This window comes from Cucurbita moschata, unplaced genomic scaffold (genome assembly GCF_002738365.1).
Source record: "Cucurbita moschata cultivar Rifu unplaced genomic scaffold, Cmos_1.0 Cmo_Scf00047, whole genome shotgun sequence".
Classification (NCBI taxonomy): domain Eukaryota; kingdom Viridiplantae; phylum Streptophyta; class Magnoliopsida; order Cucurbitales; family Cucurbitaceae; genus Cucurbita; species Cucurbita moschata.
In genome coordinates, this window is record NW_019268563.1 from 678921 (window position 1) to 751009 (window position 72089).

Below are 72089 nucleotides of genomic sequence, written 5' to 3' on the forward strand. Positions count from 1 at the left end.
GATATGCTACCTACCTGATTTCGAACTCCTTTTCCCTTGGATGTTTGTTTAATAGGGTATTTCAACACAATTCCTTCCAATTAGACCTATATTTCACAATTTTCGAACTCCTTTTCTCTTTTTACTACATTTAATCTACCTTACAAAAATAGCATACATGGCTATATACGGTCTCAAAACGAAAATCTTCTGCCTTATAAGGACAACATACATGTGTTTATACAGTCTCAAGCCTTACAAAGAAAACATACATGACTTTATACCGTTTCAAAACGAAAATCTTGACTTTAGTGAGACATTTAAAAAGTTGTAACTTTCATAGTTTATGACCATAATTAGCCATTACGTAAATATAATCTTAAAGTAAATAAAAAAAAAAAGACTTAAAATACATTAAAATATTGAGATATTTTAAGTTGAATGATATTTTATGCCACAAAATGCTCTTTGAGAAATAGTTTTTTTTTTTTTTTTGCAAGATTTCCTAGAATTTTGAAGCTACTTAACATCAATGTTTAAAATCAAGATGGAACTATCTGACTTCTACAACTTTACAATTTGTGTACACACTCGTCTCCACCACACAACTCAGGTTGCCTATTTATAGGTTCTTAAATCATTATTAAATTTTATGTCAATCATTTATCTTATATTATTCATAAGTCTTATTTCATACCTAAAACCATGAGTCTAAGTTATAGGTTTATCAAAAAATTGAAACTATGTTCCATTAGCTCGTCTGAGCTTATCATAGGATTTTCTTTCTTAAAAAATCATCGTTACTTAAAATCTAGTTCATTGAAACACATCAATTCTTGAATCTAACACTTTAGAGTTTATTATCTCTCAAAGTTTGTCAAGAAACTCAAAAAAAAAATGGGAGATAAGAGTTTTAAATTTTTAATCTCGTTTTCCTTTAGATCCATGACTTTTTTTTTTTTTTTTTTTCGAGTTTTAGGTTATGAAATTAGTAAAAAAATGGTTAAGGAGATTTCGTTCACCATTTGTGAAGCAGTTGATAAATGTAATACCAAGAAGTATTTTGAGACACCCTCGAACCCAAAAGTTTAAATAAGTTGAATGAATATTAAAAAAGTAATTGGAAAATAAAAATTATGGAAAATAGGGCAAAAGTGTCTTTTAAATTTATTATTATTACTTTTTTTTTCCAAACTTACCAGATTTTTAGTTCCTTATGAATGAATCTCCATAATTCAAAAAGGGAAAAATGACCCAAAAATAAAAATAAATAAATAAATAAGAAACGTTTTAAAAAAATTTGGATTTTTTTTCCAAAAATAATAATAAAACATCTATAAAGGAAAAATTACAAAAATACCCCTGAAGTTTGAAATATTTACGATAATGCAACTCTTAAAAAAAATCACATTCACTACCATAATCGCCTGAACAAAATTTATGAATTCTCTATATTTGAATGTTTGGTCTTCTTCAAAATTAGACCGCCTCTGAGATGCACAACTCATCGAATTCAATGGTTGGTAAGCCTCCAAATACGAGAGTTTTTTTTAGTGAAAGATCTAGAAAATTTGGGAATTCATGGCAATTCTAGAGGTTTCAAGGTAGGTGGAGGCTCCCTCTATGCATTATGAAGTGTGGGCAACAATTGATTGCAACACCAAGTCTTCAATCAAGAGTTCTAGCCTTTTGGTTTTTGAATTCTCTTTTTTCGAATTTGTGATTCACACATGCTCTTCAAACTTGTTTCTACACGTTCTAAACAAGATTGCCCGCAACTTTAGCGAAGGAATCAAATATTGAAAATGCCTTTAACCCAAATGCCCAATATGACCGGCATTGATAAAGCTTGAAGAAAACTAAAAAAATCTAATCCTAAGCTACACGTAAATTCGTGGAGTAAGAGGTCTATCCAATTTTGTTTATGCACCATAAATGATAATTTTTTAAGAAGACGTCAAATTTAAATACTTACTTTCAGTCCTCGTTCAAAATTGAGCATTCCTCAAACTTTAGGGGAATGGAGCGATCCTTTTTCATGGACACAAAGCCTAAATAAGCTCTAGGTTGAATTACCGAAGAGGATCAAGGTTCTGCGCTTTGGTTAACTTGCAGGCCAAGGCTTTGACCCCAAAATTAGCCACGATCACGTAAATTCGTTCACTTAATATTATTTCTTGACCTTAAGGGAAGTACAAGGGAGAGGTTTCGTGAAGAAATCGTGGCCTAAAAATATCTCAATTGCTCTAACCAATAAAAAGTGATTTTGGTTTTACTCCAACAAAGAACCGTGTTTTCCATCAATTTGTGAGATTATATCAGTACACCTCAAGGTAAGAAACTTGTCCGTAACTCTTCCTTGATTACAAGTAGAGTTTCACAATTATATTTTATTGGACATATAAACAAACCTAGATCTCATAAATCAGAGTAAGATCATCTCATAGATGCTTAGTAGAAACAAATTAACCAATCTAGATCATTAAAACATGCTCGGGTTCATATTGACATAAAATCAAAAACAAGGAATTAAAGAAAATTCGACCACGTCATCATCTTCAACTTCCGATAGTGGTGATTTACCTCTAAAAATAGAACTCGACAGCACGTATTAGTGACTATCTCAAGTTGGTTTGCTTCTTCAAACTTGTAGACCAATCATCCATGAAGCTTTAAGTTCACTATTCACAAATTTTAGTTCACTATATAGATAAGTAGTGATTGAGGGAGAGGCCTCACTCACCAAGCCATTTTTTAAGAAATTATGTTATTCTTCCTCTCGGTTTAGGGACTTCTAGACCTCTGCTCCTTTCGATCCTTCTGCAAAGTTGTGGGATTCTTTTCCTAATCTTAAAGGGATAAGCCTGTTTCTGCAAAGTTCTACCCTCAATGATTTTACCCGATTTAAGTTGCTATAGGTTTGTGAGAAGACGATTTCGACCTTACTGAAGAACTCAGAGGGAGAGTGCGAAAAAGGAAGTGGGGAATCCAGCAAGGACAGAGAAGGGAAGAAGAAGAGGAAGAAGAAGAAAAAAGAAGAGATATTCTGTATGAAAAGGGAAAAAGAAGAAGCAAAAGAGAAGAAATGGAGAAAGAAGATTATGGAGAAAGGAAAAGAAATGAGTTGAGATGTATGCAGGACTGTCTCGTAGAGACTCTTGTCGTCCTTGAGAGCATGCTTTTAGTATGGTCCTTGAGAGCATGTTTTTAGTATGATATAAAGCACGTTATAGGAAACTAATTATACAAGTTTGAGCATAGAATTGGTTGAGATGAACAGACTGAATGTCATTATCTATGTTTACTAAAGTATGTACACACTATTTTATGAACTGGATTTATGGTTAGGTATCCAAGTTTAGATCGCTATGCTATGTCTCTTTATCATCTGTTTATGATGTATGTGGTTATACGGGGGCAATTAAGGGTTCACCACCTAACCTCTAGTCGTGAACCTGACTTGATTGTCAGAGGTTCAGATAACCATAGAACTGACTTATGATATTTTATAATCTTTGTACCCTGTGGCGACTACTGTGAAGTTTGCTAGTTAGCTTCTTGTAGTGAGCGTGTCACAAGAGGCACGGGTCTACAGTTATGCCTTACAAATTGGTCACGATTATTGTTCATGCATGTGAGTTATGCGGTTATACGGGAACGGTAGGGATTCACCAATTAGCCCCTCATCGTAAACCTAACTCAATTGTCAAGGGTTCGGATAACAATAGAACTGGTATATGATTTTATGGTATATGATTTTATGATACATGATTTGTGCCTGTGGGCAATATTAAAAGTTTGCCGGTTAGCTTTCTTTTGGTGAACCTGCCCCGAGCGGTAGAGGTCCACAGTTGCACCTTAGATTTGATCGAGGCTTGACATGGATGAACCCTATGAGATTTATACTGATGTCGCACCTCGAGGACTTTGAGATATGATCATGATGATGAGAGACTAGCAGAAACGACTAACTTGGAGACGTAAAGAACTTAAGAATATTACGAGGGCTAGAGGTCCAGATAGGGCAAAGAACCAAGAGAAAGTAGAATGAGAAAACCTAGGGGTGTAGTCTAGGAAGAGCCTATACGGGGCCCAAAAGAGAATAAGATACAGAACGTATGAACAACATCAATAAGACTTAATAACGAAATATGAACTACTAGCAAACTTCTTACTAACTATATTTTATATACTCATTTAAGCTGCTATAACTTTCTTTTTGGGTGGAGTTTAACGCAGCGGCCGAGGCAAAGGTACACGTGGGCAGTTGGCAATAAAAAGTCTTAAGTTCCTTATCCTGTATTTCATGTATTTTAAATAGTTTGATCTCCTAGTGTTGTATTTTAGTGGTATTTTCTTATTTATTTATAAAAGCAAAAAACTTCATTATTATTTTAATCAAATTTCAAAGTACATGGGTTTCAACATCACTGTGTAACGGTCCGTGGTTCAAATTTTGTGATTTAAGGGATAAAAGTGAGCTCATGAGGTGTACTGTGGATGGAGAATTTTGAAAAAAGAAAAAAAAACAAACAAACAATATACTCATACCTAGAAAGTTTCAGCTTCGTTTGTTTGATTTTAAGGCTCTATTTCAAATCCACCATAACATTTATGAAGATTTTCTAGTTAAAAGCCCACAATTTTAAGAGCCAATTATATATAAGAATTCAAATTTTGGGACTCGAGGTTACCATTTGCACCTGCTAAATCAGCCTTCAATCAGTCAATCAACTCATCCACCTGCACAGAGTTGATCTGTCTTGTGTCTTATGCTAATTAGTTTTATTCGTCGCCATATGACTAACCGTAGAAAAAGGCACTCGAAAGCAACTACGTCGATACCAAGGTATCTAACTACTTCTAAGAATGCTAGACTGTTTACAAACAAACTCAATCAACTTACAAACTATACAATTATGCGTATTTAGATTATGAAGGATATTTAGACAGGAGGCGGATGAGAATTATTGAGAGGAGTAGCACGTTATTGTCTAATTAAGAGGAAGATCATGGGTTTGTAAGGAACGTCATTTCTATTAAGGCCTTTTGGGAAACTAATAGTAAAGCCATAAGAACTTATGCTCAAAGTAGACAATATCATACCATTGTGTAGATCGTGATTTGTAATATGGTATCAAAGTCATGTCCTTAATTTAGCCATGTCAATAGAATCCTCAGGTGTCGAACAAAAAAATTGTGTGCCTCGAAGATAAAGTCAAAGGTGACTTGAGCATCGAACAAATGATGTACTTTGTCCGACAGCTTAAGAAAATCACGAGTTTATAAGGAACACAATCTCTAATTGTATGAGGCCGAAAACTAAAAGTAGAACTTGTGTTCAAAGTAAAACCTTTATTAATAATTTTTTTATTATTTTCTTTTATATATTTTTTAAGTTCCTAAAATTTTTCTATGTACCTCATCTTGAAATTCACCTATCGTTGATAAAATCTAAAAAATCAAGCTTAAAAAGAAAAAAATTATTAACACTCTGTATATAAAATACATTCCCTAACTATTCCACGAATACCTTTAAATCAAATTCCATAATTGTTACTCTCCATAAATTTATCAAACAACCCTTCATTAAACAATATATAATATTTGTTGTCAATGTGTATGAATCTATGTAGGCTTGATGATGAATAAAGATGAGACACGATCCTTGGTCTCTTGATCCTCCAAAGTATGTCCATCTCTATGTTGGTAGACTGTGTGAGAAATTCTAGCGACATTTAACGCCATTTCAATGAAATCTTGAGAGATGATTGGTGAATAATTCAACATTTGAATTTCATTCAATTTCTTCCAGACTCGATAATCAAATCCTTTATATATCTTCGTGCTTCATGTTCAGAGGCACCTGTGTCATTCATGTAATATTGGAGAGACTTAGCAACTTCACCTTTCTCTACTTCATCCTATGAAATAGAAAATTTTCATTCTTAGTGTTATTCGTCCACATGCTAGAAAATTAGGAAATTAATAGCATGAAGAATTTTATTTTAAAAGAAATACCTATGATGAAGCTAAGTCATTGGTGAGACGAAAGATCATGGATGAATGTCAAATAATATCAGGATAGTCTTCCAAGTATTCCAAATCCTCTTTCATTATTGAGTTTGTGGCAAAGATGTAAGCATGAACGAGAAGAAGAGATCTCGATACTGAAATCCATGCATTGTCTAAATACTCTTGGAATGTTGGCTTATAATTGGTGTAGTGCCATCTTGCCTCTATCAAGAACGTTTTGCATAAATCTATCCACTACAACATTTTTAATGTCGAAGGAGTTACGGTATCATAAAATTATCTTAATGCAAAAAAAAAAAAAAAAAAAAAAAAAAAAACACAGAATTTTTCATTTAGCATAAAATTTAATCTAATGAAAAAATATTTACCATTTTTCTTAGATATTGAATGACATTGACTCCATGATTCTTAACAACATCGAAAGCCACATCGTTGATTGTGTTGTGGAGAGCAATAAAACATATCTTCATGTAGTTAGGCAATAGGCAATGCATCAATTGCGCCAATATCCCATCTAAGAATATCAACATATAATCATTTGTTGAATAAAACCTTCATTTATTAATTACGACAATTTTGAACACCAATTATTTGTCTTGGTAAAACTTTTTTTTTTTTTTTGTTAAATTTGGTTCGATTTAGTGGGTAGAAGTTACCTCTCGACAGCATCGGTGAAGAGTTCAAGTTCATTCAAAGTTCCATACACGTCATAAACATCGTCAATTATATATTGTTATTAATGAAGTAATTTTAGTAGACATTCTTCTAAGATATCCGAGATGAGGTTTGCATCCCATTCCCACCGACCAAAAGAAATTTTTCATCAATCTATCTCTTGCAAAATCGAGTTTTTGTCCGAGCTCAACGCTCTTCCACCACCTTCGTATATACCAAATAAACCATTACAATACATTAGGTTCAATTTTTAAACAAGAATTAGGTGAAAAATAATATCAAATATAAAAAGACTTCCTAGATTATATTTTCTTTTAAATTTTTTTTTTTCACAATTTAAAAAAAATCATAATTGACAATTAAACTTATTACCTAGAGACATATTTCAGGTCATCTTGATTTGTGGATTGGACAATATTGAAGTCTAACATGGCCAAATCTAACAACTCAAGATTCGGTTCAGGTTTTCTTCGATACAAATCGATGAACCATCTAACCTCCAATCTTGGCATTCTCCAATGAAATGGGAGTTCAAGAGCATGCCTTACCATAGTACAAATTATTTCATCACCACTAGATTTAAAGTATTTGGCACTACAACAAATAATGAATTCGATAACATACGAAAAACGCTATCATAGACTTTTTATAGCGTTTTTCGTACGTCGTGACAGCCCATGTTATTAAAAGTCTAAAACTTTTTATAGCGTTTTTTTATAGCTATAATATATGCTATAATATAGTATAAAACTATAGCTTATATACATTGTTATAAAAATATTTCATAGCATTTTATTAAAGCTATAGCAGTTGAATATAGCTAAAATGTTATGTTATCTTTAACTTATTATAACATTTTTTTAACGCTATAATATAGTATTCATAGCTTTAATCTTATACTAACAATGTCATTTGGTCATTTATTATTAAATTATCATTTCATTAATTATATTTTGATAAATAAAAAAATCTATTCATGTATTCATTTTTAACTAAATCCACACATGAACAATTTATTGCAAGTGAAATACTGTAATTTCCATTCACAATTGAAACTTCATCATCTATTTACATTACAAAATGAGTATTAAGTAATTTTGTATAATAAAAAAGTTCTTCAAACAATACAAAATGAGTATTCAGTTATTTGGATCGATGCTCGATTGTCTGGGACTGCTTCATGCCTTTGTATTGTAAGTCTTCTATCACCTTCCATTTCCTATAAATAACCAATAACCAACCATCTTTAATTTTATATTGCATTTGCTTGGTTTAATAAACAGAATAAAAAGAAGGTAGCATGTGTACATCTATATGTGTAGGTCATAGGCTTATCGCTCCTTTCTCGTGCTAACCTTCTAGTATTGAGGAGTTTTTCTAGGTCTATTTAAAAAAAAAAAAAAGTTCCAATAGACTAACTTTACTCTATTTGATAACTTTGAGAGAATTTTAAGCAGCATAGGGCGGTAAACAAACTGATGTGAAGTTTGTCACCTATGATATGCAATGTATTCTAAACATATATGACAACACAAAAAAAATACTAAAATACTAAGGTTCGAAAAGGAATAAAACGGTTTTTCCAACCCATAATAAATTCTTCCAGCCAGCTTCATCTAGGGATGGGGTTGGAATATGAGAATTTTAAAGAGTAATAATAAGAAAACATATGGTTTTAGAGGTCTTGTGTCTTGGCTAAATGTTTGAATGACGGTCCACTTTATGAAAAATAGAAAAAATAGAAATAATACCACAACAAGACAACTAATGAAAACAAGTTCAACCATGCAACTAAGCCACAATATCACAACACTTCAATGAGAGATAGTGCACTTACTCTTACTTCAATGAGAGATAGTGCACTTACTCTTACAGTTGCTATACAGGTTATAGGTTACATCGATAAGCAAGATTCTTACTTCGACAAATAATGTGACGTAATGAATTCCTCCAAGCTCTTGTCCACCTACATCAACTAAAGTAGGTGATGATGCATTTAAAATTTCAAATAAAGTTATCACAATATAGGAAGATTTGAGTCCAAATAAAGTTGGACGTCGAAGTGAATCAGAATAATACATTGCAGAAAAGCTTCAAAGAGAATCCTTTCCATGTGAGCTTACATTTATGAGACTTAAGCATGTGAACGACCACAACCAAGAAAACCATCTACGATTAAATAGAAGCTGCCAAAGCAGCTCCTTCAAGCCCCATAAAAACCCCCATAAAAAAAATTGATGCTTTACAAATACATTAGCATATAAACTCTCTCGTTCTCACATCCTAGATGTAGGCCTGTTCTTTCAAAAAAATCGGAAATCTTACTATTGTATTGAACGTAAAAATCCAACTCTAATATAGAACCCAAAAGAGAATTGATTGCTGAAGCTTTGTATAAATTTACCTATAATATATTAAATCGAAGTTCAACCAATTACATATGCATACATTATACAGTTTTAATGTTTATATATGAATGTATTTACATTGCATTCTCAATGGTATTGACATTTAGTTATACGAAGAAAGCTATGAAGGCAACGATAAATAAAACATGCAATTCCAACATGCGCAAATTGTTAAAATAAAAATTATTTGAGAGAAAATGGTCGCCTTCTTCGTCCCCTCCTTCGCCATATCCTCCGTCTTCTCCTTCATTCCCTTCGCACTTTCCTTCGCTCTCTCGCTCGTAGTGACATGGTCGATTAGGGTTTTGAAATTTTGTATTAAGAGAAAAAGAAATGCAATCCAAATTGTTAAAATAAAAATTATTTGAGAGAACGAAATATAAAAAAGAAAAAAAAACAACAAAATGGAATTTGAAAAAGAAATGGGTTACCTTCCGAGATATAATAGCCGTGTTGCCTTAAAATCCTAAAATGAAGAGCCGTGGCATATAAGTTGTTGTTCCACTCTAAATCCTTTCCACTCCGGAACTCTTCATTCATATTCTCTAACACTTGATTTATTTCTATTTGGAAGTGGTATGACAGTCCGAGCCTTTGTAGTTGGTCGACTAGCTCCAATTGTCTCAAACTATCTCCATCCAATAATAATTGTTTGTTCAATATCAGATTCACTCTTCTTTTTAGCATATCTCTCCTATTTAAACTCTTTTCCCCCTAAAATTAAACAATGACTTTGTTGTGGGTAGATAGGTGAAAAATAATTGGAGATAACATATTCATAATATTCAAACTAAATTATAGTGAATTCACTCCGCGATTCAACAAATTCATGCTTCCAGATAGGAGGTTGGTAATTTGCAGACCGCCGAACAACAGAAGTATTATAAACTTTTGTATCGATAGTCGATCGCTTAATCATTTGGAAAGGAACATAAACGTTAGGATAAGAAGAAAGATTTGGTGGGGAGGTAAGCTTATTAGGATGAGAAGAAAGACTTCGTGGGGAGGTAAGCGTAGAGATGGAGGAAAGAAGAGGAAGATGGAGAAGACCCATTGTCATATTGTGAGCAAACAAATGTCTCTCAATTGCTTTATAACATAAAAGTGAAAGAAGTCTCCCAATTCCTTTTATAAATTAATGTTCTCATTTTGAAATAATTAGGAGAAAAACGTGTATGGTTGTTATCTCCAATCAATAATTCTCCTCCTCCCTACTCTCCACCGCATAAACCTTATTATCAGGTAAACGCTACATGTCATGATTTTGGAATATTAATTTTTGTGGAAAACCTTTGGTTTAAATTATTTCATAAAAGATACACTAGAGTTAAATAAAAAAGCTGAACTAACTTAAAGGCTACTTAAAAGATATGAGTAAGAATATTCAAACATTGGTTCTATGGCTTCTATCGCGACGCTGTCATTCATACACGAGTGTCTTACTTTTACTTGAAAAATAAGAGTAGCACGCTTGAATACTGTTGTAATAAATACTTAGTAAGTAACTCCATTATTGAGCTTGGAAAATTTAAACAAATCCTATATGGTTGAACAAATCATTTTAAAACATCATGGCATGCCTTGGGCTGCTTTCAGTTCAAGCAAGGTTGGATGTGTAGTATTTCTCTACACACAATCTACATATGCGCACATGAGCTCACTAAGCAGGCTCACATACCCCTAGGCATGACTCATCGGGCTAGCACTAGCTAACCGGTTGATGGATACAATGGAGGGATAGGGTCTACATAACATCACGAAGAACACTAAATATTCTGGTTTTTCATCTACGTTATTATGTTACTAAATTTCAAATGAATTTATGAACATTTAAGTCTATGACAATCTTTAAAGTGAATTATTAAAATGATTTTTTTCTACGAACAAAAGTACAAAAGTTATGACATGCATGTAGTAGTGATCTTATTTTAAAAGAAAAAGGAGGTCGCTACAGCACAATTCTATTTTATTCATTCACATTTTTTAGAACAAATATTATTTGCACCAGATTTCTTTAACGAGTGTAGGATTTTCGAAGTTGCCCTAGTAATAATCAATGTCTCCTTCCTCTCTGGCAGCCGTGCATCGCTATTTTCCTTGTTTTCGAGACCAAGAAAGTCGGCTACTACTAGTTCTATGTATTTATGAGCATTGCTTTGTCGCTATTAAACATAACCATGCCAAAGGTGAAGGGCAATGGATCGTATTTTCGAGATCTGGATTCAAGGTTTTCATGACAATGGTCACCAAATCTGAAACAATTTAGTTATTACGGCGCCACAGTCTGTTGGATGATGGAAGTCCCACATCGGTTAATTTAGGGAACGATCATGGATTTATAAGTGAGGAATACTAACTCTATTGGTTTGAGGCCTTTTGGGGAAGCTTAAAGCAAAGCCATGAGAGCTTATGCTCAAAGTAGACAATATCATACCATTGTGGAGAGTCGTGTTCGTCTAACACAGTCATCCCGCCACCGACAACTACTCACATATACCTACTCTCGATCAGACAAAGAAGAAAGAGACTAATGTTACTTTTTTATGTTTCTTACTTTGTTTTTAACTTCTTGTTGAATAATAGTGTTTTGAAGAGTACCATTTCATGAAATTTTAATGAGCTGGGTAGCTGTGTTGCAGTGTGACCCACTGCAAAAGGGTACTACTAACCATTGCTTGAAAGAGTTATGTTTTGGTTTTATTTTCTAACAACAATGCTTTTCAAAAAGAAATAAACGTGAAAAAGATTTTTATAATTATTGAAGATAGTAAAGACTTCAAATTTTTCAGCAAGAAAATATATCAACACCTTACGGCTGTAATCAACCATAAACCTTATGAAATATTTCTTCCTACTGTTGGAAAGAGGTCTGATGGGTCCATAGACGTTTGCATGTACCAATTGTAGCCTTTGTGTTGCTCTCCATAAACTTCTCTTTGGAAATGCGTCCCTATATTGCTTGAACAAATGAGTATATAAATAAAGGTGAGCCACACCCTAAGGAAAGCTATCTTGAAGATAGGTTGGTTGAGAAAAACTTAAAAAAATTGAAAGTTATTATTTGTTTAAATGATAAGAATTTCAAAGTTAAAGCATGCTTTATTTTGAGTCATTTATATTGGGTTACCCTCCCCCGACTATTTCCTAAGAAATATGTGGGTAAGAACAAAGCATCCTGAAAAAACTCGTGTTAGATTTTGGGATAGTTTTCACTTTTATATGCGAGGGAGTAAGTAACGTGACCATGTTGTAGGAGAATATCGTGACCATCATGTACCGATTTAGATTCTGAATCATGAATATGAATAATTACAATATGTTTGGTTTTATTTGCAATTGGGGGAGACTAAGAACAATGCTTTCCATAATGATATTAACTAAAAATAAGTCATATATCAATGATTATGTACTCTTTTTTTAGATTGACACGTTTATTATGAACATCAAAAAGAGGAGACAAAATTGGCCAATGCCCTTTTTATGTGGTCCAAGTTGTTGGGCAAAGAGTACCATAAATGTATTTATTGTTCTCCATCGTAGAGTTGTACACAATTTCTTTTCTTCGTTGTTTGCATAGTATTATGTTTAACGTTTTATTTCTAAGACTTCAATTTCATCTTGTGAGTAAATAAACTCGACTTGTTAAAAACGAAATCACATGCATTGAAATTTTTTTAAGAATCATGAACCTTCACAATTTTACGATATTATCTACTTTGAGCCCAAACTCTTGAGATTTTACTTTTGGTTTCTCCCACTTTGAGCAAGTCGAGCTTATTTACTCACAAAGTAAAATTAAAGTCATAAAACTAAAACGTTTAATTAAAACATAATATTAGGCAAACAACGAAAAAGAGAAATCGTGTACCGCTATTGTTCTTACCTTCCGTCTCCCTCAATTGCAAATAAAATTGTAATTAATCATATTCATGATTCAGAATCTAAAATCGGCACAGGTTGGTCACGATATTCTCCTACGACATGATCACGTTACTTCCCCTCGCATATAAGAGTGAAAACTATCCCCACAATCTAACACGAGTTCTTTTGGAATACTTTTTTCTAACCCACATGTTTCCTAGGAAAATAATTCGGAGGCCACCTAATATAAATGACTCAAAACAAATTATGCTTAAATTTGAAATTCTTATGATTGAAACACAGAAAACAAAAAAAAAAACAAAAATGGATTACCTTACTTCGGTATATAATAACTTTCAATCCTTTTAAGTTTTTCTTAACCAACCTATCTTCAAAATCGCTTTGGTTATTTATATACTCATTGGTTGAAGCAATGGGTTGAAGCAATGGGTATCTACAGGTGGATTCCTCTATCTAATTGTTTTTTTACTTAGTCTCTTTCTTTTTTTTTGGTAAAAATATAATTTATTTTTTAAAGTAGTGATGAATCCATAGAATCATTTTTAAAACTACATCTTCTGATTGGATCTTGATTAATAATGTGTCATAGTATAACATATTTTAATGTGTCATAGTTAACATATTTTATAATTTCAAGGTATATATTCTAAAAAAATATCCTAAACTTTGACATTTGTTTCTTAAATACACTTATTCGTTTTAAAAATTGTAATATTACTTTGAACTATTTGTTTTTGGAGTAGATATTTAGTTAGAATGTTGTAAAAAAAAAAAAAAGACTTCGAACAATGTTGCAGTGATATGAGACAATAGTCGAGACTAAAACCATCATCGTCACACCATTCCAAGCCACTTACAAAATTTTCATCTAAGTTTATGTATTAATCATTGTTAAAATGTTACGCATGCTCAAAGCCATGTGGGTCACTGTGATAGATACATACTCAAAGCCAATGGTTCACTATAATAAATAATAAAAAATTCTTGTGTTCCTCGTGGCCTTCAGTTTTATTACCACAAACAATAAAAAGTTTGAGGAAGATCTAGCGGCGATTCGTTGAAGACAGTAGCGGCCATGTTGATTTTACTTATTATGAGAATTTTGAGACAAGAACAAAGGAAAGCAGTAATGGACAAAGTAACGCCCATTAATACAATGAAGTTGACCTTGTTTGCCCCGTCAAAATATTACGATGGATGAAGGTGACCTCAAAGCGAGAGAAAAAGAAGATAAAGATTATGATAAGGTTTATTTTGAAAGACCTGCAATCAACTGCATTAGATGAAGCACAAATCCAACTTGAGACTAATGAAAAATATAAAAAACAACAAACCAATATTAACGACTAATTCGAGAATGAAAGTACTCCATCGAAGAAATTTATAATGCAAATAATATTCGTTTCTACTCACAATATTATTTTTAAAAAAATATAACAAAGAAGTGTATATCATAGAGTAGTAGATGGCTTTAAGCATGTTGTAAATGGTTCTAATGAAAAATTGAAATAAAAATTTTATGGATGGTATAAATGGTCCAACTAATTTAAGTTTTAAATTTAAATGGATGAAATTAAAATGGTTAAAATTGATGCAATTTTTTTTCTCCACTTATCCAAACACACGTTTATTTCTTTTTGAAAAGCATTGATGTTGAAAATAAAACCAAAACATATCTCTTTCAAGCAATGGTTAGTAGTAGTGGGTCACGGTGCAACACAGCTACCCAGCTGATTAAAAGTTCATGAATGGTACTCTTCAAAAGTATTATTCAACAAGAAGTTAAAAACAAACGATCGTTTCTCTTACTAAAAGAAACATAAAAAAAAGTAACATTAGTCTCTTTCTTCTGTCTTATCGAAGAACTAAGTTGATTAAGGATATGTGAGGAGTTGTTGGTGGCGGGGATGGTTGTGGCGCCCGTAATAACTAAATTGTTTCAGATTTAGTGACCATTGTCATGAAAACCATGAATCCAAATCTCGAAAATATGACCCATTGCCCTTCACCTTTGGCAGGGTTATGTTTAATAGCAAAAAATGTAAGAAAAATCCAGCAGCAACATCATTGAAGGTGGTGGCGGTCAAGGCGATTTTGTCAACTCTGATGGTGAAGAGTTTGTGCGTGACTAAAATGTGGACGAAAACAAGGAAAATAGTGATGAACAAAGCAATGCTTATAAATACATATAACTAGTAGTAGCCGACTTTCTTGGTCTTGTTAATGATCTCATGAAGGATGAAAGATGCACGGATGCCTGAGAGGAAGGAGACATTGATTATTACTAGGCCAACTTCGAAAGTCCTACACTCGTTAAAGAAATCTGGTGCAAATAATATTTGTTCTAAAAAATGTGAAGGAATAAAATAGAATTTTGCTGTAGAACTTAAATTGTAACCAACTCCTTTTTCTTTTAAAATAAGACCACTACTTTATGCATGTCGTCATGACTTTTGTAGATAGAAAAAAATCATTTTAATAATTCACTTTAAAGATTATCCTAAACTTAAATGTTCATAAATACATTTAAAATTTAATAACATAATAACATAAATGAAAAACCAGAACATTTATGTTCATTATGATGTTATGTAGACCCTATTTCTCCATTGTATCCCGCAACCGATTAGCGAGTGCTAACCCAACAAGTCAGGTCTAGGGGTATGCGAGCCTAGTTGGTGGGCTCATGTGTGCATGCGTGGGTCGTGTATAGAGAAGTACTACACATCCAACCTTACTTGAACTGGAAAGCAGCTTAAGACATGCCATGGTGTTTTAAAATGATATGTCCCACCATATAGCATGGGTTCACATTTTCTGACCCCAATAATGAGTTACTTACTAAGTATTTATTAAGTACTCAAGCGTGCTACTCTTATTTTACAAATAAAAGTAAGACACCCATGTACGGATCACAGTGTCGTGATGGAAGTCATAGAACCAGTATGAAAATATTGGTACTCATATCTTTTTAGTAGCCTTAAGTTAGTTCAGCGTTGTTTTAAGTTTATGATATCGTTTATGAAATATTTTAAAGAAAAGTTTTTGCCCTTCCACAAAAATTAAGATTCCAAAACCATGTTGCCTTTGCCCGATGAGGAGGAGAAGTAGTGACACGACTTCATTTTGTTGTAAAATTTTATGGATCATTGATTGGAGATAATATCAATACACGTTTTTCTCCTAATTATTTGAAAATGAGAACATTAATTTATAAAAGGAATTGGGAGAGATAATAGCAATACACTTCTTTCACTTTTGTGTTATAAAGCAATTGAGAGAGATTTGTTTGCTCACAATGTGACAATGGGTCTTCTCCATCTTCCTCATATTTCCTCCATTTCTACTCATACCTCCGAAGAAATATTTCTTCTCATCCTAACGTTTGTGTTCCTTTCCAAATGATTAACCGATCGACTGTTGATACAAAAGTTTATAATACTTTTTATGTTCGTCGGTCTGCAAATTGTTGGGATATGGAGCCTGATGCCTAGATATGGTAGATATATATTTGGATGATATTTCATAAAGATACGATAAAGATATATATGGAAGAGATTTGGTAAAGATTTGATAGGGATATATTTGTTAGATTATATCTCGTTTAAATCTTTGGAAGCCATATTTAGTAAATTGAAACCATATATATACCATTAGTCAGGCTCTCAAAATGTACTTCTCCGTTCTATGTTATTGTACAATATCTGAAAGTCATCAATATAAAACCTTTAGCCAATATTTCTCCTTGTATTTTCTCTCTCTGGTTCTTTGTGTTCATCTTGATCGAGTGTGTGCATTGTTGAGCCATCCTAACAATTGGTATCAGAGCTAACAACTGGTATCGATCCTAATAGCTGGTATCAGAGCGAGGTGAAAGTCACCACGATCTGTGAAGATGGAAAGTTCAAAAATTGGAATTGAGAAGTTCGATGGATCCGATTTCGGTTTCTGGAAGATGCAGATTGAAGATTATCTGTACTAGAAAGATCTTCACGAACCTCTGTTGGAGGTGAAGCAGGATACCATGACCACTAAACAGTGGAAGCTCAAGGATTGACAGCCTTAGGGCTGATTCAGTTGACGCTATCCAGAAACATGGCGTTCAACATTATTAAGGAGAAGACAACGTCAGACCTGTTGAAGGCGCTGTCAAATATGTATGAAAACCCGTCGGCTATGAACAAGGTGTATTTGATGCGGAGATTGTTATGAGTTCTTGTGAGAACTGCGTTATGAGCAAACAGAAACGAGTTAGCTTCACAAAGACTGTTAGAGAATTGAAGAAAAGTACCGGGACAATGAAGCAAGTGGGAGTTGAGGTTAAGTTGCTGAAAGATTCACAGAGTGATGTTGTAGCAGATACTCAAGAAACTCCTGAGACTGTTGTTGAGAAACCAGAGGTGAAGCAAGTGGGAGTTGAGGTTGAGTTGCTGAAAGATTCACATAGTGATTTTGTAGCAGATATTCAAGAAACTCCTGAGATTGTTGCTGAGAAACCAGAGGTGAATCAAGTGGGAGTTGAGGTTGAGTTGCTGAAAGATTCACATAGTGATGTTGTAGCGAATACTCAAGAAACTCCTGAGACTGTTGCTGAGAAACTAGAGGTGAATCATGTGGGAGTTGGGGTTGAGTTGCTGAAAGATTCATATAGTGATGTTGTAGCGGAGACTCAAGAAACTCCTAAGACTCTTGCTGAGACTAGAGGTGAAGCAAGTGGGAGTTGAGGTTGAGTTGCTGAAAGATTCACATAGTGATGTTGTAGTGGATACTCAAGAAACTTCTAAGACTCTTGCTGAGGAACCAGAGGTGAAGCAAGTTGGAGTTGAGGTTGAGTTGCTGAAAGATTCGCCTAGTGATGTTGTAGCTGATACTCAAGAAACTCCTGAGACTGTTGCTGAAGAACTGGAAGACGAGCAAGTGACACCTGAGCAGGTGTTGAAAAGATCATCCAGAGCCATCAGATTACCAGATAGGTATGTACCTTCTTTACACTATCGGTTGGTGACTGATGAAGGGGAACGAAAGCCCCTTGATGAGGCCCTACAGTTGGAGGATACAACTAAGTGGGAGCAAGCAATGGATGATGGGATGTCTAGGCTTAAAAAATGTGTTGCTCTTTCATCTGCTGAGGCTGAGTACGTGGCATTAGCTGAAGCTGGAAAGGAGATGATATGGATGACAGACTATCTAGAAGAATTAGGCAAGAAGCACCACGAGAAGATTCTTCAGGTAGATAGTTAGAGTGTCATGCAGTTGGCAAGGAACCTGGTCTATCATTCAAAACACAGAAGGTGATACCATTTTACTCGGAGGTTAGTTGAAGATGGTGATGTGTTTGGAGAAGATAGAGGGTGCAAGAAATTCAGCAAACATTTTGTGTTGATGTTGGATCATTGAGGTTGTGCAAAGCCTCAATTGGTATGATACAGATTGAGAATGAAATTCTTGGTTGACTGGATTAGTCTCCAAGTGGGAGATTGTTGGGGTTGATTGGACCTGTCTCCAAGTAGGAGATTGTTGGGGTTGACTGGACCTGTCTGAGATTGTTGCGGTTGACTGGACCTGTCTGAGATTGTTGCGGTTGACTGGATCAGTCTCCAAGTGGGAGATTGTTGGGATATGGAGCCTGATGCCTAGTAGAGATATATTTGGAAGATATTCCGTAAAGATATGATAAAGATATACATGGGAGAGATTTGGTAAAGATTTGATAGGGATATATTTGTTAGATTATATCTCGGTTTAAATCTTTGGAAGCCATATTTAGTAAATTGAAACTATATATATATCCCATTAGTCAGACTCTCAAAATGTACTTCTCTTCATTTTCTATTGTTGTACAATACCGGAAGTCATCAATATAAAACCTTTAGCCAATATTTCTCCTTGTATTTTCTCTCTCCTGTTCTTTGTGTTCATCTTGATCGAGTGTGTGCGTTATTGAGCGATCCAAACAATTGGTATCAGAGCTAACAACTAGTATCGATCCTAACACAAATTACCAACCTCTTATTTAGAAGCATGAGTTTGTTGAATCGCTAACGAGTGAATTCACGATAGTGTGTCGATATAATTTAGTTTGTATATTATGAATATGTTTTCTCGAATTATTTTTCACCTATTTATCCACAACAAAGTCATTATTTAATTTCACGGAGAGAATAGTTTAAATAGAAGAGATATGCTAAAAAGAAAAGTGAAAATGTTGTTGAACAAAAAAATGTTACTGGATGGAGATAGTTTGAGACAATTGGAGCTAGTCGACCAACTGCAAAAGCTCGGACTATCATACCACTTCCAAATAGAAATAAATCAAATGTTAGAGAATATGAATGAAGAGTTCCAGAGTGGAAAGGATTTAGAGTGGAACAACAACTTATATGCCACGACTCTTCATTTTAGGATTTTAAGGCAACACGACTATTATATCTCTGAAGGTAACCCATTTCTTTTTCAAATTCCATTCTTATATCCCGTTCTATCAAATAATGTTTCTCCTTGATTATATGCAAATTTCTTCGAGAAGTTTAATGATGAGTTAGAAAATTTTAATAGTATTTGTGAAGAGAAAGATATGGGAATATTATCCTTATACTAAGCTTCCTTTTTAGCAATGGAAGGTGATGGCCTATTGGATGAAGCTAGACATTTTGCCATCCAAAATTTATCAAAATACCTTAAATCGAGTGGTGATGAAATAATTTGTACTATGGGAAGGCATTCTCTCGAACTCCCACTTCATTCGAGAATGCCAAGATTGGAGATTAGATGGTTCATCGATTTATATCGAAGAAAATCCTAACCAAATCGAGTGTTGTTAGATTTGGCCATGTTAGACTTTAATATTGTCCAATCCACACATCAAGATGACCTCAAATATACTTCTATGTAATAAGTTTAATTAATTATCAATTTAAAATGATTTTTTAATTGTCGAAAAAAGTATTTTTAAAAGAAAATATAATCTAGGAAGTGTTTCCATAGAGAACTTTAAGTTATATTCTATATTATTTTTCACCTAATTCTTTTTTAAACATTGAACTTAATATATTGTAATGGTTTATTTAGTATGTACGAAGGTGGTGGAAGAGCACTGAGCTCGGACAGAAACTCGACTTTGCAAGAGATAGATTGATGGAATTCTTTTTTTTTTTTGATCCATGGGAATAGGATGCGAACCTCATTTCAAGAGTATTTAGACAATGCATGGATCACATCCTTGGGAGCTCTTGTTCTCGTTCATGCTTACATCCTTGCCACAAACTCAATAATGAAAGACATTTTGGAATGCTTGGTAGACCATCCTGATATAATTCGACATTCATCTATGATCTTTTGTCTCACCAATGACTAAGCTTCATCAACGGTATTTTTTTAAAATAATATTTTTGTATGCTATTAGTTTCATAATTTTTGAGCATGTGAACGAACAATACTAACAATAATGTTTTCTAAACCATAGGATGAAGTAAAAAGAGGTGAAGCCGCTACGGCCATTCAATATTATATGAATGACACAGATACCTCCAAAACATGAAGCGCAAAAATATATAAAAGAGTTGATTATCGAGTCATGGAAAAAAATGAATGAAATTCAAACTTTGAATTCTTCATCATTTATCTTTAAAGATTTCATTGAAATAGTTTTAAATCTAACATACAGTCTATGAACATAGATGGACACGTATGACTATCAACATAGATGGACACGTATGAAGACCATGAGACTTTATTCATCAAGGCTGCTTAAAGTCATACATATAGACAACAAATATTGTTATTAATGAATGTATTATTGTATTTATTAACCTTTATAAATAGTTTGGATATGCAATTCCAGTGCATAAATGGCTTAAAACTCCCAAATCAATTTGACTTCAAATGTTTGAAGTTTTTGGAATTATTTAATCTTAATTTGCTTTGTCACACTATGCAGAAGTTTATAATAAACATTTTTAAATGAAGGCATGACTTACCATTTAATTCAAAATAAGAAATTTATAATAAAGTCTTTGAATATAAAAAATGAAATAAACCTCTTATCAACTTCTAAATGAAAATAAATGCATACTACATCTCTATCTTGACTTCCATGATTATTACAACATTCACCATCATTCGTGCAGAAATGTTTTATCTTTACTTGAAAAATGTAAGGGTAGCACGTGGCTTAAGTATTTTCTAAAATACTTAGTAAGTCATCCTACTCTTGGGTTTAGCAATGGTATCACACGCATAACATGATTAAGAACTATCTTAAAACTGTCACATAACTTTGAACTCTTTTTAGTTCCAGGCAAGGTTTGATGTGTGGTACTAACACACACACGGCCCACATACACGCATATGGACCCACCAGGCAGGCTCATATATGTACCCCATGGGCCTGACATGATTGGGCTTAATGCATTACACATAGCCCGGCACCACAAAAAAAGAAAGGCTCGAATGATATCCTGGCAAACATAAATATCGAAAATACGCGTCCATACTAACAGAACATAACGAAAACTATCCTGATGCACGTGACACACAAACATGCATAAGGTCTCCATCATTTAGATTTAAAACATAGCATAAACATCATTGGTTTCCTCATTTCATCTATGACACATTCCATACATGAATTATGTAATGACCTAAAATTTTCTACCTAATTTAAGGTCGCTACTGTATACATACCATAAACATTGAATTCGGAAGACTTCATTTAAATTCCATAAAACATAACCTTTAACTTAAAACATAGCCATGGACTTACGTGTTTCAAAAACATCTTTAAAACGACACAACAAAAGACCCGAAATAAAATAAATAAGCGTTTAAGTTTAAAACATCCTATTCTATCCTAAGTCTAAGAAAATAAATACCACTATCTTATGCATGTGTCATGATCTCGAGTTGCGATGCCGTCGTCAGCCGTACAGGAATGTCTTGCCTTAACCTAAAAAATGTAGTAGCACATGGCTTGAGTATTTACAAAAATACTCAGTAAGTGACCCCACTATTGGGGTTAAATGCAACAATCACATGCAATGAAATGATGGTACCTATCTTTCATTTCGTTTCGTTTCGTTTTCCCTACGGTGTTGTCCTAACGGGTAATCGTGGCCGTGTACCATATACTCTACACATAGCCCATACGTGCGAGTATGGGCTCACCAGCTAGTTCGCGCACCGCTGGGCCACTGTCCTTATCCGGTGGGCATACTCTAGGAGCCCCTTATGTCGGGACCCATTAAAACTAGAACCGTCACGGCAGCGCTATACAATGCATAATGATCGTTGTCCTGCCATTGGATGTACACGTCCGCACCCTCGTGATGGGATGGGGGTATCCCCCAGATGCATGAACACACATAATGCATTAGGTCCCCCTATTTCTACATTTATCTTTAATGACCATAGCCCCCCTATTACGATCCAGGCTTCATGTCATTCTCATTTTCATTTCACATTTCATACACATTTCTATTGGGATTATGGTTCCAGACAGTTTACCATGTTTCATGTCATACAATTCAGGCGGTTCACATTCACATATTCCATACAAACATGCCATAATCATTCGAGGACCTCATATCGTTACATGCATTACACATCACATCAAACTAAAAGCATACATAACATACATTCACGTTCACATAACTAGGTACTTAAGCACAATAATCTAGCATACAATGTATCATATCATAAACAAGTCAGAACGTAAACACTTCATAGTCATATCGTTCTCTAACTTACCATAGCCTTAACGTTCTTATACCTATCACAGATATATCATTACGTAACGTACCTTAGTCATATCGTCACAAGAACGTACCCTAACGCTATCGTTCTATCAATCTATCACAAACCTATCCCTTTCTACCCATAACCTAACCGTATTCTTTCATCAATCTCTCCTATCCATAGCACTCTGGTATGTAACCTAACCTTAACGTTTCATGAACGTATCTTACTCCTATCGTTACATTTCAATTTGTGCATCCTTCTCGTATCCTATCTCAAACATATCCTTGAGCACATCGTACCATAATTATTATCATACAAACCACATATTATAACATAACATAACATATAGGAAGCATATCAATCCACAGACAATTCACACATATCAATATATATGACACGTGCAGAACCACAGGCACGTGTCAACATCAAATATAACCATGCCGATAGTAAGGTCACTTACCTGGCTAGCTTAAGTCGTTGTCACGAATATATCTTTACTTAAAGTTCGATTTCGTCCTTTGAAATCCGAGTCAACCTATATGAGCCATGACATTAGTTTTAGGTTTGAACTCTACAACATTATTTCTCTCATTTACATTGGTCTATGGTTAGAAGTCTTAAAATGTTATATATCTATAATTATATTTTTATTAAAAATCTTATTTTTTATGGTTAATGCTCTATAAGAAATAGATAAAGTTATTTTAAGTTATTCTAGGCTTTACTACCCTCTCTATTTACCCTCTATATTTACCTTTTCCTCCATATTTAGTTTGTGGTTTTTAATTCCCTAATTTTTTTTTTATCTTTTGCCTTTTAATTTTGTTCCCATGTATTCCAAATTTTCAGTAGATCCCTGTTTCCAAATCTTTCCTTTATCTTAGTGTTTCCTATTTCTTATGGAGTGTTTCTTATTCAGAAGTTTTTTTGGCCATTCTATCTTTAATCTATTCATTTGACTATGAATAAAATTTAATCTAATATTATTAATCTGACGTGATTTATTGGAATCGTATAAATGATTGACATTTCGTTTCTAACTCAAAGCTAGACCATTGTAATAATTCAATGAAAATCTAACTATAATTTGATGTGATTTCTAAAAAAACAAGATAAAAGAAAATGAAGTTTTAATATATACCTTATCGATGATAAGATCTATCTTCACGTAAATCTCCCGTGAATCTCACCTGCATAAAGGCCATTCTCGTTTTTTTTTTCTCCTCGAGTAAATCTGACCATTATTGTTTTTATGTTTCTTTTTGTGACTTGTTACTTTCAGCCCCAGGGATGGGTTGAGGAGAGATAATTGTGGGAAGGGATGAGAGGTTAGTGGAGAGGAGTGGGGAAATGTTGTTTTTTTTTTTAAATTTATTTATTATTATTATTTTAACTATTTTATAATTATTTTTATTTGTTTATTTCTTTATTTATTTTTAGGCTATTACAAATCATGTATAGATTGTAAACATCATATAATCCGTTACATAATTTTTACATGGCAGAACATAACATTTCTTATCTAGCATTTCATTTCAGTCATAACATGATATAATGGATATGACATACATACATAACATAACATCACATTTCAATACATAAAGCACACAAGCATAGCATAAAATATTATGGTGCCTGCAGGGGTCACGAGGCATGCACCATCATACATCATACAATCATCTCACTCCAACAGTAAAGTCACTTTCCTAATTAGGTTAGGTTGGTGTTACCAATTTATCTTTAATGAATGTTCAATTTTGTTATTTGAAATCCAAGTCAACCTATGTGAGCCAATAACATCAATTTCAAGTTGAAACTTTTGCAAAACTAACTCTCTAAATTTTAAAATGATCTATGTGTTAAACTTCATGCGAACATTAGAGATTTTGTATGATTAAAGTCTTGAAATGTTTATCTATGTCCATACGTATGTACATACATTATTCTTATTAAAGATCCCATTTTCTATTGTTAGTGTTTTAGGGAAGACTTTGATGGAGTTGTTTTAAGTTACAATATTTGTACTTTCTTGCCCTTGACATTTCAAAATTCACTTCATTTTCCATAGCCATCCTCGTTAAAGAGGGTCGTATTAGATCATTTCTTTAGGGACATTGGGTCCACTCAATCATTTAGCCGGTTGTTAATTTATTATTTTTAGAGTTTGTCATCTTCATCTTTTACTAATTTAAGCTCCTTGTAAGGCCTATAAAAGCCACCAAGTATGATAGCGGAAAACAATTTCGTTCAACCGACAATTTAGCCTATGCGTATGAAAATTTTTCTTCACTCAAAGGAATATTGGTATTTGGTGGAGACCGAAATTCGTCCTACAGCAGAAGGAGTGGAGATTACATAAACACAACAAAAAACAACAAAATACCATACCAGAAGCTGAAAGACTTAAAAGTTAAGAAATATTTGTTCCAAGCAATTGATTAAACTATTATGGAAACAATCTTTGAAATCAAATTTGGGACTCTATGAAGCAGCAATTGATTAAACTATTATGGAAACAATTCTTGAAATCAAATTTGGGACTCTATGAAGCAGAAGTACCAGGATTTCACAAGACTCAAGAGAGCACAAATGAAAGAGGGTGAGAGTATTGATGCATATTTTGCTTGAACTCTCACCATGGCAAATAAGATGAAAATTCATGGTGAAAACATGAAACAAGTGGTGATTATTGATAAAAAATTTTAAGATCAATGACCTCAAGGTTTGACTATGTTATATGTTCGATTCAAAAGTCTAATAACATAGACACTTTATCTCTTGATGAATTGCAAAGCACCTTGTTGGTACATGAGCAAAGACGGAATGGTGAGGAAGTACTAAAAGTGATATACGAAAATAGAATTAGTGAAAGAGGAGGTAATCGAGCTCGTGAAGCTTTTCAAGGAAGAGGTAGTGGAAGAGGAAGAGGTAGACATCCATTCAACAAATCTACAGTGGAATGTTATAAGTGTCATAAATTAGGACATTTTAAATATCAGTATCCTCAGAAAGAAGGAAGCAAATTATGTTGAGCTTGAGGAGGAAGAAGAAATGTTGTTGATATAATATGTGGAGCTCAATCAATAAGGGAAGATGTTTGGTTCCTTGACTCGCGGTGGAGTAATCATATGTGTGTAAACAAGGAATGATTCTTAGATCTTGATGACTAATTTTGACAATCTCTGAAACTTGAAATAATTTTAAGATGGTTATGTTTGGAAAAGGAAACATTAGGTTGCAAATTGATGACTAAGGTTTATTATGCAAACAACAAAGTCAACAAATAGGATGCTCATATTGCTTACCAGAATCATGACACAAACTACTACTTGTTTCCAAACAAGTATAAAAAATAACACTCATCTTTGGCACTTTGGCACCCTAGATACAGGCATCTAAGTTTCAAGGGTTTGAAAACATTGTAACATAAGCAAATGGTGTGAGGGTTACCCTAATTGAAGGCATCATCTAAAATATGCTCTAATTGCATGGTGGGAAAGCAATATAGGGACGCTTTTCCAAAGAGAAGTTTAGGGAGAGCAACACAAAGGCTACAATTGGTACATACAAACGTCTATGGACCCATCAGACATCTTTCCAACAGTAGGAAGAGATATTTCGTAAGGTTTATTGATGATTACAGCCATAAGGTGTTGAAGCCGCTACAACCTAACAATAAATATTTCATAAGGTTTATTAATGATTACAGCCATAAGGTGTTGAAGCCGCTACAACTTAACAATAATGTTTTCTAAACCATAGGATGAAGTAAAAAGAGGTGAAGCCGCTACAACCATTCAATGTTTTATGAATGACATAGATACCTCCAAACATGAAGCGCGAAGATATATAAAAGAGTTGATTATCGAGTCATGGAAGAAAATGAATGAAATTCAAACTTTGAATTCTTCACCATTTATCTTTAAAGATTTCAATAAAATAGTTTTAAATCTGGCTAGAATGTCTCACGCAGTCTATCATGGACACATATGAAGACCATGAGACTTTATTCATCAAGGCTGCTTAAAAGTCATACATATAGACAACAAATATTGTTATTATTGAATGTATTATTGTATTTATTAACCTTTATAAATAACTTGGATATGCAATTCCCGTGCATAAATGGCTAAAACTCCCCAATCAATTTGACTTCAAATGTTTGAATTTTTGGGAATTATTTAATCTTAATTTGCGTTGCCACACTAGGCAAAAGTTTATAATAAACATTTTAAAATGAAGTCATGACTTACCAATTTAATTCAAAACAAGAAATTTGTAATAAATAGTCTTTGAATATGAAAAATGAAATAAACCCCTTATCAACTTCTAAATGAAAATAAATGCATACTACATCTCTATTTTGACTTCTATGATTATTACAACATTCACCATCATTCATGCAGGAACGTTTTATCTTTACTTGAAAAATGTAAGGGTAGCACGTGGCTTAAGTATTTTCTGAAATACTTAGTAAGTCATCCTATTGTTGGGTTTAGCAATGCAATCACACGCATAACATGATTAGGAACTATCTTAAAACTATCACATAACTTTGAACTCTTTTTAGTTTCAGGCAAGGTTAGATGTGTGGTACTAACCCACACATGGCCCACATACACGCATATGGACCCACCAAGCAGGCTCATATACGTACCCCATGGGCCTGACATGATTGGGCTTAATGCATTACACATAGCCAGATGCCACAAAAAAGGAAAGGCTCGAATGATATCCTGGCAAACATAAATATCGAAGATACGCATCCATACTAACAGAACATAACGAAAACTATCCTGATGCATGTGACACACAACATGCATGAGGTCTCCATCATTTAGATTCAAAACATAGCATAAACATCATTGGTTTCCTCATTTCATCTATAACACATTCCATACATGAATTATGTATAGATTGTAAACATCATATAATCCGTTTACGTAATTTTTACATGGCAGAACATAATATTTCTTACCTAGCATTTCATTTCAGTTATAACATGATATAATGGATATGACATACATACATAACATAACATCACATTTCAATACATAAAGCACACAAGCATAGCATAAAATATTATGGTGCTTGCAGGGGTCACGAGGCATGTGCCATCATACATCATCCAATCATCTAACTCCAACATACATCATCCAATCATCTAACTCCAACATACATCATCCAATCATCTAACTCCAACAGTAAGTTCACTTTCGTGTAATGTTCAATTTTGTCATTTGAAATCCAAGTCAACCTATGTGAGCCAATGACATCAATTTCATGTTGAAACTTCTGCAAAACTAACTCTCTAGATTTTAAAATGGTCCATGTGTTAAACTTCATGCGAACATACATTATTCTTATTAGAGATCGCATTTTCTATTGTTAGTGTTTTAGGGAAGACTTTGATGGAGTTATTTTAAGTTACAATATTGGTACTTTCTTGCCCTTAGACATTTCAAAATTCACTTCATTTTCCATAGCCATCCTCATTAAAGATGGTCATATTAAATCATTTCTTTAGGGATGTTAGGACGGCTCGATCATTTAGTGGGTTGTTAATTTATTATTTTTAGAGTTTGTCATCTTCATCTTTTAACTAATTTAAGCTCCTTGTAAGGCCTATAAAAGCCACCAAGTTATATTGTTTTTTAATGCAATTGATTTTGAAATTTCCTCTGGGTGAGTTTTGTGTGTTCATTACATTTGGGATCAGAGCCACATCACAAGGCTTGACTTGACTGTGAAAAGAAACTATAGTTTTCTTAAGAAAAAAAAGAGTGAGCTGAAAAAGATTCAAAGTATGGCAGCGAAAAACAATTTCGTTCAACCGACAATTCCTAAGTTTGATGGCCGCTATGATCATTAGTCTATCCGTATGAAAATTTTTCTTCACTCAAAGGAATATTGGTATTTGGTGGAGACCGGAATCCCTGCTGCAGCAGAAGGAGTGGAGATTACATAAACACAACAAAAAACAATTGCATACCAGAAGCTGAAAGACTTAAAAGTTAAGAAATATTTGTTCCAAGCAATTGATTAAACTATTATGGAAACCATCCTTAAAATCAAATTTGGGACTCTATGAAGCAGAAGTACCAGGATTCTACAAGACTCAAAAGAGCACAGATGAAAGAGGTTGAGAGTATTGATGCATATTTTGAAAACATGTTGAAAACATGAAACAAGAGGTGATTATTGAAAAAAAAATATGGAGATCAATGACCTCAAGGTTTGACTATGTTATATGTTCGATTGAAAAATCTAATAACATTGACATTTATCTCTTGATGAATTGCAAAGCACCTTGTTGATACATGAGCAAAGATTGAATGGTGATGAACAAGTACTAAAAGTGACATACGAAAATAGAATTCGTGGAAGAGGAGGTAATTGAGCTCGTGAAGCTTTTCGATGAAGAGGTAGTGGAAGAGGAAGAGGTAGACATCCATTCAATAAGTCTACAGTGGAATGTTATAAGTGTCATCAATTAGGACATTTTAAATATCAGTGTCCTCAGTGAGAGAAGGAAGCAAATTATGCTGAGCTTGAGGAGGAAGAAAAAATGTTGTTGATGTAATATGTGGAGCTCAATCAATAAGGGAAGATGTTTGGTTCCTTGACTTCGGTGGAGTAATCATATGTGTGCAAACAAGGAATGATTCTCAGATCTTGATGACTAATTTTGACAATTTGTGAAACTTGAAATAATTTTAAGATTGTGTTTGGAAAAGGAAACATTAGGTTGCAAATTGATGGAGTCACTCAGGTAATCACTGATCTTTTCTATATACCTGAGTTGAAAAACAATCTAATAAGTCTTTGGCAATTCCAAGAAAGAGGTGTATCTGTTTTGATAGAACTTGGAGAGCGCAAAAATCTATCATCCCAAGAAGAGATTTATTACACAAGCAACAAAGTCTACAAATAGGATGCTCATATTACTTACAAGAATCACGACACAAACTGCCACTTGTTTCCAAACAATTATAAAAAATAACACTCATCTTTGGCACCCTAGATATAGACACATAGGTTTCAAGGGTTTGAAAACATTGCAACATAAGAAAATGGTGTTAGGGTTACCCCAATTGAAGGCATCATCTAAAATATACACTGATTGCATGGTGGGAAAGCACCATAGGGACGCATTTCCAAGGAGAAGTTTATGGAGAGCAACACAAAGGCTACAATTGGTACATGCAAACGTCTATGGACCCACAAACCTCTTTCCAACAGTAGGAAGAGATATTTTATAAGCTTTATTGATGATTATAGCCGTAAGATGTTGATATATTTTCTTGCTGAAAAATTTGAAGTCTTTACTATCTTCAATAATTATAAAAATCTTGTGTTAGGGTTACCCCAATTGAAGGCATCATCTAAAATATACACTGATTGCATGGTGGGAAAGCACCATAGGGACGCATTTCCAAGGAGAAGTTTATGGAGAGCAACACAAAGGCTACAATTGGTACNCTCTTTCCAACAGTAGGAAGAGATATTTTATAAGCTTTATTGATGATTATAGCCGTAAGATGTTGATATATTTTCTTGCTGAAAAATTTGAAGTCTTTACTATCTTCAATAATTATAAAAATCTTGTTGAGAAAGAGACTCGAGATTTTATTCATTGTCTGTGTACAAATAGGGGTGTTGAGTTCACCTCTCATGGGTTGACAGAGATGATCAAGATTTACATGGGAGAGGGGAGAATGATTTGAGATTTCTCCATAAGTTATATCTCAAATCTTCTTTTCTTTTATCCAATTATTTAGTTTTATTTAGCAATTTAATTAGAAAGATACGTCATGATCAATAGCAGAAACAAAATAGAATCGATTAAATTGGCCAGAAGTAATTGAAAAGAAGGGATTAAACAGATTTAACCAATCAGAATTTCTTCTCTCCTCCAAAAACAAGCACAAAAAGGGTTCAGATTAAGTTTTGTTTTGGTAGAAAGAGATATTTTGCTAAAAAGAGATATTGCATTTGAAAGGTCAGTAGTTTTTCTTTTATTTTATTTAATGACATTAAATGTCATTCTCAAACAGAGAGATAATTAAGAGAAAGAAAACACAGTTAAGAGACAGAGAGGGAAGACTTTGAATATAATTGAAAATTATCTGGAAAATGTTAAAAGGTATTAAACACCATCAGAGAAAATAGAATATCTGGGAAATTTTAATGAGTATTAAATGGTTTGTATGAAAATAATACTATAACAAACATATATAAATATTTCAACACCTAGCTCAAGCAAAGACTCTAACGTTCACATGAAGTATAACACATGGGTCAACATAAATTAGAGAAATAAATTTATAGAGTTCAAACTTGAAACTGATGTCATGGGCTCACATAGGTTGACTTGGAGTTCAATGGACTTTCATCAAGGATAACGACGGAATCGAACTTTCATTAAGAATATATCACGTCTTAAGCTAACCAGGTAAGTGACCTTACTATCGGCATGGTTATATTTGATGTTGACACGTGCCCTGTGGTTCTGCACGTGTCATATATATTGATATGTGTGAATTGTTTGTTGATCGATATGCTTCTTATATGTTATGTTATGTTATAATATGTGGCTTGTATGATAATAATTATGGTACGATGTGCTCAAGGATATGTTTGAGATAGGGTACGAGAAGGATGCACAAAACGAAATGTAACGATAGGAGTAAGATACGTTCATGAAACGTTAGAGTTAGGTTACATACCGGAGTGCTATGGATAGGAGAGATTGATGAAAGAATATGGTTAGGTTATGGGTAGAAAGGGATAGGTTTGTGATAGATTGATAGAACGATAGCGTTAGGGTACGTTCTTGTGATGATATGACTAAGGTACGTCACGTAATGATATGTCTGTGATAGGTATAAGAACGTTAAGGCTATGGTAAGTTAGAGAACGATATGACTATGAAGTATTTACGTTATGACTTGGTTATGATATGATACATTGTATGCTAGATTGTTGTGCTTACGTACGAAATCATGTGAATGTGAATGTATGTTATTTAAGCTGCTTAGTTGATGTGATATGAATGCATGTGACGATGTGTGGCCCTTGTACGATTATGGCTTGTTGTATGAATATTGAAATGTAACTGAATGAATTGTATGACATGAAATACGGTAAATTGCATGATACATAACCCTGCTAGGAATATGTATGATGTAACGAAATGAGAATGAGAATCACATGTAAGCATGAAAACGTGACACGGGGTTATGTTCATTAAATGATGGCTGTAGGACTAGTGGGACCTCATGCATATTGTGTGATCATGCATTTGGGGGGATACCCCTATCCCATCACGAGGGTACGGACGCGTACATCCAAATGGTAGGACAACGATCGTTATGACCTGCATAGCGCTGCCGTGACGGTTTTAGTTTTAACGGGTCCCGGTGGGCCCCCAGAGCATGCCCACCGGCTAGGGACAGTGGCCCAGCGGTGTGCGAACTAGCTGGTGAGCCCATACTCGCACGTATGGGCTGCGTGTAGAGTATATGGTACACGTCCACGATTACCTGTTAGGATTACACCGTAGGGAAAACGAAACGAAACGAAATGAAACGAAAGATAGGTCTCATCATTTCATTGCATGTGATTGTTGCATTTAACCCCAATAGTGGAGTCACTTACTGAGTATTTCTTTAAATACTCAAGTCATGTGCTACTACATTGTTAAGGCAAGGCATTCCTGTATGGCTGACGATGGCATCGCAACTCGAGATCATGGCACATGCATAGGATAGTGGCATTTATTTCTTAGACTTAGGATAGAATAGGATGTTTTAAACTTAAACGCTTGTTTATTTGATTTCGAGTCTTTTGTTGTGTCGTTTTAAAGATGTTTTCGAAACACGTAAGTCCATGGTTGTGTTTTAAGTTAAAGGTTATGTTTTATGGAATTTAAATGAAGTCTTCCGCATTCAATGTTTATGGTATGTATACAGTAGCGACCTTAAATTAAGTAGAAAATTTTGAGTCGTTACACTAGATATTCTAAGGAGCCACCAAAGAAAATTTGTAATAATTCAGATACTTGAAGCTGAAGAACCGAGACCCCAAACATCGACCAAGAGTAAGTAGCCAATTCAATTTTTTTTTTGTATGAAATGTTTGTAGGAATAATTTAGAATTTGAAATAAACATTAAGCTAGTAAGAAATAAAGAATTCTGATGAGTTAAAGAATCTAAACAGAAGGGTTGATTTGGTGAAAGAATTAAAATAAATACAGAAATGAAAAGGGAAGGGAAGTTTAAATTTAACTGAGTAAATATAGAGTAAAAGAAAAGATTTGGTGATAAAATTGAGGAAATATTATGTCAAAAAAACTCTATTAAATTTTTTAATATAACGATGACAATATTTTCTATAAAACAGTAATAATAGAAAATAATATCTTTAATGAAAATAGAATTATATAAATTGTACCCATAAAGTCTATACGGCTCACATGAAGTTTAACATGTGGACTATTGTAAAATTTAGAGAATTGAAATTGAAATTGATGTCCTGGTTCATATAGGTTGACTTGGATACAAAGGAAAAAATCGAACTTTCTTAAGATAAATTGGTGACACCAGCCTAAGCCAATTTGGTAAGTGGTCTTACTATCGGCATGGTTATATTTGATGCTGACATGTACCCTATGGTTCTGTAAGTATCATAAACTTGATATGTGTGAATTGTTTATGAATTGATATGACTATGATATGTTATGTATGTGTTATGATATGTGAATGATATTATAACTCTTACGTCATGATGTGTTCGATGATACGGGTGAGATAGGATACGAGAAGGATGCAATAAACGTAATGTAACGATATGACTAAAATATGATTGACATAGCAATATGGTTAGGTTGTGTATAGAAAAGAATATGATTATGATAGATTGATAGAGCGATATGGTTAGGATACGTTCCTATAACGATATGACTAGGATACGTTCATGAAACGATATGGTTAGGATGCGTCTTGTAGCGGTAATACTAGGATACATTCATGAAATGATATGATTTAGGATATGTTGGAAAACAATATGACTAATGTTTGTTCATGAAATGATACGATTTTGAGATGTATAAGGACGATAAGACTATGAGAAGCTTAGGAAACGATATGGCTAGGATATGAATATGGAAACGATATGACTAAGATATATTCATGAAATGATACAATTATGAGATGTATAAAGATGATAGACTATGACAAGTTTAGGAAACAACATTGCTAAGACATGCATATGGAAATGATATCACTGTGAAGTGTTTACAAAATGATATGATTATGATGCGCGGCAACCTACACTGCGGTTGTCTGTGCCTTTAAAGATGCTAGCGTCTCTATCCACCAAGCGCACTGCGCAATCGGCCTAGGATGGCATCAAATCCCGTCGGGGTTGGTGTGCAGCAATAGCGGAAGGAGTTCTCGAAGATCCACTCTCAAAATATACTATAAGGGGTTATGACTAGTTGTCAACTTCTCCCTACCCGAGTAAGCCATTGTTGTTGCCTTTTGCTTACCTTCCCATATAACACTAATTTCAATTTTTCAAATCTTGCTTTCAAAACAATCTTTCAAAATCTCTCTACCCCTGTTTTCTAAAATTTTCTTCTTGAACCAGGGTGAGAGGCTCGAGCATACGTCGCTTGGCCGTAGGTGACACAAGAACGAATAGGCTTAACTCACTTATTGGTGGAAAGTGAGTGCCGCACAATCGCAAGTCTGTCGCCATCAAAGTGCGATTGTGACAAGTGGTATCAGAGTTTTGTTAGCTCTGTGACATATTAAGGACCGAAACCATGTCGACGACAAAGTCGACACCCAAATCACAAGTCGACCGACTTACTTTGATAGAGGAGGAAATGCTGTTCCTCAAATAAGTCCCTAACACCATCTGCTTCCTGGAAGCACGAGTGACAGAATTGAATTAAAAAGTTGAGGCTCGACGCAATGGGCAACCGCATGGATGGGTTGCCAATCAAAGAACTAATGTTCCAAATGGACTCGCTCGAAGAAAGAGTTGCTCCTACGAGTAACTCAAGACCTGCTGGTAGCCCCAATAGCTCTATCGCGTACAAAGAGGGACATAGCGAAGAGTTCGACGAGCTACAAAATACCATGATGAAGTTATTTAATGGATTAGCTGATGAATTCAAAATAACGATCGATGCCGTCCAAGAAAAGATGGTTGAGATGAACACTCGTATTGGGGTGACCATGAAAGCCGTGGAGAACGTCACTTCAGGGCAAACTCAGACAAGACCCAACAAACTGAAGTTCCGAGACCCCAGAGCCTTCAAAGAGAATCGGGACGCCAAAGAGTTGAACTTTATCTTCGACGTCGAATAGTATTTCAAAGCAACAGGAGACTGCTGTACCGAAGACGTAAAAGTTACAGCAACCACAATGCATCTCATAGACGATACAAAGCTTTGGTGACGTTTGAAGGTGCAAGACATTGAAAATGGATTATGCACCATCGACTCGTGGGAAGACCTCAAGAGAGAGTTGAGGGACCAATTCTTCCCCAAAAACGTAGAATACATAGCAAGGGAAAACTGCTAGCACTAAAACAAACTAGAAGCATAAGAGAATATTTCAGGCAGTTCTCGACCTTGATGTTGGATATTAGGGGCATGTCAGGGAAAGACAAGACATTCCTCTTCATAAATGGGTTGCAACCTGGGCCAAAACAAAAATATACGAGAAAAGGTTTAAGACCTAGCTACTGCAATTGTCAGCACCGAAAGACTCCTAGACTTTGGAAGCGAATCAAGTTTCAAAAGAAAAACAACAAAAACCCCCCCAAACACTAGGGGCAAAGCATATAAGCTGCAGAGTCATCGAAACAAAGGTCCCAATAGGCCAAATGGAAATAACGACAGACCAAATGGATGGGCAGATAGACCTCCTCAGAATAATTAAGCGGGGATATCTCGAGGACCTTACCGTCATAACAACTACCCGACGACACCTTTACAGTGCCTGTTGTGTAAAGGCCCCCACAAAATGTTCTATTGTCCTCATCGGGCCTCTCTCAATGTACTCCAAGTGTCCATTCAAGAGAGAAACGATACAAGAGTCGAGACTACACAAGACAAGAGGGAAGATCAAGACAACCCCCGAATGGGTGCGCTTAAATTCTTGTCAGCCCTCCAACGGAAGGTCGACCTAAAGGAGATAATACAAAAAGGGCTTATGTTCATAGACGCAGCAATAAACTCATGACTGAGCAAGAGCACCTTGATAGACTCAGGTGCAACCCATAACTTCATCGCCGACCAAGAAGTCCAAAGATTGGGACACACATAGAAAAGGACCCCTAAAGAATGAAAGTTGTCAACTCCGAGGCCTTACCTATTGTGGGAGTCTCCAAAAGAGTCCCCTTGAAATTATGAGCCAGGTCAGGAGAAATGGACCTTGTCGTGGTTCGTATGGACGACTTCGACGTGGTACTTGGGATGGACTTCCTCCTAGAACACAAAGTTAACCCAATGCCACTGGCGAAATGCTTGGTGATTACCGACCACAACCCCCACAGTAATACCTACAAACATCAAACAACCAGATAATCTTAGAATGATCTCTATCATATAATTGAAAAGAGGACTCGCACGAGAGGTGTCGACTTTGGCAAAACACGTCGACAAAAAATAAACGGCGAAGAAAGTTCCTTCGAAGAAATAATAGCGGAAAGTAAAAAGAGAGAGGGAGAGAATTTTTGTTGAAGACCCGATGTTTTATTTCTCATCAGTTGAATTCTTTAAATAAAAAATATAATTACAAAAATAGAAAGAGTGGGCTAAAACTTCGCCCAAAGTTAGCCAAAAATGGCCGGCCAAATTTACGCTCTTCCATTAGCTTTTATTTAATAATCTCCTCCTAAAAGTTGTGCTATATCTACCTTATTATTTGAACTCCGATCTTTGAGCGTAGTTCTTCAAATTTTACCCGCGCCAGGGACTTGGTGAAAATGTCTCCAAGTTATTTCTCTGTTCGGATGAAATCAATCTTGATGAGCCCTCGATCTGCACATTCTCGAATGTAGTGGAATTTGATTTCTATGTGCTTGCTCCGGTCGTGCAAAACTGGATTTTTGATCAGGGAGATCGTAGCTTTGTTGTCCACGTATAACATTGGTGGATCGCTTTCTCTCCCGATGAGTTCTTCCATTAGTCGCGCAAGCCAGACCCCCTGTGTTGCTGCCATCGAAGCGGCGATGTATTCTGCTTCGCAGGAAGACAAAGCAACTACCTTTTGTTTTGTTGATTGCCAGCAGATCGCGCCGCCTGAGAGGAAGTGGATCATTCCGCTGGTGCTCTTACGATTATCAACGTCACCGGCCATGTCACTATCACTATAGTCGACTAGCTTGAGTTTCCCCTTTCCCCTCCCTGCGCAGTATCTTACACCCCAGCCTCTAGTTCCGGCTACATAGCGCAGGATGCGCTTGACAGCCACTAGATGCTCCTCCCTAGGTGCTTCCATAAACCTACTTACATATCCAACAGAATAAGCAAGATCAGAACGAGTGTTTACCAGATAGCGTAGACTCCCGACAATGCTGCGGTAATTGGTGGAGTCGACTATCGTCATAGTGTCATCCTTCCTCAGCTGGAGTCGGGCCTCCATTGGCGTCCTTGTAGGGTTACTGTCTGCTAGCCCAACAGTATCCAACAGCTTCTTTGTGTACGCACTTTGACAGATGGTGATGCCGGCAGTACTCTATTGCACTTCGATGCCGAGGTAGTAGCTGAGTACGCCGAGATCGCTCATCTTGAAGTTCTTTGACATCTCCCTCTTGAATCTTCCGAGGACTTCCATGTCGCCTCCAGTGATTATGAGGTCGTCAACGTACACTCCCACGATAAGTACTGCTCGTCGTTGCCGTGCATGTACATGTCATGCACAGAGGCACAACGCTTGAAATTCAGTGACAGTAGGGTACTGTCGAGCTTCGCGTTCCAGGCTCGTGGTACTTGTCGAAGCCCATAGAGTGCGTTGTGCAGGTGTAGTACCTTACCCGGGTTGTCGTTGTCTAGGAAGCCAGGTGGTTGTCGGACGTAAACGGTCTCCTTCAGCCTCTCCGTTAAGGAAAGCAGACTTCACGTCCATATGGTGGACCTCCCAAGAGAAATGTGCCGCAATTTCCAGCAAAAGGCGGACGGATTCTAACCTTGCCACCAGTGCAAATATCTCTTCGAAGTCCACTCCTTGCTTCTGGATGTAGCCCTTCACCACCAGACGAGCCTTGTGCTTCACAACTTCTCCCTTTTCGTTGCGCTTCAGGTTGAAGACTCATTTGAGCCCTATGGCTCTGTGTCCCGGCGGCATATCCTCCAGACTCCATGTCTGGTTCTCGGTGATGGATGTCATCTCCTCCTACATCGCCTTCAGTCAGCACGGGTTCCTTTCTACTTCGGCGAAGGTATTCGGTTCATCTGCACTGATGGCATGCAGTTCGGCCACTTCTTCGAGCTCGCGCGCTGCTAGTCTAGGTGGTTCACCTCTTCCCACTAGGTCGTCCATCCTCCGGTACCTGGCCTCCAGATCAGCATCGTGATCGGCATCTAGCATCGAATCTGCAGTCCGTGGTGTTGCGAATTCCACTAGTTCATGGGGTGCACCTGCTGGCGGCGGTGACGGCGGCTCCTGATGCTGGGCTCCTCCTTCTTCCGGCTCGGTGATGAGGTACTCCACCGTGAATTGATTTGGATTAAGGTCTGCCTCGATCACGTCATTCTACTGCTAGAAGGTGCTTTCGTCAAAGACAACGTCGCGAGACACGTGAGCTCACCCCCCTACAGGATCATAGAGTTGTACGTCTTACTCCCGGGTTCATAGCCGATGAAGACAACCTTTAGCCCCCTAGGATCGAGCTTGATGAGGTGGGGACGCGTTACCTTCATGTATGCGACGCAGCCGAACACGCGAAAATGATGTACCGCTGGCTTTTTGTTGTACCAGGCCTCATATGGCGTTTTCCCGTCGAGGCTCCGGGTTGGTGACCGATTGATAGACGGCTGTCATTACCGCCTCTCCCCAGAATCTCCCAGGCATCCCGGCCGTCACCAACAATGACCTCGCTGTCCCGACGATGGTCTGATTTTGGCGCTCCACCACTCCGTTCTTTCTGTTGGGGGGAGTAGGGCGCCGTTAGGTGCCGTTGTATGCCGAACTCGTCGCAGTACTTACCAAAACTTGCCGAGGTGAATTCTCTGCCTCGGTCATGCGCAGCACTCACATATTCTTCTCACATTCGGCATCCGCTCGAACTTTAATGCGCTTAACCGCCTTAACCGCCACATGAAGCGGCTTTTGTCATCGACTAACAAGAAGAAGAGACTCTTACCGCCGAAGATATCGCCGTGTACAAGCTCTAACGGCTTATCGGCACGGTAGAGGATGTCCGAGACGGAAAGGGTGTGCGCCTCTGTTTGCTGATGAGGCACCCGTCGCACAGCTTCTTCACGCCTTTTTGATTGCCAACAAACCGTGCACCATATCCGCCTTCTATAGCTTTTCTAGAGCAGGAAAATGGGTCGAGAGGCTTATAGGCTGCTCTATCTCTAACTCCAGGATGTAAAGACGGTTTGTATTTTCACGCTTTGCATTTTCTTCTACTCGAACCTGAGACCTATGTGTTATTAGGTCGACGCTCTAATCATTTGAGCTATTCAACTTGATTGTTGATAAGATTGGCTCTTCTGTAATGATATACCACCGATCACTTCATCCTGGCTCTGATACCACTTGTTGACTCTGGCAAAATACGACGAAAAACAAACGACGAAGAATGTTCCTTCGAAGAAATAATAGCGGAAAGTAAAAAGAGAGAGGGATGTTTTATTTCTCATTAGTTGAATTCTTTAAATAATAAACATAATTACAAAAATAGAAAGAGTGGGCTAAAACTTCGCCCAAAGTTAGCCAAAAATGGTCGGCCAAATTTACGCTCTTCCATTAGCGTGAATTTAGAACTTTGAAAGGTCAAAACAATTTAACTAAATTTAGGGAGGACCATAGCTTTTATTTAATAAGAGGAACCCACATTTATGGCTATATCCCCGATAGAAGAAGTGAACACTGAGAAAACTATACCAAGCGAAATCAAGGATGTAATAGACAGTTATGCCGACGTAATGCCAGAGAGATTACCACAAACATTACCACCTCGTCGAGGCATCGATCACAAAATTGAACTCCTCTTCGGGGCCCCCATTGAAGAACGCATATCGGATGGCTCCCCTTGAGCTAGTCGAATTGAAGAAACACTTAGATAAGTTTTTGACGGCAGGATTCATCCGCTTCGCAAAGGCACCCTACGGAGCCCCCGTTGTAACGATTCAAATTTTTCATTTTTGCCTTATTTGTTAAGATTTTATTTTTATAAATGACATATCATGTTATGCATTTATTCTCGCCCGGAAAGGTGCAATTTTAAACCAGGAAGTTATTACCTTAATGGAAATGGTAAAGAATCGGGTTTCTGGAATAAAAATAAAACCAAATAAAAATAGAATAAATAATTAAATGTAATCTCCCCGGGAAATCGAGGGATTTCCTGAGAAACTCTTATTTTACCTAATAGAAATCTTATTTCTCCAAATTTCCTTATTCTAAAACCCTAGAATGCCTATTTGTAAATGTCTTGAGATTAGTTTTATATTCCTATGCCCAACCTTTTACATCCCTTGAAAAACCATTTTTCTCCAAACTTTCCTCCGGAATGTTGGGGTTGCTTTCGGAGGAAGAATCGAGTAGAAGTAAGGCATTGATGTTGGGATCATTGTGTCAAAGAAGGTTGACCGTCGAAAATCGGTGTTGAGGACGTTGTGGGATCGTCGGCGTGTCGCTGGAATCGAGGAGGCTAAAACTAGGGTTTTTTCGCTTGTCGGGTAAGGAAGGCGAGGTCTTTGGAATCGAGTCGAGCCGCAGATGCACACTCAATAGCTCCGGCAGCTTCGCACGCGTACACAATGCGGCTCGGATCGCACGTATATGAAATCGGCTCGGTTCTGTCAATTCCCGCAGCTTGACTTGGCGGCTTAGTTGGCCGGCTCGACAACTAGGCTTAGCGGCAAGGTATCACTATAATAAATCGATTCTAAGGTTTTTGGCCCTTCCGAAGCAGTTTCTGCCCTTAGTTTTACCATCCGAGGTCAGTATGATTTCTAAACGTTAAAGACAGATTAGGTCAGGGGTTTATTTTGATAAATAGCATGAGGTTTAGCTAGGGTATGTTATGAAAGGTTCTAAGTTTTTATGTGGTTATCATAGGACATATTTAACCGCTGGGATTCGCTCGTTGTGAGTGACTTCAACCAAGACCATCGAGGTAAGTGACCTTACTGTTGGAGTTGATTTACTACGTGTTGTATGATGGTGCGTGCTCTATGGCCCCTACATGCACCATATTTATGTGATATGATTATGTGATGTATAGATTGTGTTGACTGTAGATTGTGTAAGTTATATGATGTATGAATCATGTTGACTGTTGACTGTTTATGTTATGTGAAGTTACGAATGAGATGTTAGTATTATATGCCATGAATATGTTGATCGATGCCATAGATACATGTAGAATTATCGAGTCATGTCATGAGATGTTTATGCAACTAGAATGTACTTTCATGTTATGTAATATGCCATGTAATGTAAGTCATGTGTGATGCCATGTAATGTAAGAAACGTATATGTGATGTTAGCACTGCTTATGTAATGCCATATTAGATAAGTTAAGGGACCTCATGCATATATGTATGTCACGTGCATCGGGATTCTTCCCCTTTATGATACGAAAGAATGAAATATGATATTTATGTTTGCCATGATATCATGTGGGCCTTTTCTGTTCTATGGTGTCCGGCTACGTGTAACACGTTTTGCCCGACCAAGTCAGGCCCAGGGGGTATGTTTACGAGCTCGCCTGGTGGGTTCATGTACACGTACATGGGCCATGTGTGAAGGAGTACCACACATCCAACCCTACCCGGAATAGAAAAGCGCCCAAGGCTATGAAAAGTTTATGAAAAGTTAGGTCTCACTCATATGTTGCATGTGTTTGCATTCCTAACCCCAACTGAGTATTTCATAAAATACTCAAGCCACGTGCTACCTACATTTTTCAAGTAAAGGCAAGGCGTCAATGTACGGTTGACGGCGGAGCTGAGGCCACCATGGAAGTTAGAGATGGGATATTTTTTTTGGAGTTTACCTTTATTGGACTGTTTTAAGTTACAACATTGAATATTGCTTTATTTAGATTCATTTTTTAAAATTCAGTTATTGAGAGTTTATTTTTTTGGAGATAAGCTATTTTGGATTTATGAAGGTTTATGAAAGACTTCGTTTTGTTTTCAAGGTTATTTATGATGAGCTTCTGCTTAATGAGATAAGTATGCATGAGTGACGTCACTAATTAGGTTAAAGAAAATTAGGGGCGTTACACCCATACTATTTCAGAAAAAGAAGGGTGGGATGTTGCGTTAGTGCATAGACTATAGAGCCTTAAACAAGGTGACTGTACGCAACAAATACCCACTACCGATAATATCTGACTTGTTAGACCAGCTTCACGGGGCCAAATTCTTCACGAAACTAGACTTACGATCAGGGTACTACCAAGTACGTATCGCCGAAGGGGACGAGCCCAAGACTACATGTATAACAAGATACGGGGCTTTTGAGTTCCTGGTGATTCCCTTTGGCCTGAAAAACGCCCCAATTAGGTGGGGGTCACCCACATCGCAAGGTTTGAAAATAGTTGGTTGAAAGAGACGTCAACCAATTAGGTGGGGGAGGATGTCACGGTCATGCTCGTCTAGGCGTGTTGCCCATGGCCGCATGCCCATGACAAGTCAAACCCTTTATGTCTTTCGATGTTGTAGTGTTTTACTTTTGCATTTCGAAGGAGTATGACATTTCAGAAAATTCATGTCTAGGACTGCACGACATAAAATGGTTCAAAATGTACTATAGGGGGATATGACTAGTTGTCAACTTCTCCCTACTTGATAGTTATATGCAGTAAGCCGTTGTTGTTGCCTTTTGCTTACATTCCCATATTACACCAATTTCAATTTCTTAAATCTTGCTTTCAAAATTCTCTCTCAAAATCTCTCTTTCAAAATCTCTCTGCCCCGTTTTCTAAAACTTTCTTCTTGAATCGGGGTAAGAGGCTCTAGCATACGTCGCTTGGCCGTAGGCGACGCAAGAACGAATAGGCTTAACTCACTTGTTGCTGAGAAGTGAATGCCGCACAATCTCAAGTCCGCTTCCATCAAAGTGCGATTGTGACGCGCGCGGACTGAGGTGGAGAATTCACCTCGGCGAGTTTCAGCGAGTACTGCGATGACCTCAGCATGCAGCGGCACCTAACGGCGCCCTACTCCCCCCCTCCCCCAACATAACGAAAAGGGAAAAGTTGTGAAGCACAAGGCCCGTCTGGTGGCGAAAGGCTACGTCGAGAAGCAAGGAGTGGACTTCGAAGAGGTATTCGCGTTGATGGTAAGGTTGGAATTCGTTCGCCTGTTCCTGGCGATTACGACACATTTCTCTTAGGAGGTCCGCCACATGGACGTGAAGTCCACTTTCCTCAACAGAGAGATGAAGGATGTTGGGATATGGAGCCTGATGCCTAGATTTGATATAGATATATTTGGAAGATATTTCGTAAAGATATGATAGAGATATATATGGTAGATATTTGATAAAGATTTGATAAAGATTTGATAAAGATTTGATAGAGATATATTTGTTAGATTATATCTCGTAGGTTTAAATCTTTGGAAGCTATATTTAGTAAATTGAACCATATATATAACCATTAGGCAATGCTCTAAAAATGTACTTTTCTTCATTCTCTATATTCTCTGTTGTTGTACAATACATGAAGTCATCGATATAAAACCTTTAGCCAATATTTCTCCTTGTATTTTCTCTCTCCTATTCTTTGTGTACATCTTGATCGAGTGTGTGCGTTGTTGAGCGATCATAACAATTGGTATCAGAGCTAACAACTGGTATCGATCCTAACAAAGGAGACCGTTAACCACCTGGCTTCCTTGACAACGACAACCCCGGCAAGGTATTGCACCTGCATAAGGCACTCTACGGGCTTCGACAAGCACCACGAGCTTGGAACACGAAGCTCGACAGTATTCTGGTGTCGCTGAAGTTCAAGATGAGCGATCTCAACGTGCTCAGCTACTACCTCGGCATTGAAGTGCAAGAGAGTACTGCCGGCATCACCATCTGTCAAGGTGCGTACGCAAAGAAGCTGCTGGACACAGCTGGACTAGCAAACAGTAACCCTACAAGGATGCCAATGGAGGCCCGACTCTAGCTAAGGAAGGACGGCACTACGACGACAGTCGACGCCACCAATTACTGCAGCATTGTCGAAAGCCTGTGCTATCTGGTAAACACACGCCATTGGATACATGAGTAGGTTTAAGGAAGCACTTAGGGAGGAGTATCTTGTGGTTGTCAAGCGCATCCTGCATTATGTGGCCAGAACCAGAGGTTGGGGTGTGAGATACTGTGCAGGGAGGAAAGGAGAAGCTTGAACTGGTTGGCTACAGCGGGATGATTTAGTTCCTCTCAGGCGGCGTGATCTACTAGCAATCAACTAAACAAAAGGTAGTTGTTCTGTCTTCTTGTGAAGCAGAGTACACCGCCGCTTAGACGGCAGACACACAAGGGGGTCTGGCTTGCGCAGCTGATGGAAGAACTTATCGGAAGAGAAAGCGATCCACCAATGCTATACGTGGACAACAAAGCTACGATCTCCCTGATCAAAAATCTAGTTTTGCACGACCGGAGCAAGCACATAGAGATCAGGTTCCATTACATCTGGGAGTGTGCAGATCGGGGACTTATCAAGATTGACTTCATCCGAACAGAGAAACAGCTTGAAGATATCTTCACCAAGTCTCTGACGCGGGTAAAATTTGAGGAACTACGTTCAAAGATCGGAGTTCAAATAATAAGAAAGATATACCACCGATAGTTTTATAGTTTTTTCACGTTTTTACTCAAATTAGTTAGTTGAATCTTTTCTTTGGACTATTTGACATAATTGCCATATTTTTAGCTGGCCATTTGGGATGTTTCAGCATAGAATTGTTATTTAAATAAGTAAATCTAATGAGAAACAGATCACAGTGTTTTTCACCAAAATCAAATCTCAGAGCTTTCATTGTCTTCCTATTTCTAAATAGGATACAAGCTACAAAATCAAATCCCAAAGCTTCCATTCTCCTCCTATAGAAGATACAAGCTACCAACTAACTCCTAATCGGGACAGAACTACTAAAATGTGTAACTGGGACAGAACTATTAAAATGTGTAGAGAAAATATACTACCAACCAAGTTCTAAAAATGAGGGAAAAAAATATTAACAAATACTCCATATATAAAATACTTTTCCTAACTAATTATAATTACAAAAAAAAAAAAAAAAAAAAAAAAAAAAAAAAAAAAAAAAAAAACTAAAATATTCCAAATATATCTTTAAATCAAATTTCATAATAGTTACTCTCCATAAATTTACCAAATAACCATTCATTAAATAATATATAATATTTGTTATTAATTTGTATGAATCTATGTAGGCTTGATGAATAAAGATGAGACACGATCCTTGGTCTCTTGATCTTCCAGAGTGTGTCCATCTCTATGTTGGTAGACTGTGTGCGAAATTCTAGCGAGATTTAAAGAAATTTCAATGAAATCTTTAGAGATAATTGGTGAATAATTCAACATTTGAATTTTATTCAATTTCTTCCACGACTGGATAATCAAATCCTTTATATATCTTCGTGCTTCATGTTCAGAGGCACCTGTGTCATTCATGTAACATTGGAGAGACTTAGCAACTTCACCTCTCTCTGCTTCATCCTATGAATTAGAAAATTTTCATAATTAGTGTTATTCGTCCACATGATCGAAAATTAGGAAATTAATAGCATGAAGAATTTTATTTTAAGAGAAATACCGATGATGAAGCTAAGTCATTGGTAAGACGAAAGATCATGGATGAATGTCGAATAAGATCAGGATAGTCTTCCAAGTATTCCAAATCTTCTTTCATTATTGAGTCTGTGGCAAAGGCATAAGCATGAACGAGAAGAAGAGATCCGGATACTGAAATCCATGCATTGTCTAAATACTCTTGGAATGTTGGCTTATAATTGGTGTATTGCCATCTTGCCTCTATCAAGAACGTTTTGCATAAATCTACCCACTACAACATTTTAAATGCTAAAGAGTTAGGATTTGATAAGATTATCGAAATTTTGGATTAGCATAAAATTAAATCGAATAAATTTTTTTTACCATTTTTCTTAAATATTGAATGACATTGACTCCATGATTCTTAACAGCATCGAAAGTCATATAGTTGATTGTGTTGTGGAGAGCAATAAAACATATTTTCATGTAGTTAGGCAATGAATCACCGGCAGAAATGTCCCATCTAAAGGTATCATCATATAATCACAAACCTTATTTTATTAATTATGACAACTTTGAACACATATGACTTATCTTTATAAACCTTTATCATTTTTTTTTGGTTAAATTTGGTTCGACTTAGTGGTTAGAAATTACCTCTCGACAACATTGGTGAAGAGTTCAAGTTCATCTAAAGTTCCATACACATCATAAACATCGTCAATTATTGTTATTAACGAACCAATTTTTGTAGACATTCTTCTAAAATATCCGAGATGAGGTTTGCATCCCATTCCCACAGACCAAAAGAAATTTGTCATCAATCTATCTCTTGCAAAGTCGAGTTTTTCTCCGAGCTCAGTGCTCTTCCACCACCTACGTACATGCCAAAATAATCATTACAATATATTCAATGGAAAGACTTTCTAAATTATATTTTCTTGTAAAAACAAAAAATCATTTCAAATGGACAATTAAACTTGCTTATTACCTAGAGGCATATTTCAGGTCATCTTGATGTGTGGATTGGACAATATTGAACTCTAACGTGGCCAAATCCAACAACTTAGGGTTTGGTTCGGGTTTTCTTCGATACAAATCGATGAACCATCTAGCCTCCAATCTTGGCATTCTCCAATGAAGTGGGAGTTCAAGAGCATGTCTTACCATAGAACAAATTATTTCATCATCACTCGATTTAAGGTATTTTGATAGATGTTGAATGGCAAAATGTCTTGCATTATCAAAAAATGATTCACCTTCCATTGCTAAAAAGGAAGCTTCGTATAAGGATAACATTCTCTTAGCTTTCTCATCACAAATACTATTAAAACTTTCTAACTCATCCTTAAACTTCTCAAAGACCTCTGCATGTAATCAATTAAAAACATTATTTGGATGCTATATGACAACAAAATTGAGTTTAAAAACGAAATGGGTTACCTTCGGGAATATAATAGCCATGTTGCCTTAAAATCCTAAAATGAAGAGCTGTGGCATATAAGTTGTTGTTCCACTCTAAATCCTTTCCATTCTCAAACTTTTCATTCATATTCTCTAAGATTTGATTTATTTCTATTTGGAAATGATATGACAATCCCAATCTTTGTAGCTTGTCGACTAGCTCCAATTGTCTCAAACTATCTCCATCCAATAATAATTCTTTGTTCAACATCATTTTCACTCTTCTTTTTAGCATATCTCTTCTATTTAAACTCTTCTCTCCCTGAAATTAAATAATGACTTTGTTGTCCGTTTAGGTGAAAAATAATTCGAGAAAACATATTCATAATATACAAACTAAATTATATCGACACATTACCGTGAATTCACTCGTTAGCGATTCAACAAACTCATGCTTCCATATAGAAGGTTGGTAATTTGCAGACCGCCGAACAACAGAAGTATTATAAACTTTTGTATCGACAGTCGATCGCTTATTCATTTGGAAAGACACGTAAAAGTTACGAGGAAAAGAAAGATTTCGTGAAGAGGTAAGAGTAGAGAGGGAGGAAAGAAGAGGAAGATGGAGAAGACCCATTGTCATATTGTGAGCAAACATATCTTTCTCAATTCCTTTTATACATTAATGTTCTCATTTTGAAATAATTAGAAGGAGAAAAACGTGTATTGCTATTATCTCCAATCGATAATCAATGATCCATAAAATTTTACAACAAAATGGAGAGACGTGGTCACTAATTATTCTCCTCCTCCATACTCTCCACCACATAAACCTTATTATAAGGTGAAGCAAAGCCCACGTCTCATGTCATGGTTTTGGAATATTAATTTTGGTGTCGATGGGCCTATCAAGTAGAGAGCTAATTAGTGACACAATATGGAGAATTGATAGAGATTAGGAAGGACATTTATTTAAACCATTAAATAAATTTAAAAATGATATGAATTATTGCTATTAGCGATAAAAGCAATGGAATTCAGGTGCCTCAAATTTTAACCAAACGCCTGTATTAATGCTAACCCATTTCTTCAAAACAAAAGGTATTAGGAACCTTAAACAAAAGGAGAAACTAAAAAAGTATCATTTCAATTGCTCTTCTCCATCTCCCTCTTTTACCTTCTAAGTTGTCTGTCTTCTATGCTTTTGTCGATTGAGCTTTTGGTGTCGGGAAAACTCCCAACGACTATGTTGCTGTTTAGCGATCTGCAAACTATCATCCTTCTCCCATAGTGGTAATATATATTAAGCGTGCTTTGATTTGAGCATATGTGATTCATAATAAACCAATATATTTCATAAGCTACTAAAAATTCAAATTTTAATATTATGTGGTAATACAACACCGTTTTAAAAAAAATACAACATAATCTTTAATTTAAATATTAAAATTAGAGTCTCAAAATTAACTAATTTATTTTCAGCACCGTTTTAGTTTAAATATTACATCGTCTTTGATATGTGTTTAAAATATATTTACATTAAATGGGGCAGGTAGGGACAGGGAATTATTATGCATCCCCATCCCCATTTATCTAATGGAAAAATAATGTTCTCCGCTTCCTCCCCTCTTCCTCATGTAAATGCGTAATCCCCTCCCGATTTGAGGCAGGTCTTTATGGGGCTGGGTTCCCGCAGGTAATGTGACAACCCTAAATTTCTATTGACCTAGAGTCGCTACCCTATACATGACATAACTTCTTTATACATAAACAGTCATTTAAAACAACTTCATAAAATGATGTCATAGACTTATATGTTTATGAAAAGGTCTTAAAATAACACAAGGAAAATATTAAAAATAAATGACATACAATAAAAACAATAATAAACCTATAAAAGCAAAAATATGGTAAAATATGGTAAATTTTAGCCGAAATTGAATTCATACAACACCATCTTCAAAATTCTAAAACTTAAAACGAAAACAATACAAAAAAACAAAAAAACAAAAAAAAAAAAAAAAAAAAAAAAAAAAAAAAAAAAAAAAAAAAAAAAAAAAGAAAAAGAAAGAAGGAAAGAAAAAGAAAAAAGTGTTGTTTAAGTTATTTGCAAGACAAAAGTGCGAACAGGATATAAAAATGTACAAAGAACAAGTACACTCTAAAAGCCCCAAGTCAATACCTCTCTCTTACCTCTCTAGCACTCTTTAAACTTTGATCGGTAACCTATAATTAGTTGAAGAAAGAACTTACTCGTAGGATCTTATCGCATAAAATTTCTTGTTCATTCCATGCGCTTTTCTCAATCTCAAGGAAGTTCATATCTATTCCTACAATTATTAGAGCTTTTGTGTGTAGGTGTCGAAGTTCTAGGAGTGATTAACATGAGTCAGCTACCAGTGTAGTCTCAAGACCTTCTTTATATCGGTTTACAAAATCGTGACATTTTTCTTGATTCGTTTCTACACACAATAGAAACACTCATCTTAAAATTACTACATGTGCAGTCTCAAATCTCTTTTCGAGTCTTGTTTATGGAACCGTGACGTTAACTTTGATTTGTTTCTACATGAAATAAAAGAGCTATCTACCCATGTGGTTCTATATTTCTCATTAGGACTATTTAAAGAATCGCAACGTCAGCCTTGATTCCTCCCCACACACAATAGTAAATCTAATTAACTTACAGGTTTCAGTTATATTGTTCTTCCTACCAATAAGTTTGTTACGCTTTTTAAGTCATCCTTGTCCTAGAGGTCTACTAGGTTAGAACGTCTAAGGAGTTTGAGTCTGATTTAACGTTTTCAGGTCGCTCGAGGTTGACTCCTCGAGGCTAAACCATTTATATGGATGCACCGAAGCCTAGACCTCTAATCGCCACTCACGGTCCTAGGGTGCTTGTTCTATTCGAAATGTATTGTCCTCGGACAATGTGAAAACTACTCTACCTCTAGTGATCTTAACTTGGTTCATTAATGTATGCTTTACTAGGGAGATATTCCTATGGATCGCCTAAAGCATGGATAACATATTCAAAACATTCCTGCACACTCATTAAAGAGATATTCCTATTAATCACCCAAGTACAAAATTCATAACCTAGAAACATGCCACCAAACTCAATAGGGAGATAACATTCATCAATTCCCCAAAGCACAAATCACAATATCTCATCCTTCATTCTATCAGAACAAAAGCATTAAAATAGACATGCAACTTAAATTCTAATTCTATTGATATTTTTGTAATTTCCGGTAACATACATTTTTCACTTATCCAAAATTACCCATTAAAGTCCTAAATATACCTATTCTAATCACCTAGGGTATGATATGCTTACATGAATGAAATATGCCTCTTCAAGCTTGCTTTTTCACTAGTTGGAGACAACAAATTTCTTGAAATTCATTAGTAGGTCTTGATTTAATTGAATTAATGTCATTATCGAAACCGAGATAAAATGTCTAACAGAGGGTCCCCTACGTGCGCCTTCCACACGCCCGTCATGCATGTTGTAGAAGAGTACTTGCAGGTCGTGTGCCTTGGGTCGGGTCAGTTCGTGCAGCTCGTGCAAGTCTATATTTCTTGTTCGGATGCTAGGTTTACGGGTCACGCGCAGGTCTCAAGTCAGATCTATCTGTGACATGTGTCTCCATTTGAACCGAACGTGCTTTTACACTCCGTGCTCAAGACGTGTCAATCACCAAGGCCCAGACGTATTCTGTCACCCATCGCTCTATGCGTGTCTAAGTCATTTCTAGACGTGTACACCTCCCCTCTGTGTGACACGTGGCTTCCTCCAATTTGTCTTTGCCTATGTTCTTATGATTTTTTCAGTTTTCGATTAGTTTTTCAATCTTTTTTAATTTCTTTATATTTCATAACTTTTCATAGAACTCAAATCGACTATCTTTCTTCACTAAACTAAAGCGTTTTAATCCATCTAAATAAAGGTATTTTCTTGTAATTTTCCCACGGCATGAAGAAATATTTACGTTCAAAATAGGCAGAAAATTATATATTTACTATTCTTGGATGATCCACGGAAACTTAGATTGTAGCCTGAATCTCCTCTGAATTTCTTCATGGAACTTGTGCAAAACAACTCCTAGATTAACCGATCAAAAACTCAGGTTAAACTCCCAAAAGAACTCACGGATCTATGGAAAAATCAAGAATAAAAACCCATAAATCTTACCTTTTGTTCTTCCTTGGTTTTTGACAAAATAGGAAAAATCAACCGCTCATAGTTAACCATCTCCGTCTAATAAACGTTTCTTGTGAAATTCCTCCCCTCAAACCCTAGCTTCCCTGTTCTTTCTTTCCTCTTCATTTCTTTTATTTCTTCTTTCTTTTCTTCACTATGATCAATTAGGGTTACCTCCACACTCCTAATTCCGCACTGAGGAGATCGATTGATTTGATTGACTTTTTTTTTTCTTAATTTTTAGTTGTTTTCTTTTATATTATTCATAGGTTCAGCACTTTTATCTTCTACAATATCTTGAGATAAAAAATTTGATCTCTCAAGTTTCTTAAAAAAAAACTCTGAAGTTTGAGCTTAAGAAGAACAAATCGATAAAACTAATTTCGGTTGGAACTCGAGTGTTACAATTACAAAATATATATATGAATCTTATTTTGGTTACACATTTAGATATAGAAACATTGGAATCAGTCCAAAACTAATCCTCAATGGGAAATAAATTCTCTCTAAATTTCTTCTCTTCTAAGCATCCATGCAAGTCTAATCCAACCTTTCTTAAGAACAAACTTGAGCTATTTTAGACAAATGGAACATGAGTTAAGAACGATGTTTTGTAAGAATGAGTAAGTAATTCTCCTAATTTCCTTGTTGCCAATTACTTTTGATTATTTATTAAGATTGAATCAAACAAAGTTTTTGATCATATAAGTTTTTTATTGCAACACCCGATGCATAGGATTTCGAATCCTAATTCAGCACTTGATGGACTAGACATCCGTTTTCATCCCCTAAGACATGAATACATTAACTAATTTTTGCTTCTAAGAGTTAAAACTATCTTCACGAACCAACACGAAACCTTTCAACATATTTTGTTTTCATTCACACGTTTTCTCGTAAATTTCACAAAATATCACATAACATATGATTTCTGCTAGATAAGCGTGCTAATTTGAAGTTCTTATGATTAAGTCACCGAAAAGGAAGGTGTAGGTTATAACTTAAGACCAGTGCAGTTGCCAGCGTGACCCTCACGGAACCAAAGGCTCCCATAGACCTTAGCTACTCTCCTAGAGTACTTGCGAGAGAGAGAGAGAGAGATGGTGTCGGATCCATCGCACGCATCCATAGTCCACACTGGAGGCCCATTTACTGTAATAATATCTACCATATCTTTTTCTACCAGCTTTTTACTATAATAATCATTTACATGTATTTTTCATATATAGTTTTACTATTATAATAATTGAATAAGTTATAAATTGGGCAGCAATTACTATAAATAGACAGCAGACTTCGTATCTCAACAATTTTCGCACTTCGAGGCTGATCCAATCCAGTTAACCAAGAATTTAATTCTTAAATGACTATCTAGTGCACCATACCAATTGAGGCTTCACACAACCTCAATGTTCCAACATCAACACATTCTGTGAACATGTTTATTGGATTCTTTGCAACATCTATCTTCTCCAAACATATCACCATCTTCCACTAACCTGTGAGTGAAATGCAATGCTATAGCCTTTCATGTTTTGTCTTTGAATGATAAACCAGGTTCCTCACCAATTGTATGACACTTTGACTATCTGTATAAAGAATATTCTCGGACTGCTTCTTTCTCAATTCTTCTTGATAGCCTATCATCCATATCATCTCCTTTCAAGCTTTAGCTATAGCCACGTACTCGGTTTTAGTAGATGAAAGAGCAACACATTTCTGAAGCCTAAACATCCCATCATCCATGATTTTCTCCCACTTGGTTGTATCTTCGAATTGTAGGACCTCATCAAAGAGTTCTGGTTCCCCTTCATCAGTCAACAACAGACAGTGTAATGAAGGTACATACCTATCTGATACTCTAATAGCTATGGATGATCTTTTCAACACATGCTCAGGTGTCACTTGCTCCACCTCTAGTTCATCAGCAACAATCTCAAGAGTTCCTTGAGTATCTGCTACAACATCACTAAGTGAATTTTTTCGCAACTCAACCTCATCTCCCATTTGCTTCGTTGTCCCAGAACCATTCGTCTCTTTGTCCTTGTACAAGACATTTTCATCAAAAATCACGTCATCATGTCTCAGGATTCTCTTATTCTTGACATCCCAAACTTGTACCCGAACATGTCAGAATCTTAACCTATTAAGTAACACTTCACATGCTCAACGTCAAGCTTATCACTCTTTTTTGGATCAACACGAACATACGTAGTACAACCAAAAGTTCTAAAGTGAGAGTACTTGAGTTCTTTTCTTATCCATACTTGTTCTGGCAACTTGAACTTCAAGGGTACTGACGGCCCTCTATTGATCAAGTAGACTGCTTTATTTACAGCATTGGCCCAAAATATCTTTTACAATCCAAAATGAATCTTCATACTCTTACATGTTCATTCAATGAACTATTAATCCTTTTCGCAATATCATTTTGTCTTGCTTTACTGGAAAATGTTCTCATTAATCGAATTTCCTCAGTTGCACAAAATGCTTTGAATTCTGACTTGTCATACTCTCCTCCATTGTCAGATCTCAGAAATTTTGTCTTCAAGTCGGTCTGATATTTCAACTTCAGCCTTCCACTTCTTGAAGATATGTTTTAGGAAATAAATCCTCACCTTCCTGCTGAAATCATCGATGAAGGTGACGTAGAACTTTGATCCGCCAAGTAATGAAGCTGAAGATGGTCTCCAAATGTTTGTATGGACCATTTCTAACCGCACTTTCTTTAATTCTCTTGCAGCCTTTGTGAAGCTAACTCATTTCTGTTTGTTTATAAAACTTCTTTCACAACCAACATCTTCATACCTTTAATGCTCATATGTCCAAGTCTATTGTTTCATAGGCTTGAATTTAAAGCACTCTTAGCAATAGTAGTCATGTTCATACACCCTGCACTAGTGTATAAGGTTCTAGATTTTGTGTCATGTGCTACAACCATATTATAAACACACACAAACTAAAGCTCTGAAAATCAATTGTATTATCAAACAAATCAACTTGGCTGGCTTTTACAGCCTTACAAACTAACAAATTTAGAAAGAATAAAATTATTAAACTCCAAAAATAGGAAAAACAATTAATTTAGTGGTTCTAACATTCATAAATAAGTTGACATCCTAAATAAATGGTAGCCATTTCAACCCTAGAGAAAAGGTCTAGTATGACCATCTTTAACAATTTCTCCTCTAAACTGATTGCATGGATGCTTTTAGTTTACTCGTGATACTACACACATACCCATTGACTCACATAGTTTTATGAATGCATCCAGCTTCAGTGGTTCTGTTATAATATCTGTAACTTGTTCTTGTGTGACACAATGCTTTAGCTCAATAACTCCATCTCTAGTCAAATCACGCAAGAAATGAAACCTCACATCAATGTGTTTACTACGTCCATGCATGATTGGTTTCTTGGATAGCTTAATAGTGGAACTGTTATCACATAACATACTGATACACTTGACAAGCACAAGACACGGCTGCCGTAAATTCTGCTTCAGTAGTGGACAAAGTAACAACAGGTTGTTTTTTGGAGGACCAAGACACAGCTCCATCACTGAGTAAGAACATATACCAGAAGTGCTTTTCCTGTCATCTATATCTCTTGCATAATAACTGCTCTCCATTTACCCCTTTTCTGATAAAGGATTCTCAAATCTATAGTACCTTTCAAGTATCGCAACACTCTTTTTACAGCTTGCAAATGCAACTCTATTAGACTTGTCATAAATTTGCTAATGAGAGACACTACATACATTAAATCCGACCTTGTTGCAGTCAGATACATAAGGCTTCCAATCAATTGTTTATGCATGGTAGCATTGATCTTAGCTTCTTCTTTATCCTTTGTCAGTCTAACCTAAGGAACAATAGAGTTTTTCACACTATTACTTTTTTCCATCTTAAAGTTCTCCAAAACTTCTTTTGCATATTTTCTCTAACTAATATAAATGCCTTCAGAATTTTGTAAAATCTCTACACCGAGAAAATATTTCATTTTTCCCAAACCAGTCATTTCAAATTCAAGTTTCATAGAAATCTTGAACTTAACAAACATGCTCTCATCATTACCGGTAAAAATTTGATTGTCAACATATAGACTAACAACCAAAATTTTACCTCTATCTCCTGTTTGTATGAATAAAGTATGGTCATAGTTGGACCTCTCAAATCCTTCTTTGACAAAATGTGCTTTAATTTGACTGTACCATGCACGTGGGGCTTGTTTAAGGCCATATAATGCCTTCTTCAATTTGTATACCTTGTATTCTTGACCTTTTTTCTCATAACATTGTGATTGCTCAACAAAGACAGCTTCTTTTAATTCTCCATAAAGAAAGCACTTTTCACGTCAAGCTAATACACGTTCCCACTATTCCGAGATACCAAATCAATTATCATTCGAATAGTAACCCACCTAGCCATCGGTGTAAACACCTTGATATAGTCTATACCATGTTGTTGTGCATAACCTTTTGCTACCAACCTAGCCTTATACTTGTCAACTTCACCATTTTCGTTGAGTTTGGTGTTGAAAACCCACTTTACTCCAATCTTCATGATTCCATTAGGCAAATCTATCAACAACCAAGTCTAATTTCGTTCGAGGGCTTCTATCTCCAAGTTCATTGCAGCTCTCCATTTTGAACTTTAAACAACTTCTTCAAAGGTAGTCGGATCTGTACTTGAGGTTAATAGAACTAAATTGTTGTTCTCAGCTTCTTCAGAAAATTCTCCCCCGCTCACATAATCTTCCATCCATAATGGTGCTCTTCTGTTTCTCACTTTGAGAGTGCTTTCTTTAGATGTTGAGGAATTTGATTCAGATGACTCACTGGAAGATATACTAACTTCCCCTTCTTCTTCTGCTATTGTCTCCTCTTTAGATTCTTCCTCACTTAGGTCATGTTCGCTTCCTTCTATATTACTATCTTCTCATTCAAGGGTATCAAGTCTAGCTTCTTCATTAGTTTTCCCCCAATTCCAACACTTGTTTTCTTCAAAAATCACATCTATGCTTACAACTATCTTCTTGGACACTGGATCATAGAGACGATATGCTTTAGACTCTTCACTCATCCCTAGCAGCACACACTGAAAACTTTTATCATCTAACTTCTTTCTCTTATTGTCTGATACATGAGCATGCCCAATGCACCCAAAAACTCGAAAATAATCAACATTAAGTTTTACGCCACTCCAAGCCTCCTCAGGAGTCATATCTTTCACTACCACTGTAGAACTTCTATTGAGCACATGCATTGTCCAATTTACTTCTTCTGGCCAGAAATTCTTTGGAACTTGCTTCTTTGATAATATACTTCTAACCATGTTCATGATTGTTCTGTACTTGCGCTCAGCTGCACCATTTTGTTGGGGAGTGTAGGCTGCAGTAAGTTGTCTACTGATACCATTAGTTTTGCAAAAATTGTTGAGCTCGAGAGAGGTGAACTCTCCACCTCTGTCTGTGCGTAGACAACGAATAAAATGTCCAATCTCTTTTCTCAACAAGATTTTTGAAATTTTTAAAGATAGTAAGGGCTTCAAACTTTTCAGCAAGAAAATATATCCACACCTTGCGGCTGTAATCATCAATAAAACTTATAAAATACCTATTCTTATTGTTGGAAAGAGGTTTGATGGGTCCACATATGTCTCCATGTACTAGTTGCAGCCTTTGTGTTGCTCTCCATAAAGTTCTATTTGGAAATGCATCCTTATGTTGCTTTCCCACCATGCAATCAGTGCATATTTTAGACGATACTTTCAATTGGGGTAACCCTCTCACCATTTGCTTATGTTGTAATGTTCTCAAACTTTTGAAGCCTAGATGGCCATATCTGCGATGCCAAGGATGAGTGTTGTCTTCTATAATTGTTTGGAAGCAAGTGGCAGTTTGTGGCATGATTCTTACAAGTAATATGAACATCCAATTGGCAGACATTGTTGTTGGTATAATAAGCCCCTTCTTGGGATGATAGATTTTACATTCTCCATATTTTATCAAAATAGATACACCTCTTTCTTGCAATTGTCCAAGATTTCAGAGATTGTTTTTCAACTCAGGTATATAGAAAACATCAGTGATTACGTGAGTGACTCTAGCAACTTGCAATCTGATGTTACCTTTTCCCAATACCGTCATCTTGAAATTATTTCCAAGCTTCACAGATTGTTGGAATTCCTCGTCAAAATCTAAGAACCATTCCTTGTTTGCACACATATGATTGCTACATCCCGAATCAAGGAACGAAACATCTCCCCTCCTTGATTGATTGAGCTCTACATATGACATCAACAAGATTTTTTCTTCATCCTCAAGCTCAGCATAATTTGCTTCCTTTTCCTATTGAGGACACTCATATCTAAAGTGTCTAATTGATGACACTTATAGCACTCAACTTTAGTTTTGTTGAATGGATGTCTACCTCTTTCTTTTCCTCTACCTCTTCCTCGAAAAACTTCACGATCTCGATCAACTCCTCTTCCTCCGAATCTATTATCATATGACACCTTTAGTGTTTGCTCATCACCTACCCGCCCATTCAGTCTTTGCTCATGTACCAGCAAGCTGCTTTGCAATTCATCGATTGTTAAAGTGTCTAAGTTATTAGACTCTTCAATCGAACATATGACATAGTCAAACCTTGAGGTCATTGATCTCAAGATTTTTTCAATAATCACCACTTGTTTCATGTGTTTGCCATGAATTTCATCTTGTTTGCAATGGTGAGAGTTGGTGCAAAATATGCATCAACACTCTCACCTTCTTTCATCTGTAGGACTTCAAACTCTTTCCTACGAGCTTGGAGTTGAGCTCTTTTGACTCTTGTGGAACCTTGGTACTTCTACTTCATAGAGTCCCAAATTTATTTTGCAGTACCTCTATTAAGGATCGTTTCCATAATAGTTTGATCAATGGCTTGGAACAAATAATTTTTAACCTTCAAGTCTTTCAGCTTCTGGTTTGCAATTGTTTTTTGTTGTGCTTCGGTAATCTTTACTCCTTCTGTTATGACAAGGATTCTGGTCTCCACCAAGAAACAATATTCTTTTGAACGAAGAAATTTTTTCATAAGCATAGACCAATGATCATAATGGCCATCAAACTTAGGAATTGCCGGTTGAACGAAGTTGATTTCAGCTACCATACTTTGAATCTCTTTCAGCCCACTCTTTAAAAAAAAATTGCAGTTTCTTTTTCTCACAATCAGGACTTGCGATGTGGCTCTAATACCAAATGTTGTAAATACACAAACTAAATCTCTGAAATCAATTGCATTATCGAACAAATCAACTTGGTTACCTAATAGCCTTACAAACTAACAAATTTAGAAACGATAAAATTAGCAAGCTCCAAAATAGAAAAAACAACGGCCCACTAATTTATTGAGTGGTTCTAACTTTCCCAGTGGAGATCCTAACAAAATGGTAGTCATTTCAACCCTAGAGAAGAGGTCTAGTATGACCATCTTTAACAAACCATACCACCCTTCAAAATCTTCAACAAACTCTGTTGCATAACGTGTGTTATCCAACTCACCAATAGAGATCAAGTTCTTCTTGAGCCCAAGAATATATCTGACATCCTGTAACTGTAACGTTCACTGATTTCCTACTGGAGTTTTTATGCAGACATCCTCTTTCCTTCAATCTCCAAAGCTTTGTTGTCGGCAAGATATGCCTTCTTGAAATTTTCAGACGTGAAATTTTGAAACAGTTTCTTATTTGGAGATAAATGAAAAGATGCACTTGAATCCAAAATCCAGGATTCAATTGCACTGTCCAGAGGATTAGAGCATTTCCAATGTCTTTTGGTGAATTTATAGAATCATCATCCTCCTTTGATTTGTGAATCTACTTCCTCTTTGGTCTTGTACAATCTGTCCGAAAGTGAGATTTTTCTCCACAACTCCAACACGTTACGTTTGATTTGTTGGGAAAATTTTCACGGTTCTTTGATTTTGATCAACCTTTGTTTGGGCCTTTTGTTTGGAAAACCTTCCCCTTTGGACAACACTAAGAGCACTACCAATTGAATCCCCAATTTCTCGTTTGTGAATACTTTCACTGAGAACTACATCTTAGATTTCATCGAACTTCAGTTTCTCAAATCCTCGGAAATAGCTGATCGTGGCAACAATGATATCCCATGATTCGTGTAATGATGGCATCAAAATCAATACTTTAATTTCATCCTCGAAATTAATTTCCACCGAACTCAGTTGACTTACAATCATATTGAATTCATTTATATGATGAGCAATAGATCTACCTTCAGACATTTATAGATTGAACAATTTCTGCATTAAATACATCTTGTTCATAACTGACACCGACAATGTCTTCAATAGATTTGACATTGTTTTCTACTCGTTGACTAAATAATTTGTATTGATGACTTCAGTATGTACACCAAGAGAGAACACAAAGATGAAAAAAGTAGATCTTCAAACCACTGCCTATGAGTATATATATGGTTTCAGTTTACTATATATAGTTTTTTCAGATATAACCACCTTATATATAAATATCTCATATATATATATATATATATATATATATATATATATATATATATACCAGTTCTTTTTTTATTATAAATAGTCGTTTACTATATATATTTTACATATATAGTTTTACGGTCTATAACAATTGAATAAGCAATAGATAATTATTTCTAATAGGGATATTATTCTAATCAACTTATTGTTTGTTATAATCATGAATGATAACAGGCTGAACGAGGAGAGACATTATATGTTCCTTTGTTATGTTGTGATTTATGATAGGTCCATTTTCATACTGATATATGCATTGAGCTATTCGAGCAAGATTTTTGGACATCTTTGTGAATGTTTGAGAGGATATAAATTTGTCATCTTCAAGTTCATTTAACTTTTTCCATAACTCATCTATTAAATGTCTTATATATTCTCGAGCTGCTCTCTGAAGCACCCGTATCATTCATATAACATTGAATTATTTTAGAACATCACCAATATTTTGTTCCCTCCTAAATGATAAGATATCATAAAAAATGTTAGCTTACAACATTTGCAAAAATGTATTAAAAATATACCCATCAAATATATACTAATCCACCTTTAATTTATCTTTTAGAACTTTGCAGCCGTTAACCAGGATTAAAGGGTGTTATTCACATACCAATGGTGTCAAGAGGTCATTGGCAAGCCGCATGATGGTTGACGACCCACGAATTTCGTCTGGATATTCTGTTAATCTCTCTAACTGCTCCTTTGTTATTTGGGAGTGATGCAAAAACATATGAATGGACTAACATAATTGGTCCTGCTACAAAAATTCACGCATTATCTATATATTTTTGCGTCGTTGGTCTATAACTACTGTGATACCAATTTGACTCGAGCATATAAGATTTCCACAAATCTAACCACTACCCTCATAAGATTTTGGTAGAGTATAATGTATTTTAATTCATTTGAAAATCTGAAATTGTCTGCTGCTTCAAAAGCAATCTCATCTATCCAATTGCAGAGAGTAAGAAAACAATGTTTCATATACTCCGGAAGTTGGTCTATTGCAGCAATATCCCACTGAATTTACCATTAAAAAGAAAATTAAATATTGATTGTAATAATAAGTGGAAATGAATAACATGGAAAAATTGAAAATTTTTAGGTTATTCTGGTCCGGAGGAATCTCACATGAGCTAATTAAGGAGATCATCATGAATTTATAAGTAAGAAATACATTTTCATTAGTATTTGGTCTTTTGAGAAAAAGAAGACGTGGACATCTCTAGTGGCTAGAAAGAAGATGTAGAATTGTTAGGAAACAGACAGAAGGCTTATGCTTTGCTCCCTTCTAAACTCTAGAATGAACTATTTACGTAAGAAACTATCTACAAAGTAAATGCTTCTCTAAAATAGATGTTCAAATCAAAACATGCTTAATATATTTTAACGTGGTCGTTGGGAGCTTTCCCGACCATGGAAGCTTGACTGGCGAAATCACAGAAGACAGAGAACTTAGAAGCTTGAAGAGGGAGCTGGAGAAGAGCCATTAAAAGGATACTTTTTTAGTTTCGCCTTTGTTTCAAGTTCTTAATGGCTATTCGTTTGAAGAAATGGGTGCATTTATACGGGCGATTGGTTAAAATTTGTGGCACGTGAATTTCATTGCTTTTATTGGTAATAGCAATAATTTATATAATTTATATAATTTTTAAATTTACTTACGTTTAAATAAAGGTCCTTCCTAGTCTCTATCCATTTATGAAGCTTTAATTCTTGGGTCAATAATTTGCACCTCTACTTTATAGGGCCCATCATAAATTTTTTAAATAATTATGAATTAAGCATGTCATACGTAGCCGTCTTAGATAAATATCAAGTTGTTTAGGGTTGATTTGGGCCATGCAACTTCATACCAACATCGTTGGGATATTTTGATAATTTTTCCTTAATTTTTAGTTTTAGACCCTAACTATGCTCCTCTTCCCATAAAACTTGCATGCATCCTTATTACCTAATATTAGGTTTTTCATTAAAGCTTCATCCCAAATAACTCATCAAGGTCTAAATCTGAGTGTACCTTGGGACTTAAATTAGCCTCGATGAGCTAACGTTGAGCGTTCTGAAAAATGAGGGATAAAATTTAAACCACCTAGAAACCCATAAGAACCTAGTAGGCCTTCAAGGCAACCAAGGATGACCATGGTAGTTCTTTAGGTTGATAGTAGTGTGATGGTGTTTTCAGACCCTTCATTGCCCTTTCTACTCCAATAACGAGCTAGGCATAGGCTAGGTAGGGTAGTGTGAGCTTCAGCTTCATGGAATGACCATTGGTCCCAAATAGGACCACTGTATTGTAAACCCATTCTTGAAAGGGAAGCGTGGGACCACGTTAGATAGCCCAATATCTTGCCAAAACATGGAGATTGAATCCCCCAAGCTTAGGTGAAATTATGATCCTGATGAATGGGCAAACCAACCTCCCTTGTCTAATATTTAGACTAGAAATCACAATATTGTGTCATCAAAATTTTATGAGGTCTCGCCTTAATTCAGGTCACAAGTCATTTACTACATAAGCAAAGTAAGTTGTCACGGTCAAAGAGCTGAAAGATTATTACAACTCAACAAGATAAAGGAAGTTTCAAAACCATTAGTAGTTTAGATGGTGTCAACGGAGCTTCCATTTCCCTTTCCACTTTGGTACCAGTACCATCGAGTTAGGCCTAGGTCAATAAGGGTTGTGTGATCGATAGTTTAGTTGGATTATCCTACACAACATATCTGTCTTGAGAGGGGATGTAGAATAAGGTGGGTAGTCTTAATAGCTTGGAAATACAGGGGGTCGCTCCTCAAACCTTAGGTGACTCAATGGTCATGTGGGTATGGTTCTCCAGCTAATCTCTCATGGATGATAAGAGCTAGCTAGCATACACCACACTATCTCCACTAGAAATAGAGAGTTTTATGAGGTAGAGCCTCGACCCAGGACACCAGTTACATACTTCTTAGACAAAGCAAGCTATATAAGTCTAAGAACGAGAAATAATACACCCCATATATGAGATTTGTCACCCCTGAAAACTTTCGATGCTAGAAATTGGTGAATTACCCCCACCATACCCAGAGTGGGTCCATGAGCAGCTAAAGTATGGCTTGTTACTTCAAGGAACCCCAGATACTAACGTAGTAGTAAAGACGAGCCCCAAACTTCCAAGAGTCAAAAGTAAGGTATGTGGATACCTACTAAGTCAAAGACGTGGATACCTATTAGGTTACTTATTGAATATATTTATATACTCACTCATTGCTGGTCAAGCTGGGTCCATAAGCAGCTAAAGTACCGCTTGGTCTTTCTTTTTTTAGTGTTTTGCAGGGTGTCGGTCGAGTTGGAAGAGCGGTCGAGAGCTAATGGTCATAGAGGGGGTCGTTTCGAAGTGTCAGTTCGTCTATGTCTTTGAATCTTTTGTATTTTTGTATATTTTTTTTTTGTGCAATTCTATCTCAAACCCATTTTTCTCCTTAATAATAAATTCAAACTAACATCCCTTATAATGGGATCCTATTTTAAATTTAATTTGGGTGGTGTTGTCTTTTATTTTGATTTAAATCTTATTCCATTTTCATCTTATATTTGATCTTAATTTCATTTTTATTTGATTCTGTCTTGTCTTTTTAATCACTGTTGGAGATTTGAGGTTTAAAAAATTGGGTTGTGACAACTTAGGTCACATGTTACTGTTAGATAAACTTCAAAACAGAAGTAGTTACTTAATGTCAAATTCGAGACCACTTACAATGCGCAAACAAATAAAGTTTACATACCTTACTTGAAAAATAAGTAATAAAACCATATTAACTCATAGAATCTTTATTTGAATCAACTTATTGTTTGCTATAATTATGAATCATAATCGGCTGAACCAGAATAGACAATATACCTTCCTTTGTTTTGTTGTGATTTATGATATGTCCATCTTCATATTGATACATGCATTGAGCTATTCGAGCAAGATCTTTGGGCATTTTCATGAATGTTTGAGAGGATACAAGTTTGTCATCTTCAAATTCATTTAACTTCTTCCATAACTCATCTATTAAATGTCGTATATATTCTCGAGCATTTCTCTCTGAAGCATCTGTCTCATTCACATAACACTGAATCGATTTTGGAACATCACCAATATTTTGTTCCTTCTAAATGATAAGATATCATAAAAAAGTGTTAGCTTAGAACATTCGCATAAATGTATTAAATGTTGTTATTCACGTACCAATGGAGTCAGGAGGTCATTTGCAAGTCGCATGATTGTTGACGACCAACGAATTATGTCGGGATATTCTGTCAATCTCTCTAACTCAACATTTGTTATTTGAGGTGATACAAATACATATGAATGCACTAACATAATTGGTCCTGCTACTGAAATCCACGCATTGTCGATATATTCATGCATTGTTGGTCTATAATCACTGTGATACCAGTTTGACTCGAGAAGATAAGAGTTGCACAAATCTAACCACTGCACCATAAGATTTTGGTATAATAGTTTAGACAATAATATAATGTGTTTTAGTTCATTTGAAAATCTGAAATTCTCCTTATGCGTCCCTACCACTTTCTTGAGGTATGGCATGACATCAACTCCATGATTGCTTAGTGCGTCAGAAGCAATCTCATCTATTGAATTGTAGAGAGTAAGAAAACATTGTTTCGTATACTCAGGAAGTTGGTCTATTGTAGCAATATCCCACCTAAATTCACCATTAAGAAGAGAATTAATAACATCAATAGAATTATCAAGTGTCGAATAAAGAAATTGTGAGTCTCGAAATTGTAGTCAAAGGTGACTCAACTTTCTTACAAATGGTGTACTTTGTTCGAGGGCTCTGAAAAATGAGTTGAGCCTCGATTAAGAGCAGGTTGTTTGAGGGCTCCATAGGCCTCAAGAGAGACTCTATGATGTAATTTGTTCGACGGAATGGTGAAGAAAATAGCTTGGTGGAAGAAAATGAAGACTTACTTCTCTATAGCATTTGTAAAGAGTTCCAGTTCATCCAATGTGCCATAGACATCGTAAACATCATCGATCATTGTTATCAATGCCACAAGTTTCGTACCCATTCTCCTAAAATATTCAAGATCGGGTTCGTATCCAATGCCTATTGTCCAAAAGAAGTTTTCCATCAACTGATCTCTTGCAAATCTCAACTTTTTTCCGAGCTCCGTTTTTCTCCACCAACTTTGCATGCACAAAAAGGGGAAGGAAAAAAAAAAAAACAGGTTGAAGTCATTAAATATCAATGAACCACTTGAAAAAAATGGCCTCGTTTAAAATATTTTAAATATCATACTTACCTCGATACATATTTAAGATCTTCTTGGTAGATATATTGTAGCATGTTAAAATCAAGCTTAGCTATTTCGAGAAGAACAGGATTTACGCTTTCTTTTCTCTCATATATATCTATGAACCACCTTGCCTCCAATCTTTGTATCTTCCAATGCAAGGGAAGCTTCAAGGCATTCCTTACGATCTCTACTTTGAGATCATCTTCGCTTGTTTCGATGTATTCCTTAAGATTGTTGATTGCAAAGCATTTTGCTGCCTCTAAAATACTTTCACCTTCGGTTGATAAGAACGAAGCTTCATATAAAGATAATATTCCACATGTATCTTCAGAAAGGCATGCTTTGAAATTTCCCGTCTCATCTCTGAATGCATTGAAAACCTCTGTCCATTCGTAAAAACTAATATTAGGTTAAGCTATTCGGTTAAAATTATTATTTAATATATGTTGCTAATCAAAGATTCAGCTACTAAATTTTGTAATACGAACCTTCAGAAATACTAAATTGATGCTGTCTTAAGAGTCTAAATTTAAGAGATGTTACATGGAGGCTATTCTTCTTCCCGTCGTCTTCATAGGACTTTTTGTTTATTCTTTCTAATATATCTTTAATTTCACTCTCAAAGTGGTATGATATTCCAAGTCTTTGTAAAACGTCAATGAGCTCTAATTGCTCCAAAGGCTCTCGTATTTCTCTGAGCAATGTCTTAACTTCTCCTTTCAGTTGATTGAATCGGCTTTGATATGTTTCGCTCTAAATATTGACATGAAAAAATAGGTCGTTCATGATTATCATGATTATTATCATTATTACGTTGGGTAAGACTAAATTAGAATATGCATATATATACATACCCTGAATTCATTGTCTAAGGATTGAATAAATTCATCTTCCCACATCGGAGGATTGTAATTTGCGGACCGCCTCACAATAACATCACCACTTTGAGTTGATGCTTTTATGCACATCCCACTTTCAATGCCAACACATTTCAACTGAAATTCACGATTATGTTACTCAATTTACACTTTCAATTTTAATTTCTCAATATCTTTTCTATCAATATTAATTAAAAAATTTATCCGACCTAAACGGTTTTCCGTCTCCACCTATAGACATCTCTAATGGTTAGAAAGAAGACGTAGAATTGTTAGAAAACGGACAGCGGACTTATGCTTTGCTCTCTTCTAAACTCTGGAATGAACTATTTACGTACGAAACTATCTACAAAGTAAATACTTCTCTATAATAGATGCTCAAATCAAAACATGCTTAATATATTTTACCGTTACGGGAGAAATTTGATCGTTTACAGAGCATCGAACAGCAACGTGGTCGTTGGGAGCTTTCCCGACCATGGAAATTCGACCGGGGAAAGCACATAAGACAGAAAACTTAGAAGCTTGAAGAGGGAGCTGGAGAAGAGCCATTAAAAGGATACTTTTTTAGTTTCACCTTTTGTTTCAGGTTCTTAATGGCTATTTGTTTGAAGAAATGGGTTAGCATTTATACGGGCGATTGGTTAAAATTTGTGGCACGTGAATTTCATTGCTTGGTAATAGCAATAATTCATATAATTTTTAAATTTACTTACGTTTAAATATAGGGTCCTTCCTAGTCTCTATCGATTTATGAAGTTTTAATTCTTGTGTCAATAATTTGCATCTCTACTTTATAGGGCCCTTCTAAATTTTTTAAATAATTATGAATTAAGCATGTCATACATAGCCATTTAAGATAAATATTAAATTGTTTATGGTTGATTCGGACCATACAACTTCATACGAACGTTGGGATATTTTAGTCATTTTTCCTTAATTTTTAGTTTAGACCCTAAGTATGCTCCTCATCCCATAAAACTTGCATGCATCCTTATTACCTAATATTAGGTTTTCCATTCAAGCATGCACAATAGATGTAATTTCTTATGTTAATTTTATAACTCACAATTCTTAAGGAAAATGTTTGGTTTAGACCCTTAATTCATCGTTCTTGGCCTAATCCTTCCATTTTTACTAATTAATTAGTTAACTTAAGGTCTTTGTGTATTACCAATGGATTACCAAAAGTATTTTTGTAAGGAATATCAAGGTATTTACTTGTTCGGTTGTATTTGGGACCTCGGTTCTCACACCTTAGATACTCAAATCTCTCCCAATTTTCTTGTGTAGGACCTATAGTTAGTCAACATTAAGGAACCAAAGAGATTTAGGTGCCAAAAAAAGTATTTTGATGGGTTTGGATGATGTAGCCGGTTCACTTGAACAAGTCATGTCATCATCATCAATTTCAGAATTATGCAAAGACTCATATGGACCATGGTTGATAGCTCTAAAACTTTTCCCCTCCTACTATGTACAATAGTTATCTTTCCCCATCTCCTTTTTTTAAATTGTAGAGGGAGTGTCAAGAAAGAGTTTGGAATTAGCCTTGGGAAATTTGGCTCACCATGCACGGTGTTAGGAACGTGGAAGACCTCCTAGAAACCCTCTCACTGCATGTAAACCCATGGCTTCCCTTCCTTAGTTCATTTAGGTTACCTGATTCCACATTTCCTCAATTTTCCCTTAGAGCGATGGGTGAAATCAGATAAAAAAAAATATATTGAATGGCCTCAGGAAGCATATAAGTGAGGACAAAGTATGTTGAAACGATCTATGTTAGTACGTGGGGATAATCTTCACTCTTAGAAGCGATAAGTAGGTAACATTGTCATGCCGCAAGAGAATACTAAGGTCATTAGGGATCGAATTTGAATTCAAAATCTTGATCCAAAATTTGAGCTTGTCGCGTTACAAAATGGTATTTGAGCAAGATCTATCTAGTGATATTTTTGTTCAAGGATGAACCAAGGCAAAAGCAGATGGTTATGTAAGTACATGAATGAACCAAGACCACATCTAAATGGAAATAATTATCAAGATATGATGGTTGAGAAAAGCCTAAAAAAATTGAAGTTATAACCTATACCAGCAATATACACCTTCCTTTTCGGTAACTCAATCATAAGAACTCCAAGTTGCATGCTTAACTCATAGAAATCCTATGTTATGTGATCTTTTGTGAAATTTACTATAAAGCATGTGAATGAGAATAAAATATGCTAAAATGGCTCATGTTGGTAGGTGAAGATGGTTGGTTATAAACTTTTTTTTTTTTTTTTAATTTTGTTCCTAAGTTTTTGGTTAAAAATGGTTGTTTTGTATTTATTTTATTTTTGTTGTTCATTTCCCTATTAAAAAAAAAAAAAGGGGGCTGGAGACATCCGGAGGAAGAGTGGAAGTAGTGGAAGAGTGGAACTAGATTTAGGGAGATATCGCAAGTGGTTGCTGATTTGTAGCAAGAAATTTGTTATTTTTTTATTATAGAAGGAGAGTGATGTCAAGTTAGTGAAAACAAAAAAGAAGGTAAGTTTAATTTGTGGGTCTTTGCTCCTTCTCTCCTTCTTTCCTTCTATTATCTTTTTCTTTCAATTGGTATCAGAGCTACAAGATCAATGTCTGTTTTCAATCATGTCTCACCTAGAGATTGAGCGGTCAGGAAGGGAGAGAGATAAAAAAAATGAGACAGGAATCGAGTGACAGGAGCCAAAACATCGGTGCGATAGAAGGTGATGCCTCAAACAAAGTGAGTGTACGGATTCAAGAAAAGGAGGGATCTGTCACACTCAAATACCCGATGCTGACAAAATGCAACTATGCAGCTTGGGCGATTAAGATGGAGGTATGTATGATGGCACAAGGTGTTTGGGAGGCAATTGAGTCACCCGAAACAGTAGATAACCGCAAAGATAAAATGGCTTTAGCAGCTATTTATCAAAGTATTGGAGAAGATACGTTGTTATAGTTGGGTGCCAAGAAAACGGCCAAAGAAGCCTGGATCATGTTGAAAAATATGAATCTAGATGCGGAAAGAGTGAAAGAAGTTAGAATGCAGACTCTCTGGCGAGAGTTTGAAGCGTTGAGGATGGGTGATTCAGAAAGTATTGATGAGCATTCGAGAAAACTCACCATTATTGTCAACAAATTGAGAGGCCTCGGCAATACTGTGGATGATATCCAAGTAGTTAAGAAACTTCTATGATCCACCTCTGCAAAGTTTCTTCAAATCACTTCAACGATTGAGGAGTTCAATGATCTCAAAACGAAATCTATTGATGAGATTATTGAATCACTCAAGGCACATGAAGAAAGGTTGCAAGGATTTGGAGAAAAAGATGAAATCGTTCTCCTCACTCGTGTAGAATGGAAGGAACGAGAGAATGAAAATCCTCAAAGAAAGAATGGAAGGATCAAGGCAGTTCCAGAGGAGGCAGGGGACGGGGTCGTGGAAGATGGAGAGGCCGCGGGAGAAGTGACTGGCATCAAGGAGATGAAGGAGATTTGCAAACTCAGAAGAAGAAATTCGACAAAAGTAAAATTAAATGTTACAAGTGTCAACAGATGGGACACTTCGCATCAGAGTGTTCCACAAAAGACGAACAACTAAACTTGATAAAGATGCAAAAGGATGAGGAGTCTTCATTGTTGATGATAGAGGCGTGTGAAATTAAAACCACACATGACAAAGAGCCTAATTTTGTGATGTTGAATGAAACTATAATGCCGCCACCAGCCAATATTGGAGCTGAAAATTCCTAGTTCCTAGATATTGGAGCTGAAAATTCCTAGTTCCTAGATATTGGAGCAAGCAACCACATGTTAGGAGAAAGGAGGGTGTTTCGTGAGCTCGACACATTTGTTGTTAGAAATGTATGTTTCGGTGATAACTCTGTAATAGACATTTGTGGTCGATGAATAGTGCTCTTCAAATGCAAAACCGATGAGCACTTGATCTTATCGCAAGTCTATTACATACTTAAACTCAAAAGCAATATAATAAGTTTGGAACAACTGGACGAGAGTGGAAATAAAATTGTCATAGAGGACAGTGTGATGAAGATATATGACAGGGCTAGGAGCCTGATTATTATGGTGACCAGACAATCCAACAGATTGTATGTAGCAAAGTTGAAGCTTGCGGATCAGGTGTGTTTAGTGACAAATATCAGTAACGGTGGTTTGCTCTGGCATGCGAGGTGTGGACACCTGAATTTTCACTCTTTAAAGCAATAAAATGACAAAAGAATGGTTGAAGGGTTATCGAAAATCACCCAGGTCAATCAATTTTGTGATGGGTATTTAATTAGAAAGCAACATAGGACCCCTTTTCCCTGAACAACAACATATCGTGCGAAGCAGTCATTGGATCTCGTCCATGGAGATCTATGTGGACCTATTTCACTAATGACTTATGGAGGTAACAAATATTTTATGTTACTAGTGGATGATTTTTCATGATTTATGTGGGTGTTTATGTTGAAAAACAAGAATGAAACACTGATGGTATTTAAAAAGTTCAAGATCAGTGTGGAGGTAGAGAAACACAAGAAGATTAAGAGCTTTAAAACGGACCGTGGAGGAGAGTTTGTATCTACTGCTTTTAAAGACTATTGCGATAATGAAGGCATGAAGAGATTTCTTACTACACTATTTTCACCACAGCAAAATGGTGTAGTAGAAAGGCGTAATCGAACGGTTGTAGAGATGGTCAGATGTATGTTAAAGAGCAAAGAGATGCCTGCAAAATTTTGGATAGAAGCTGTCAAAACTGTCGTGTATATTCTGAACAGATCACCAACAAAAGGAGTTGCAGATGGTACATCGTATTGTTGAAATTAAATTGCTCTTATACCAATTTGTACAAAAATAAAGCCGCTCCGATACCAACTTGAGAGAAAAAAATGTGTCGAAAGGGGAGAGACAAGGAGATAAAGAAATTCTCAAAAGGCTTTTATCTATTACACACGATACAAAAAATTGAATTTGCTCTCTCTTGCTCTCTCTTTCCTTTGTTTTTCCTGCTATTACATCTATAAATGAAGCCCTTTTATAAGGGCCAAAATTGGCCTTAACTACCCATAATTTTCACCCATTTGCTCTAGTTTGAGTAATTTTCTCACCCATTAGCTCTCTTTAGCAAGATAATTATGCCCCTTTCTACTGAATTAAAAAAACAAAATTCATTTAGGTTTATCTTCAAACAAAACTCCTCCATAAACTTAAATGCTCCTACCACCTGTCATATCAATCATCTTCTTGTATTTGTCGAAAAGTACTTTCGGAAGTGGTTTGGTAAAGATGTCCGCAACTTGATCCTGACTTGCCACATGCAACAATTCCATATTTTTTTCCTTCACGATCTCGGATAAAGTGAAATCGAACACTTTCATGGCTCACTGGGTTCTTGGCCAACTCAATTGCTGATTTGTTGTCAACTTGTATTATGGTTGCATCTCGTTGCTTTAGCTCCATCTCACTCAAAAAATTTCTAAGCCATATTGCGTGGCACACACACCAAGATGCTGCTACATACTCAACTTCACACGTCGAGAGTGTCACAATCGGTTGTTTCTTTGAAAGCCAAGTAAATGCTATGTTATCCATGAATAATACATAACCCGATGTACTTTTTCGATCGTCTATGTCTCCATACCAATCACTGTCGGAGTAACTAACTAACTTGTAATCTTCTGTTCTTGAGTAAAATAACTCAAGTGACAATGTTCCTTGAACTTATCGTAGGATTCGCTTCAATGCCTTCCAATGTGAATAAATTGGCTCCTCCATGAACCGGCTTACTATGTCGACACTTAGTAAATGATCTGGTCTTGTACATGTAAGATAGCGAAGGCTTCCCACCAGGCTTCGGTACTTACTTGTATCTACTCGTTCTCCTCCATCGTACTTTGAGAGCTTTGCACCTGGTTCCATTGGTGTGGATACCAGGTTGCAATTCTCCATCTTGTGCTTCTTCAAAATTTCCTTTGCATATTTCTCCTGTGATATAAAAATACCTGTTTCTCCTTGTTTAAC

At 35.9% G+C, this 72089-nt stretch overlaps 2 protein-coding genes, 1 long non-coding RNA gene and 2 pseudogenes across 3 annotated transcripts; 1 reads left to right on the plus strand and 4 right to left on the minus strand.

Annotated features, from left to right (window-relative positions):
- Positions 1 to 5607: 5607 nt before the first annotated feature.
- Positions 5608 to 10207, minus strand: LOC111434922 (annotated as a pseudogene).
- LOC111434989 lies at positions 7706 to 8905 on the minus strand. Its single transcript, XR_002709015.1, has 2 exons — positions 8558 to 8905; positions 7706 to 7909 (listed from the first exon to the last, which is right to left on the minus strand). It is a non-coding gene; the product is annotated as an uncharacterized LOC111434989 (long non-coding RNA).
- A 3966-nt stretch (positions 10208 to 14173) lies between the features above and the next one.
- On the plus strand, positions 14174 to 35096 carry LOC111434923 (annotated as a pseudogene).
- Positions 35097 to 43764: 8668 nt separating this feature from the next.
- Positions 43765 to 47755, minus strand: LOC111434924 (terpene synthase 10-like). The gene is made up of 9 exons (XM_023072248.1): positions 47531 to 47755; positions 47152 to 47434; positions 46700 to 47075; positions 46366 to 46584; positions 46093 to 46231; positions 45752 to 46000; positions 45366 to 45654; positions 44452 to 44494; positions 43765 to 44044 (listed from the first exon to the last, which is right to left on the minus strand). Exons 1-9 carry the CDS (start codon positions 47753 to 47755, stop codon positions 43765 to 43767), a joined length of 2103 nt encoding a protein of 700 aa, XP_022928016.1.
- A 15909-nt stretch (positions 47756 to 63664) lies between these two features.
- LOC111434884 (terpene synthase 10-like) lies at positions 63665 to 66561 on the minus strand. The gene is made up of 8 exons (XM_023072209.1): positions 66462 to 66561; positions 66030 to 66170; positions 65664 to 65928; positions 65182 to 65557; positions 64847 to 65065; positions 64439 to 64577; positions 64097 to 64345; positions 63665 to 64019 (listed from the first exon to the last, which is right to left on the minus strand). Exons 1-8 carry the CDS (start codon positions 66531 to 66533, stop codon positions 63708 to 63710), a joined length of 1773 nt encoding a protein of 590 aa, XP_022927977.1. The 5' UTR covers positions 66534 to 66561; the 3' UTR covers positions 63665 to 63707.
- Between the last annotated feature and the right edge of the window lie 5528 nt (positions 66562 to 72089).

Bases quoted from the DNA above. Each gene is read 5' to 3' on its own strand.
- LOC111434884 (XM_023072209.1), bottom strand. From the start codon at position 66,533: ATGGTCGGGAAAGCTCCCAACGACCACGTTGCTGTTCGATGCTCTGTA. The intron at 65,929-66,029 runs GTATGTATATAT...GTCAATATTTAG, and splicing joins CCTTAGACAATGAATTCAGG to AGCGAAACATATCAAAGCCG. The intron at 65,558-65,663 runs GTTCGTATTACA...ACGAATGGACAG, and splicing joins TCAATTTAGTATTTCTGAAG to AGGTTTTCAATGCATTCAGA.
- LOC111434924 (XM_023072248.1), bottom strand. From the start codon at position 47,755: ATGACAATGGGTCTTCTCCATCTTCCTCTTCTTTCCTCCCTCTCTACT. The intron at 47,435-47,530 runs GTAATGTGTCGA...ATTTAATTTCAG, and splicing joins CGCTAACGAGTGAATTCACG to GGAGAGAAGAGTTTAAATAG. The intron at 47,076-47,151 runs GTAACCCATTTC...GATTACATGCAG, and splicing joins TGGCTATTATATTCCCGAAG to AGGTCTTTGAGAAGTTTAAG.